Genomic DNA, 69581 nt, shown 5'->3' with positions numbered 1-69581 from the left:
ATGAACCATTTTCCATTGGCTTTTCGTGTTAAAATATGTGGATAATAAATATTGATGAGGCCATAACAAGGCAAATTACTGTTACACTAATGTTTTATTGCATTTTTTGGATATCCCTTGTCACTGTTTATTATTTTAGGGCTTTAAATGAGCGGTTCACTCTAGTTTTAATTTGCTAGGAGGCTTTAAAAATATTTTGTTTCTTGAGCAGGTGACAAGGGGGTGTTTTACAACTCATTTATTGATAATACTGGCAATGCCAAACAAAGAGGGGAATTGGCAGGTATAAATCACTATACTTTTCTCTTTGCTATTTAGTGAATCTTTACAAACTGTAAAAGGAAAATAAGCACCCTGTTAACATTTTCCTAATATTACATTTCCACCAACATGTTGATATTCCTCTCCTGTAAACAACTGTTGTGAATGCAGGGCAGAATGATTTTGTGGTCAGCATGAATATTAATGCACTTGCAACCTAATCCAGTGGTCAGACATATCAGAACTGTGCAGCAAATAAAACCAACCATGGCATCATGCCAGAACAGCTATAGATGTACTCTGGTACTCTCCCAATGAGCTGAAGGCCAACATGTCATATTGTTTGCTGCTTCTAACAACAGCCAGAATGCACTAATTATAAAATGCTTGCCACAGTGCAAAGTGTTTCTAATCAAAATACACAAAGTTTTTGAAGTTGTCATAGTGGGGATGGGGGAGCAGGGAATTATATGTAGAATCTTTACAACTCTCTGGATGAATGTGCTCAGAAAATTGGACGAAGGATTGAAAAAGGATGACATACACTCTTTCAAATGTTGTCAAGACAATGAAGTAACTTATTTTTGAAGATAGACACTGTTGTGAGGCAAATGAAAAATTCTAAATTACTTAAACTTTATTTAAGCTTTAAGCAACTCATTTCTGTAACACACATCTTCAAAGCGCCTGGAAATTATCACTGATTCCGCAGGCTTCGCCGGCCCGAGATCCCGTACATGCACACACTTCATTCTCCCCTCCTATTTATAAGTTGAGACGGTCAGGAGGTTTAGTATGTCTTGATGACTGGAGCATCAGGAGATAATGGTGTTTCAATAGCTGGTGGTACATATATTGCTTGGTCATCAACTTCACTCATATTGTTATTTACATTTTCAATTTTAGAATTACTTATAGAAGTTTCCATAGGGGATGATGGGAGTGTTGAAGGAAGTTCTCGATTAATATTATCAAGGAGTGATGGAGCTGATGGAGAAGACGGACATGGTGCAAGGTCACAAAGTGAGACAGTTGACTGACGTCCATCCTGATACTTGTTAGTTGCATAAGAAGGGTTGACATCAGTCAGTTCAACTTCATCAACAAAGGGCTCATTCTTATTTGATCGGACAAAGCAACACAGGTCCAGGGCTAGTCAACCATGATGGCAGAAAAGTACCACTAGAAGAACGCCGTTTGAAGTTAAAGAACTGCTCGTGTGGAGTAGTATTGGTATCAATTGACAGTAGAGATCTGATGGAGTGTAATGCATCTGGTAGAACACATTCCCACTGCTGATCTGGCATGTCATTTGACTTTAAAGCCAGTTTCACTGCTTTCCAAATGATTCCGTCATACCTCTCAACCTTACCATTTCCAATAGGATGATATGGTGTTGTTTTACTTGTTGTAATTCCTCTATTTGAAAGGTAGTCCTTTAAATCTTTTGACATGAATGAGGGGCCCCTATCAGAATGTATGTAACTTGGAAATCCACAGAATGAAAACAGTTGACCAAAACATTTGATAAACATAGCAGCTGACATATTTGGACAAGGAAAGGCAAATGGAAACCTCGAATATTCATCAACTATGGTAAGTATATAAACATTTCGAGAGGAGGATGGTAAAGGCCCTTTGAAGTCAATACTCAAACGTTCCATAGGTTGAGTAGCTTTGATCAATCGTCCTTCTTCAGGATGGAAGAACCTTGGTTTTAATTCAGCACAGATTCTCCATGAAGCACACGTCATCTTCACATCTTCTGTAGCTAAACGTACGTTTTTGGAACGAACATAGTGTAACATACGAGTGACTCCAGGATGACACAGCCCATTGTGAAGATCAGTGAGTACAGAAGAATGAACAGAGGCACAAAATGCTCGAGTTGATGTATCCGGAGCAACATTATCCTTACCAGGGCGGTACTCAATTGAATAACTATATGCGGATAATTCAATCCTCCATTCATGAATTTTACTGTTTTTAATTTTCGTTAGTTTACGATTATCCAGTATAAAAGCTACTGAACGCTGATCTGTTATCAAAGTGAAGTGCTGGCGAGCAAGGAAATGACTGCATTTCCTCACTGCTTCAATAATTGCTTTAGCTTCCTTTTCGACAGGTGGGTAGTGCAATTCACTACCTTGGAGAGTACGAGACATGAAAGCCACTGGTCATCCTCCTTGATTTAATGTTGCTGATACAGCTAAATCAGAGGCATCACATTCAACAACAAAGGGGAGATCCTCATCGATGGCGTGTAATGTCGCAGATTCCAATTGTTTCTTTAAAGAACTAAAGACACCAATTGCTGTAGAGTCAAGGGGGAAAGATTTTTCTCTAATCAAAGGTTGAATTTTGTCAGAAATTTGGTATCCATTTAGCATAATATGCAAACATACCAAGAACCCTTCGTAGAGAGTTTAATGTAGCTGGAACAGGTATCTCTTGAAGTGGGAGGAGTCTTTCTGGATCAGGCTTGATTATATCATTTCCAACCCAATAACCAAGAATATTAATTGATGACACTGATGTTATTGACTTAGCCTTAATGTTAGATTTTTAGAATGTACAACTTCTAAAAACCGTTGTACATTTTAGTCATTTTAGGACATTAAAAAAGACTGGTCTGCCCCAACAGCTGCTGACAACGTTCTACCACTGCACCACAGAGAGCATACTAACGTATGGCATCTCTGTGTGGTATCTCAGCTGCACGGAGGCGGAGAGGAGAGCTCTTCAGCGCGTCGTCAACAGAGCGCAGTGTATCAAAGCTTCTCAGCGTGTGATTATCAAATTGCAGACAATTTTGCCAAATTTCAGGCCACCATCGTGTTGTAAGCTTATGACTGTATTCTATACCTGTCCGATCCATGTACCTGTCTAAATGTTTCTTAAAAGTTACGATAGTTACCATATGCAAAAAAAGTTGCCGACCCCTGGACTAAACCAAACCCTTACTCCTGTCCCGCTAACCTTTGTGTTCATTGATATTTTATTCACAATATTAGGATTTCGTACAGGGAGAGAGAAAGATAGGTTGAATGAATGAACGAAAGAAAGAAAAAGGTTGCTCAACAAATAATTAGAGATCACAAGAAAGAAACAAGAGAATATATATATGTGTTATATATTTATGTACGTATATGTCACATGTATATATATGCATTATATATATAATGAATATATATGTGTTTATATATAAGAAACTAGAAAAATATATGTGTGTGTTATATAATTATATGCATCTATATCACATTTATATGTGTATATATATATATATATATATATATATATATATATGTGTACAAAAATCAATTCAAACACAGGACATGAGCCATTTAAAAAGAAAAATTTTAAAACATTTTAAAACACACAAACTGCTCCCCCGCAACGCTGATTACAGCAAGTTTAATACAAAAATCAATTCAAACACAGGACATGAGCCATTTAAAAAGAAATTGTTTAAAGCATTTAAACCATTTAAAAACACGCAAACTGTTCCCCCGCAACACTGATTACACTGCGAGAGGCATAACTAAAGTCGGGTCGGGATTACTGAAATGGCGGAAGTTACGCTCCATTGCGTACTACACGGAGGAGTGGAACATCTTGCTCAGCTCAAAGAATTTTGATCAGGACTGTAAATTCTTATCTCACCTGGGACTAATTTACTATACTAATTTACTGTTGTGTTGTGTCTTTAAAAAAAAAATATTTTCTAACGTAAATACTGATTCTGTTCTATTCTGTTCTGTAGTTTTTGCACAATCCACAGGCATTGCCACTTTCATTTCACTGCACATCTTATATGTGTATGTGACAAATAAAGTTGACTTGACTTGACGACATTTATCAGTAGAAATTGTTTCAGCTTGCTCCATATTAGTACTTGGGTGAGATTCTTTTGTAGTAGTTGCAGCAGAATACACATTAGATGAGCCATAAGCATCTGAATTTTTCTGAGCCAAGTCTAATGAGTAAGATTGATTGTAAGCTGACTGTAAATCCAAAATTTTGTTTTCGAATAGTCTCTGTCGTATTAAAGGCGATGCCAAACCATTGATAAAAGAGTCTCGAATAAGTTCCTGTCGATATTGATCAGCTGTAACTGCTTTGAAGGCACAGTCTTTACTAAGTCTTTGAAATTTTTGTAAACATTCATCAAGTGACTCACCAGGTTTTTGTTTACAAGCAGCAAGGAGGTGTCGAGCAAATATTACATTGGGTGTCTTAACGAAGAGCCTGCTTAGTACTTCAATAGGAAAATCATAAGTTGTACATTCCTCTATGTAATCATATACATCATAAGAGACAGAGCTTATTAATGTCCTGAATTTGTCTGGTGCATTATGCCACACTCATCAAATAAGTTATTTAGTGTATGAAGCCAGTGCTTCCATTCCTTTGCAGCAGTAGGTGAGTTGGGATCCAGATCCAAACGTTGTAGTTTCAATAGTTTCTCCATCTCGATGTCACACTGCTTAACTTCTGAGCTTGAGTTGCTTAAATTGTTGTGAGGCAAATGAAAAATTCTAATTTACTTAAACTTTATTTAAGCTTTAAGCAACTCATTTCTATAACACACATCTTCAAAGCGCCTGGAAATTATCGCTGATTCTGCAGGCCTCGCCCGCCCGAGGCCCCGCACATGCGCACACTTCAGACACCAAATGCTGGAGAAACTCAGCGGGTCAGGCAGCATCTCTGGAGAAAAAAAATAGGTGACGAACCTATCTACCTATAGGTCACCCATTCTATTTCTCCAGAGATACTGCCTGGCCCGCATTTTGTGTCTATCTTCAGTATAAACCAGCATCTGCAGTTCCTTCCTACACAAGTGTTATTTTTGGCCTGTTGTAATATGTAAGCCACCATAACTATCAAGTCATAGATTCATAGTGCCACAGAATCAAGAAGTCACACAGCAGGGAAACAAGCCCTTTGGCCCACCTCATCCATGCCAACCCAGATGTCCCAACTAAACTACTATTTCCCCGTGTTTGGCCCATATCCCGCTAGACCTTTCCTATCCATGTACCTGTCCAAGTGTCTTTTAAGTGCCCTTTAGGAAAATAATAATTATAATTTATTATAAATGAAAAGTTACAACAATGCTGTTTTGGGAGTGCGTGACAAAGAAATCTGCCCAAAGCTCATCTTTGATCTCCAATGTTCTCTGGTTTGTTTTATGTGGGGGGTGGGTGGGGAGGTCGGAGAAAAACTTTACCTTGCCGGAGATGCGATTGTGTTCCGGATCGTATCTCTGGTCACTCTCCGGCCTAACATCATGAAGCTGGAGGCCTTGCTCGGGACTGACTTAGAGCCCCACTGCGGGGACGTGGACTTACCATCAGAGCCGATTCCTTGCCTGGGATTGACGCCCAAAACCGCAGCCTGCGGATTTCACCATCGAGAAGCTCACAGTCTCGGGTAGAGACCGATATCGGGAGCTCCAAACAACGCAGAAGGTTTCAACCAGCCCCGACCCGGGGTCAGATCACCCGGCGCGGGGGAGCTGAGATCCCCCGATGCAGGAGCTTGATTGCCCTGACGCGGGGGCCCAAACGCCGCCGGCTACGAGAGCCAAGATCGCCCCGTCTACGGAAGGCTCAAGGCCCCCGACCGCGGGAGAACAGAGAAGGGAAGAGATTGAACTTTTATTCACCTTCCATCACAACGAGCAATGTGGGGGAGTCATGATGGTGGATGTTTATGTTAAAATGTATTTTGTGTGTTCTGTTGGTTTTATTGGTATGACTGTGGTGGCAAATAAAATTCCTCGTATGTTGCAAAACATACTTGGCTAATAAAGTATTATTATGATTATGAAATCATAAGAGTACTGGCATACATTCTAATTGTTTGGATTAATGACCAAGACAAAGTAGCTCATTTTATTTGGACAACTTTGTCAGATTGCTTTCACGGGGGAGTCAAATATTATCCTGATAGTGATGATTCAATACCATTCATCATTAAAATAAGTTAGTTGCAGAGCTGTACAGCACAGAAGCAGGCCCCTCAGCCCAACCCATCCATAATGACCTTAATGCCTATCTACATCAATCTCATTTGCCTGCATTAGGCCCAAATCAAGCTACTATTTTCTTATGGAAATAATCTATCCAAATGCCTTTTAAACATAATTGTTCCTGCCTGTACCACCTTCCATATAACCACCGTGTGACAAACCTGTCCAAGTTACACACACACATTGATATTGGACCAATAGTTAACAAGACCAAAACAGATATGTTCTCATACCCATTCCAATGCACGGAAGAGGTCAGTAAGCCAGCAATGTCTTTGGAGAACATGGATAGGCGACATTTTGGGTTGGAACCCTTCTTCAGATTGATTGTAGGGGAGGAAACTGGACATATGTTTGGGCAGGACAGAGCCTGGTAAGTAATAGATGGTTAGCAGCGAGACAGGGTCTTACAGAACTCCCATCGGAGAGGAGAACTTCTTCAAATTAGGCAAACCTGGAGGAGATTTTGTAGTGGAGCAATAACATGGAGAAACAAGGAAATATAGATTTTAGTTTTGGTTTAGTGTAGAGATACAGAGCAAAAACAGGCTTTTCGGCCCACCAAGTCCATGCCGACCAGCGGTCCCCGCACACTTACACTATCCCATACACACACTAGAGACCATTTACAATTATACCAAGCCAATTAACCTACAAACCTGTACGTTTTGGAGTGTTGGAGAAAACGGAATATTCTGGTGAAAACCCACGCAGGTCACGGGGAAACGGAACAAACTCCTTCAGACAGCATCCGTAGCCAGGATTGAACACGGGTATCTTGCACTAAGGCAGCAACTCTACCGCTGTGCCACAGTGCTGCCCGGTTTTAAAACATCACACAAAGTGCTGGAGTAACTCAACGGGTCAGGCAACATCTCTGGACAACACGAATAGAACATAGTAAGTACAGCACAAGAACACGCCATTCAGTCCACTACATCTGTGCCGAATATGATGCCAAGACCATCTCTTTTCTACAGGGACGGCATAGCGGTAGAGTTGCTGCCTTTCAGCACCAGCGACCCGAGTTTGATCCTGACAATAGGTGTTGTCTGTACGTAGTTTTATGTTCTCCCTGTGAACACAAGGGTTCTCTCCGGGTGCTCTGGTTTCCTCCCACATTCCAAAGACATGCAGCTTTGGCTTCTGTAGAAATTGTCCCTGATGTGTATGATAGAACTAATGCACGGGTTATCATCGGTTGGCGTGGACTTGGTGGGCCGAAGGGCCTATTTCCATGTTGTATCACTAAACTGTCTACACATGATAGTTACGTTTGGGGTCGGGACCCATCTTCAGACTAATTAGTCTCAGAATTTCTCAGGATCTTGCCATAGGGTGGTTGCACGTAAGGTCACTGGGTCATAGGGCTTGACGCATGGAGCCGCTCAATCCATCTAGAGGACATCCGTAACTTCTGGTATATGTTATTAATGCAAGAAATGCGTACTTTCCTACCTGTTAAAAACCGCCAAAATGTTGAATTTTTGCGCTGTAAAAAATTGTGGAAGTCGGGATAAGTGTGAGAGACATGTACCCAACTTCAGAATTCCAAAAGTGAAGCGAAATGAAGGTAAAGAGAAGCAAGAGCTGAAGGGACAACAACAGCTAAAGTGCTTGGCGAACATTGGCCGTGCAGATATCGGAATTAAAAATATTGGGAATTATCGTGTTTGCGTAAATCTGGCTGTAAATTTTGCTTCAGAGGCGTTTTCTTTTTGTATGTAAAAACCCACTTGAGAACCATGGGCGATTTAAAAAATTTACAGCCAGATTTATCACTTCTGAAACTTTTTAGATGCCAAAGGAATCAAGAAAAAACACAAATAATGCCTTAGTTGATGAAATGCAGTGAGCAAACGGCCAATGTTCGCCAGGCACTCTGGCTGTTGTTGTTGTCCCTTCAGCTCTCGCTTCTATCTATCCTGCTCACCAGACTCAAAGACCTCGGCATTGAAGGCTCTGCACTCAGCTGGCTCCGTTCCTACCTTTCCAACAGATCCCACTTCATCTCTCTCCACAACCACACCTCTGCTACAGCCACAGTCACTCAAGGCGTTCCCCAAGGCTCCGTACTCGGCCCCCTCCTCTTCATCATCTACATCCTCCCCCTTGGTCAGATACTCCGCCACTTCAACCTGGACTTCCACTGTTACGCCGATGACACCCAGATCTACCTCGGCACTAAAAACCCCCACAACCCCCCCCCCCTCTCCCATATCAACTCCTGTTTGTCAGCTATAAAAACCTGGATGCAACATAACTTCCTCAAACTCAACAGCGATAAGACAGAATTCCTCCTCATAGGCTCCAAAGCCACACTCAGCAAAATCAATAACCCCACTCTCACCATCGACGGCACCACTGTCTCCCCATCTCCCCAGGCCCGCAACCTTGGTGTGATCTTTGATTCCACCCTCTCTCTTGAGCCTCACATCCGCCATGTCATTAAAACCTCCTTCTTTCATCTCCGCAACATCGCCAAACTCAGACCCTCTCTCACACCTCCCGCTGCTGAAAGACTCATCCATGCCTTCATCTCCTCCCGACTGGACTATTGCAACTCACTTCTCCTTGGCATCAGCTCCACCTACATCAACCGACTCCAACTGGTCCAGAACGCAGCCGCCCGACTCATCACCCACACCAAATCCTGGCATCACATCACTCCAGTCCTCAAACAACTTCACTGGCTTCCCATCTCCCACCGGATCACCTACAAAATCCTGATCCTCACCTACAAAGCCCTCCACCATCTGGCCCCCCCATATCTCACTGACCTCCTCTCCCCCTACCAACCCTCACGGTCCCTCAGATCCACATCAGCCGGTCTCCTCTCCATCCACGTCCAACCTCCGCAGTTTTGGGGACAGAGCCTTCTCCAGGGCAGCTCCCAGGCTCTGGAACTCCCTCCCCCAACTGATCCGCAATTCCGTGTCCCTCACCATCTTCCAGTCCCGCCTCAAGACCCATCTCTTCACCTCTGCCTATCCTTAGCCCCACGTCCCCCTCCCTTTTCATCTGTGCATTAATTGCCTCATATTGTGTTTTGAATTGAATTCTGTCTTTACTTTGTGTATTAGATAGATAGATAGATAGATAAATACTTTATTAATCCCCTTATTCAGGGGAAATTCTGATTTCCATGCAGCACACTAATAAAAATACAACACAGTATTCGTAAAGAGTCTCTACTATTTATTTCATTCCCCTTACATGTTTTTCCTCTACCTGCTAAATTTTTGTACGGTGTCCTTGAGACTCTTGAAAGGCGCCCATAAATAAAATTTATTATTATTATTATTACCGTAATTTCTCCTCACTTTTGGAATTCTGAAGTAGGCTAAATGTCTCTCACGCTTATCCCGATTTCCATAATTATTTACAGCGCAAAAATTGACAATTTCGGCGGGTTTTAACGGGCCCGCTGCGCTGGAAACAATGGTCAGTGCTTACCTGCAGTTCATCGCGTGTACTCCATTTGGCGTAGTGTAGCAACAGCACGGGTTGTGACCCGACTGCCGTGAAACCTCCCCATACACCCTAATCTTTGCCATACACCTGGGGACTCGGTGACTCCCAAGCCTGAAGTGACCCTTGCTCTGCTTGCATAGTCAGTGTGGAAATAGGCCCTTTGGCCCAACCTGTCCCTACTAACCAAGATGCCCACAGAAGCCAGTCCCACTTGCCTGCGTTTAGCCCATATCCCTCGAAACCTTTCCTATCCATGTACCTGCCCAAGTGTATTTTAAATGCTGTTATTATACTTACCTGGGCCACCTCGTCTGTGCAGAATGTTTTATTTCACCTGGAAGCTGCCCTTTGCGTCTTTCACATTCATTGGGCATTGCCAGACTGTGCACCTCCTCCATCTCCTCCTCCCCTCTCCGTCTCTCGCTGGCTCAGGGACAGTTGCCTTAGACAGCTGTGTTTCTGGCAGATTTCACCGTCCCCCCGGGAGTGGGGATTGAAGCTGCGGAGAAGAGACTCGGGTAGCGGGTGAGTGCAGTACGTGAGGCCCGGGGCCTGGGCCGAAGCCTCGGGCCCAGAGTAGGGGCCAGGCCGGGTCGGCTGGCGCTCGCTCGGCCGCAGCCGGAACCGCGAGTGAGCTGCAGCCGGGCTGCGACCCCCTCAAACCCCAGCACTGGAGAACAGCCCATCAGCGTGAGACCCTCCTTCCCTGACCCAGTCACTTTTAACATTTGTTCTCACTTTAAATCCTTACCTGATGCTTTTTTAACGATAAATCGTTAAAAAAAAAATCCCCATTTTTAGTCGTGCACGCGTTATTTAAAAATGTAATAAAATGTTTCATGAACATTGCAGGCTGAGGGGAGATCCTTTATGAGAGGCATAGTTAGGGTAAACAGTCAACCTTTTTTTAAAGATATGCAGGGCAAGTTTTTTTACACAGAGGGTGGTGGGTGCCTGGAACATGATGCCAGGGATGGTGATTGAGGCATATATGAGGGCGTTTAGGAGGCTTTTGGATAGGCACATGGATATGCAAGGAATGGAGGGGTATGGATTATGTGCAGGCAGATGAGATTAATGTCATTTTCTCATCATGTTCATTCTTGTGGGCTGAAGGGCCTTTTCCCATGCTATACTGTTCTATGTATATGCAATCCAGCAGTATGAATATTGATTTCTCTAACTTCAAGTAACCCTTCTTTTCCCTATCTCCGTCCCTCCCCACCTTAGTTCTCCAACTAGTTTCACCGTCCTCCTGATTAATTTTACTGATTTTATGCCTAGTTCTTACCTTCCACTCAGTTAACAATAAACCATTCTACATTTCCTTGATCGTCTGTTTTGATCTGTTGTTTTAACACCTTACCCTTCCATATCTCTAGTCTCCCTCTCCCCTGACTAAGTCTGAAGAAGGGTCTCGACCCAAAACTACCTATTCCTTCTCTCCAGAGATGCTGCTTAACCCGCTGAGTTACTCCAGCATTTTGTCTCATTATGAGCATGAAATTGAGGTTCAGTCAGTTGTCTAGGAATAATTGTATAAAAACTTTCAAAAAGACATTAATTCTGGATTATTGTAGCAAAAAAGGATCCAAGAACAAAGAGTAGGGGTTAAACAGACTACTTGTTAGTCTAATACATTTCTATAATTCCATATTAGAAACATACCTCTAAAAAAGGAGACGAGGAGTCATTTATTTGTCAGAGGGTGGTGAATCTATAGAATTCATTGCCAGACAGCTATGGAGGCCGTCCTTGGTTATTTGTAAATCTGATTGACAGATTCTTGATTAGTATGGGTGAATATGGGGGAAAAGGCAGGAGAACAAGGTTGAGAGGGAAAGTAATCAGCCTTGATTGAATGGCAGACTCGAAGGGCAAAATGGCCCAATTCTGCTCTTACAGCTTATTAATATGAATTTATTAATACAGCTTCCTAAGCTGGAGCTCGTTCCTTATTCCTGTTTCACCAAAAAGCATGGTTGTTTCCTTTCAAGTGAATCAATTCAAGTTGGAACTTGACAGTAACAATACTAAAAATCACTACAGCCAAAGTGGCATAAAACCCATCAGCTTGTCTCTACTGTATTGTCTTTTAGGATGGCTGCAAGTTACGCATGGAAAATTGCTTTCAAGACACTGCAAACTAAAGCTGGCTGGTATGTTTGCAATGGGAATGCAAGATATTTTCATAGTTTATTGTCAAGGACTGTGATGAAGATTCACCCATCCAGCTGTATCATTCCCTACTGGCAACAGGCCTGTAGGATGCCGCCTCTAAAAACCTTTACAACTGGCGAGGATGAGCCTGAGACAGTGCAGCACAAGATCAAAACAGACCCAAGAGCACGGAGAGCAATAGGAAGCATTGGTAGAAAAATTCGTCATCGCATCATTCACATAATAGATGAAAATGGAGAAAATCTGGGGAATCAGCACAGGGCCGACGTTATTCGCATGATGGATGAGCGTGGCATCAAAATTGTGCCTCTCAACGAAAATGCAGATCCTCCAGTGTACAAGCTAATGACAGGAAAACAGATTCACGAGGAACAAATGAAACTCAGAGAAAAACAGAAGGCCAAACTCAAAACTGGTAAGTGGGTGTCATTGTTTCTCATAAGATTTCAAATTCTTGTAAAAAAAAACTCTGAATATACTTTTGTTATAAAAGTAGAACCATCCATTTCTGGGGTTTGCGATTCTTTCGTTGCACTAATGTTAATTAGAATCACTACAAAACTCCAGTGTCTTTGTTTGATGTGTGGACAATTCTTTTCAACATATAATTTATGTCAAGTGTGTTTTATTTTCAAATTTCCTAAACGGAGCAATGAAATTCTTACTTGTAGCAGCACAACAGATATGTAAACATAGTACTCTGTAAACCCCATAACAAAAGTGCAGCAGTATACCGTAGTGTATATACAGCAGTATATATACTGTAGTTGTTATGTTTTAATAGCCTGATGGTTATAAGAAATAACCTGGACATTAGTTTTCAGGCTCCTATACTTTCTTCCCAATGGCAGGAATGAAATTAGTTTGTGCTAAGGGTGGTGTGGGTCTCTGATGATGCTGGCTGCCTGTTATGAGGCAGAGACTTGTAGATCCCTTTGATGATGGGGAGGTCTGTGCCCGTGATGAACTGGGCAATGGTCACCACATTTTGCAATCATATTCGTTCTTGGGCATTCGAGTTGCCGGACCAGGCAGGGATGCATCCCGTCTCAATGTTCAGGTACCTCGATGCTAAAAGTAAAACAAATTATAAGCAGTTTGTTTGCAGGTCACATTGATGCTCAGAATCTCTCCATTGCCATCCAGTGGGCAGAATATAGAAGCATCTCTTTATTGGGAAAATCTTTAAAAACCATAATTAATTGTGGACCCAATATAATTCAAAACAAAAAGACAAACCTACTGTTATGGTTGACTTTTTGAACAAAAATAGATGAACATAGAAAGCAAAATACTAGCTGCAGGAAATCTGATATACAAGTAACAAGATGCTGAAATTAAAAGCTATGCAGGTTTATCAAAAGAAAGGGACGTCATGGGTACCTACCCCACTGTGAACATTCAGTGTCCCCTCCTGTGTGCTTCAAACTAGCACGTAGGATTGTGTAGGAAGGGACTGCAGATGCTGGTTTATACCAAAGATAGACAAAGTGCTGAAATTACTCAGCGGGTCAGACAGCATCTCTGGAGAAAAAGGATGGGTGACGTTTCAGGCTTTTTCAGACTGGGTCAATCTTCAGACTGGGTCTATCTAGCACAAAGAATTTACAGGTTTTGAACGTGCTTTGGCCACCTAGACCACATGTTATTAAACATTAAATAGTTGGATTTCCCCCCCCCCCCCCCTTTTTTTTTTAACACAGGAGCTTTCCAAATAAAGGAACAGACTTTCTCAGCTGATATTGCAAAGCATGACCTACAAACAAAAATTAAACATATCCAGCAGTGGGTTGAAAAGCATCACCATGTTCGGATTACTGTTCGAAAAGGAGCTGCTACAGATAAAGTAGAGGAAATGGTAAGACTGCATGTGATGAACAAAATGTTTTTGGTTCAATCTATTATGCTGCTCTTGACCATGAAGCTACTAAATGAAAGATGATCTGAGATCAAAGTATTTTGACTCCCATCCTTGTACTTGGAAGATTTTCTTAATTAGTTGCAACCTACTGTTTGAAACATTGGAGAACAGAAAATGGGTATTAAATCCAATTGCAACCTTAATTTTATACAGCTTTGTAGATTGTTGATCAAAATAACAAAAGTGACGCAATCAACAAAGTACACATATTTGTTTGAAATGTATTCAGATGCCAAGATAGACTTTACTTGATAGGTGTATGATATCAACATTGGTCTCAAGACAATTTATTAAATTTGAAAGATTGTTATTTGAACATGCTTGCTTTTAGAGAATGATAATGTTTAAAACAAAATCTATTGATTTTTACAATGATCTTGTGTACAAATTGCACATTATATACCAATCTCAACATTACTCAATTTAATCCATGAAAATATTTTGCACCCAATATAATGCTCTGACATGGCAAAGGGTTTGATAACCACAACAGCAAAATCTGCATTTAATCTGCTACCTTGACACTTATTTAATGAAGAAAGAATCTCCAGTTTTTAAAATGTTGAAAGCAGAACATTTCCACTTGGAAATTTAACGTTCAAATGAGAATTTCTTCTCAGATGAGTATTTTGCAAGTTTTCATAGGATTACTAAATTATGGGGGGGGGGAAATCAAATTTATAATATACAAAAAAGCAGTTTGGAAACATTTAGCTGCCTATAAGAGGAATTAACTGTGCAGTGTAAAGTTAGAATCCTTCAAAGGCCTTCCTTCAAGTTTTTAATTAATTCAACATTTTTCATTAAGTTCAGTGGCAGTAGTGCAGCAGCAGAGTTGCTGCCTTGCAAGACCAGAGACCCAGGTTCGATCATGACTGGGGTGCTGTTCGTACAGTGTTTGTACGTTCTCCGTGAGCACGTGGGTGCTCCGGTTTCCCCCCTCATTCCAACGTCGTACAGGTTTTCAGATTAATTGGCTTCTGTAAATTGTTCCTAGTATATAGGTTAAGATAGTGCTAGTGTACAGGGTGATCGCACGTCGGCACAGACTCGGGCTGAAGAGCCTATTTCTGCACTGTATCCCTAAAGTCTTAATTCATCTAGTTTCAACAGCATGCAACACAGCTACTGTTTATACTCTGAACAATGTTTCTAACTTTAATGTTTTAATCTCTTAAAGGAATCATTGCTGGATCAAGTTGTTCAGTCCATGCCAGATAAAGCTACCTTCATGTTGAGACCAAAGATCATTAAAGAAGGGAAAGCAGTTATGTGTGTTCTGCGGCATCTGTCTGAAAAAGAAATGAAGAAATTGAATCAAAGTGAAGGCTGAATCAGACTGCCTAAAAGGTGCAATGGTCAGAAACTTTGACGAAAACTATTTCCAAAGAGCAGTTTCATTTTAATTATGTTTTTGTACATAGCTTTTAAAAATCCTTCACATTACAGATCAATGATTAAAGAAAAAACAATGTAATATATTTCTTCTTGGCTATGTGTCAGTTGACTGAGAAATGATCAGACTGGCTCAAAACATGAATTAAGGCAACTTTGGTCATGTCCTGCAGTTAAATAGCAGTGATGCAACTGAAAGAAAGTTGCAATTAAATGGAAGAGGAAAAAAGTTGCAAAGATTGTTGAACCAGGAAGAGGGGCTATTTGACATAAAAGCTGAAATGTACAAGGGCAGTACAATGGAGACTGCACATGCTGGAATCTTGCGCACAAAAGAGACTGCTGGTGGAACTCAGCAGGTCAGGCAGCATCTGTGGAGGGAAATGAACAGACGATTTTTGGGGGTCAGGATCTTTCTTCAGACAATGTCCGAGTCTGAAGAAGGGTCACAACACTAAAGGTCATCTGCTGTTTCCCTCCACAGAAGCTGTCTGACCCACTGAGTTCTTCCTTGTGTTTAATAGCAGAACTTTTGCCAAACAACTCAGTTGAAATAAATGAAATTAGGAATTAATTACATGGAGAATACTACTTATTGCTATTAAGTATTTAAAAGATAGGCTCAAATCTCCAAATCACCTGTATAGCATTGAAAAGCCATCCAAGGTTTCAGTTATTGTTTACACATCAATATGACAAACTTTTAAAGTTCAAGGTTTCCTCAACAGTAATAATTAATTAGCTACGACAGGCTCCAGCAGCTCAGTTTTCTTCTTTAATTCTGACATCTTGGCGTTTTCAAGCATTTCAGATAAATTAGTCACGGCTGCAGCGGACTGCTGTTTCCTGGGAGGAAGGTATCCAGCAAGGCGCGAGGCAAGAGAACGTTTCGGACGAGGCCGTTTTCCCTGTAGGAAACAAAATGCAAATTGTAATAAAACTAAACGCTTTCTTCTCAGACTGTTGCCGCTTTTGTGCTTCATGTGCCAAATACAAACACAATTTTTACTTGTTTTAAAAGATGATAACTGGGACTCCCAGAAGTTGAGCAGTGAACATTTTCTGCTCTGAGATTTTACTGGTTACACACTTCTCACGACACTGGTGGATTATTATGTGTGTTAAAACCTTTGATTTTGGCTCACAAAGCTGAATTAAACTCAGGAAAACTAGTGTTCGTACAAATGGAAATGGCAACAGGGACAAAGTTTCTGTAGGTTGGATAATAAAGTCTTAGCATTAAGACCTCAACTAAAATGCACAAGGAAATAATTTTGCATTTGAGGAATACGAAACTGCTATCTGCTGAAGGACATTTTGATTAGCCAGACAATTCTGATGACAGTTTAAAACATTGTGGAAATTAACAAGTGGCCAACTGTTTGTGTTTCAGTTGTCGCAAGACAAAACTTTATTGTCCTGTAAAAGTTAAAGCACTGAAAATTTCAAGATATTCAAGTCTCGTGGATGGTTCTTTCACAATCACAGAAGCATTAAATCTCTCTTTTATTAAGATGTGCAGTGATGAAAAAATTCATTATCACATTATCTTCCACAATGTATCTCTAAACTAAACTTGCAGTTACAAGAATGAATAGACCATCATTTGTACCAAAGTTTAATTACTTATTTGAATATAGTTACTCTTTAGTCCCCATATATTCGTAAAGCACACTGCTAAATAAAAATGTAAACTACAATATGTACCTTTAATTTCTGTTTTTTAGGGTCATGTATAACAGAATGGCGGTCCAAACTTTGCTGCAAGAAAAAAAGTGGTAATATTTTAACCATCTTACATTATCGGTTTAGTCAAAGCATGCATGCCATTCAAAAGAGATTTAATCCATAAAGTGTTCATAAACCAATACATATATAAATTAGCCAACACTTATAGCCTTCTAGAATTTACAGCAAATTTTTAAATGAGAATTAATTAATAAGGTAACATTCACACCAAAAGTTAAGTTTCTATGTGGTCATTTTTGGTGTGCTGTACTTAAATTCAACTGTACTTAAATTCTGAGGAAATGAAACTGGGCAGGTAGTAGAATTGTTAGTGGGGGAACACTTTGGGAACAGTAAGAGACACACTGGCAGAAAGTAAATTGGAAGCAGATGCTTGTGAGTAACACTACATCTAGCAATTAGATGTTATTTGAAAAGTGTCACCAAGATCTTATGATTAAGGCGGCACGGTGGCTACTGCCTTACACCGCCAGAGACCCGGGTTTGATCCCGATTAAGGTGCTTGTCTGTATGGAGTTTGTACGTTCCTCCCATGACCTGCATGGGTTTTCTCCGAGATCTTCGGTTTCTTCCCACACTCCAAAGACGTACAGATTTGTACGTTAATGGGTTTGGTATAAATGCATACAAAAAAGTATCTAATGTGTGCAGGGTAGTGTTAATATGTGGGGATCGCTGGTCAGTGCAGACTCAGTGGGCGGAAGGGCCTGTTTCCGCACAGTATCTCTAAACTAAACTAAATTAGGGCCAAATGGATATTGAACGTTTGATCAGAATTTTTTTTTAAATGGATGCACATGGCAAGTCGTGTCAACTGGAATCAAGCAAGTCTCTTGAGAAATATAGGTATAGGAGAGAATTTAAAAAAACTGAGAGCAAAGAAAAGTAACTTTGTTTATTATCTACAGTGCCCTCCATAATGTTTGGGACAAAGACCCATCGTTTATTAATTTGCCTCTGTACTCTACTATTTAAGATTTGTAATAAAAATCACATGTGGTTAAAGTGCACATTGTCAGATTTTAATAAAGGCCATTTTTATACATTCTGTTTTCACCATGTAGAATTACAGCTGTGCTTATACATAGTCCCCCCATTTCAGGGCACCATAATGTTTGGGACACATGGCTTCACAGCTGTTATTGCTCAGGTATGTTTAATTGCCTCCTTAATGCAGATATAAGAGCTCTCAGCACTTAGTCTTTCCACCACCTTTGGAAACTTTTATTGCTTTTTATCAACATGAGGACCAAAGGTGTGCCAATGCACGTCAAATAAGCCATTATGAGACTGAGAAACAAGAATAATACTGTTAGAGACATCAGCCAAACCTTAGACTTAACAAATTCAACTGTTTGTAACAACATTAAGAAGAAAGAGAGCACTGTTGATCTTACTAATCGCAAAGGGACTGGCAGGCCAAGGAAGACCTCCACAGCTGAAGACAAGAATTCTCTCTATAATAAAGAAAAATCATCCAACATCTGTCCAACAGATCAGAAACACTCTTCAGGAGTCAGGTGTCCATTTGTCAATGACCACTGCCCGCAGAAGACTTCATGAACAGAAGTAAAGAGGCTACACTGCAAGAGGCAAACCATTGGTTAGCCGCAAAAATAGGATGGCCAGATTACAGTTTACCAAGACGTACTTAAAAGAGCAACCAGTTCTGGAAAAAGGTCTTGTGGACAGATGAGATGAAGATTAACTTATATCAGAGTGATGCCAAGAGCAAAGTATGGAGGAGAGAAGGAACTGCCCAAGATCCAAAGCATACCACCTCATCTGTGAAACACGGTGGTGGGGGTGGTATGGCCTCGGCATGTATGGCTGCTGAAGGTACTGGCTCACTTATCTTCATTGTTGATACAATTGCTGATGGTAGTAGCATAATGAATTCTGAAGTGTAAAGACACATCCTTTCTGCTCAAGTTCAAACAAATACCTCAAAACTCATTGGCCGGCGGTTCATTCTACAGTAAGACAATGATTCTAAACAACTGCTAAAGCAACAAAGTAGTTTTTCAAAGCTAAAAAATGGTAAATTCTTGAATGGCCAAGAGCTTCGACCGCCCCGGACCGCGGAGTTTGAACCGGCCCGTTTGCGGAGCACGGATTCAGCCGCGGGACTTGCTCACCATCACCCGGCGGGGTCACAACATTGGAGGCCTGGATTGCCTCAGCGCAGAGGGAGAGCAAGGAGGGAAGAGACAATGACTTTGGGACTTTAAACTGTGTCGAGTGTTTGTCTTGTTATTTATTCTATGTTATGACTGCAGGCTAAACCATTTCGTTGCACTGAAAAGTGCAATGACAATAAATTGAATCCAATTCAATCAATCACCTAATCTGAACCCAATTGAGCATGCCTTGTATATGCTGAAGAGAAAACTGAAGGGAACTAGCCCACAAAACAAACAAAAGCTAAAGATGGCTGCAATAGAGAACTTACGTTTTGTTTCCCCCAGAGTGAAAGACACCATGGGTTGATCTGAGGTAAAAGGGACATTGTTCTGCATATCAACAATTATTGTTTTTTTACATGGTAGGAGTATCAAAAAAAAAAAGGTTGATATCCAGAACTGCTAGAAGTGGTAGAATCAGATAGATACAATCACTACATTTCACCCATGTTTAGACAGGCATGTGAACAGCTAAGACATCAGTATAGATTCGTAAAGTATTAGGATTCAGGTGGCAGATAGGCAAAAAGTCAGCATGGATGTGGTGGGGTAAAAGGCTTGTTCCTATGCTGCAAAACTACAACTTATTTAAATTTAGAATTTTAAAGAACTTACTTTCATTGAAAAAGCTTTCCTACAGTCAGGATGGTTACAAATAAAGTTTTGCTGTTGCTCATGAAAAGAAAGAATATGGCTTTGCAGATTGAATGATGTGGTATAAGTTCTCTCACAGCCATTTCTGGGACACCGAAAGACCTCCCTCTCTTGACCATGAATTTTAAGATGTGCTTGAAGATTGTCGTTCCGTTTAAATTTCTTACTGCACTCACTGCAAACAAAGACTTCTATATAACAAAACAAAATCAAATCAATACAAAATTTACATTCTTATCACATCCAATTGTCAACTTCCCATTACACATTTCACACGAATTATTCTAGTGAGCGAAATGTAATCCAAATATGAATAAGATCATAGCATAATAACTTCTCAAATGATTGAACTAATCCACAATCCCCAAGTTCTGAAATGGCAGACACTTTTATCCCTTAAATTTTAAAATTAATATCTTTCCAATAACAACTTCTACGATTTTGCAATGAATAATCCAAAGAAACTTCAATGTAGAAATAAGGAACTGCAGATGCCAGTTTACACAAAAGGACACAAAGTAATAGCGGCATCTCTGGACGACATGGATAGGTGACGTTTTGGGTTGGGAGTCTTCTTCAGTCTGAAATTAAACGTTACCTATCCGTTCTCCAGAGATGCTGCCTGACCCACTGTTACTCCAGCACTTTTGTCCTTCAACGCTGGAAATCTAAAATTACAGAAAATGCTGAAACTCAACAGGTCAGACAGTATCTGTGGACAGATACATTTTAAGGTCAAAATCTTTATCAAAACCAGGCAAGGAAAAGCAGGTTGCAGGAGAGATGGTAGAGCAAAAGGAATAAGCGACCCAACACCAGGGCGAGGCCCGGTTCTTATGGTAATAAGTTGTTAATGACGCCATGTGGTTGACAAATTAATTATAGTAAATGAGCAAAAGAACACACAAAGAACATCCAACAAAACCTGTGAAATGCAGAGATGTAGGAAATGCCCAGCAGATCAGGCAGCATTCATTGTACAGTCAGATAAACTGAAGTAATACAGATGGCATTCATTCATTATTATTGAAGAGTCGAAATGAAGGTAGAGGCACAATCCAACTTAAAATTAAAAAGTTGTATTTTCTTCATTAGATAAATGGAAGTAACATGATCATTATGTATTCATTTTACAGGAAAGATAACTTTGAAAGAGATTTGGGGGTTGAGAAGAAAATATCAAACTCTTTAAAAAAAAAAAAAGAAAATCAAATACTTTCCATTGAATAATTTCAATGTACAAAAAATCCAAAAATAAGCGAGTGTGGCACAACCAGCTAGATGACTGTCCATTTCCATGAAAAATTTCTATCTATGTTGTAACAGGTATTACCCAATAGTAGACCCAATATTTCAAATGCATATTTCATTATTCCTCGACAATTCATTGCAGTTAATTTACTCTAGATGGAGAGGTTATTAAATACCCCCCAAAAAAATCAAAGGATTATTCCAAATCGTATTAACACAGAATCAACTTTATTCCCTACTTTTATTAAATAAGATGCAGTGCAGTTTATAATATAAAACAGAATTATACAATATGCATTTGCCTCCCATTTATTGAAGGCTACTAAGAGCTGATACTCATTTCTGTGCTTACCTTTGTGTTCCTTCCGCTTGTGACTAACTAACTCTGTCCAGGTTTTTCCAATATATGAACAGCATTCTACTTTGCACATGTAACCTGCATGAATGAAATAACGTTTCAGTTCATTGTTAAAACTTCAAGAGTTCAAAGAAGTGCTTAGGTCAACATTTCCTTCAAATTCAATTTTACATTTTTCATTAGTTTGTGGTACAGGTGCACAACCTTTTATCCGGCGTTCCGGAAACCGAAAAACTCCGAGAACCGGCCATTTTTTCCAGGATGTCGTCTGCACACCAAAGCTCGCGTTTGGCGCCAAACTTGACCCGAAACGACCCACGGTCAACCCAGGTCTGTACTACTGTAGCGGCTGCCTCCTCCCCGGAGACCGGGGAGACACTTAAACATCTGTAAATCATTGCTTAAATGTTAGTCAGTTAGTTTGGAGGGCTTTTATGTGAAGGGGTGATGGGGGAAACTTTAATTCTTAGTCCCCTACCTGGTCGGAGAGGCGGGGAGCGGGCAATGCCTTACCGGGTCGCCGTGCAGTAAGCTCCGGAGCGCTGTGGCCGCCAACTCCCAGCTGGGGGCTGCGGGCGACCGGCCGCGGGCGGCGCCGGTTGTAGCTCCGACCCCGGCAACTCTACCCCTGGCTGCGCGGTGCTCCAAATCCAGCGCGGCCCGCGGCCGGACGCCCACAGCCCCAGCACCGCTGTGGCTGCCGACATGTTGTGTGTCGGCGGCCACAGCGCTCCAGAGCTTACCGCACGGCGACCCGGTAAGGCATTGCCCGCTCCCCGCTGGTATCTCAGCGCTGCGACGCCGACGACACACATCGCGAGGCTGGGGCTGCGGGCGTCCGGCCGCGGGCGGCGCTGGATTTGGAGCGCCGCGCAGCCAGGGGTAGAGTTGCCGGGGTCGGAGCTCCAACCGGCGCCGCCCACGGCCGGACGGAGCCCCCAGCTCCGCGATGTTGGGAGTCGGCGGCCACAGCGCTCTGGAGCTTACTGCACGGCGACCCGGTAAGGCATTGCCCGCTCCCCGCCTCTCCGACCAGGTAGGGGACTAAGAATTAAAGTTTCCCCCTTCACCCCCCCCCCCCCACATAAAATCCCTCCAAACTAACTGACTAACATTTAAGCAATGATTTACAATGATTCTCCGGGGAGGAGGCAGCCGCTCCAGACTTTTCAAGCCGCCCGCGCTACCTACCTAATCTACGCTAAAAATCTTCCATCCGAAATCCGACAAGTGTCTGGTCCCAAGGCTTTCGGATAAAAGGTTGTGCACCTGTATAACAGTTTCTAGCTTTACAATCAATGCTGACTTAATCAGAGAAAAACAATTCTTGTCTGTGCTCAGTGTGCCGACGGAGAAGGTGGGCTTTCAGCATATGACAAACCATAAAATTTGTGATTTTAAATCAACATTTTGACATGCTGGATCAATATCAGATCATGCAAAAAACCAAATAAACTGTTGCCAGTAACAAAATATTTAACCTTAATCAAGTTTAGCTGGTTAGTTGCTGATCACATTTACCTTTTTAATCAAACGAAATAGAACCTATGTACTGTTTTTAAAATGAAAGAGCACCAGTTAAAAAGTTTCAAAATAGCAAAGAAAATCTTAACATCCAAAGTATTTTTTAAGCGACCCAACACCACCTCCTTAATATCAACACGGCCAAAATCAACATGCCCCTCCCTAATATCACCCGCCATCTTCCTCCTCTTTGGTGAATACTATTGTGAAGTACTCATTAAGGACCTTGCCCACTTCCTCTGGCTCCATACATAAATTCACTCTTTGTCCACAATTGGGCTTACCCCTTCACCAGCTCCCTGCATATTTTTAATAAATTAATAAAATGCCTTGACATCATCTAGATCCTACATACCAAGGATATTTAATTATCTCTTTTATCCCTCCTAGTCCCACATTTAAATTATTTCCTACTTCCTTTGTAGCCCTCAAGGGCCTTGTTCAATTACAGCTTTGTAAACATTGCATGCTCCTCTTTTCTTTCTGACTAACCTTACAACCTCTCTCCATCCAAGGATCGTATACTTTCATCCTCACAGAAACAGGTTGTGTCAGAGCTCATCTGCCCTTTAAAAGACACGCACCTATCAGAAAAAAACACAAAAGCCTGGAGTAACTCAGGAGGTCAGTCAGCATCTCTGGAGAAAAGGAATAGGTGACGTTTCAGGGATCTCGACCCGAAACATCACCAATTCCTTTTCTCCAGAGTTGTTGTCTGACCCACTGAGTTACTCCAGCTTTTTGTATTTGTCTTCAGTTTAACCAGCATCTGCAGTTCCCCCTTTCACTCACATGTCAGATGTGGATTTACCCACAAGGGGCCGCTCCCAATCCGCTCTCCCAAGTTCCTGCCTAATACTGTAATAATTAGCCTTCCCCAGTTCAGCAATTTAACCCAAGGACCGGCCTTACCCTTAACTATAACTCCCTCAAAACCTTATAATAACTGTTCCCAAAATGTTCCCCCACTGAAACTTTGATCACTTGGCCAGGCTCATTCCCCAGTACAAGATTAAGAACACACTTATATATATTGTTTCCAGAAAACCTATCAAAGGTCAAAATTCTGCCCCATGCAAACCCCCAGGTCTAGTCAACATTGGGGGACATTAAAATTACCTATTACAGTTAAAGTGTTGTTTTCACACCGTACCACAATTTATTTGCAAATCTGTTCCTCTGGATGCCACTAGGTATGGGGAGGCGTATAGTTTAATCCCATCATATAACCATATAACAATTACAGCACGGAAACAGGCCATCTCGGCCCTACAAATCCGTGCCGAACAACTTTTATTCCCTTAGTCCTACCTGCCTGCATTCATACCATAACCCTCCATTCCCTTCTCATCCATATGCCTATCCAATTTATTTTTAAATGATACCAACGAACCTGCCTCCACCACTTCCACTGGAAGCTCATTCCACACCGCTACCACTCTCTGAGTAAAGAAGTTCCCCCTCATGTTACCCCTAAACTTCTGTCCCTTAATTCTGAAGTCATGTCCTCTTGTTTGAATCTTCCCTATTCTCAAAGGAAAAAGCTTGTCCACATCAACTCTGTGTGTAACAAATCATAGTGAATGAATATTTATTATTCCTGAATTCAAATGATGTTACCTCACTGAATGAGCCTCAAGGATATTCAAGTGCAGCTGTGACATTCTCCCCAATCAGCAATGTAACTCCCTCACTTCTCACACATTCCTCCCTATCACATCAGAAACACTCAAGACATAGAACATTGGGCTGTCAGTCTTGCCTTTAACCAAGTTTCTATAAGAGCTACAACATAGTCCCATGTACTAATCTAGGCTAAGGTCATCTACATTACTCATCCCTGCATTAAAGTAGTGCAAGATGGTTAACTTATCTATATTCGTACTTCAATAGAGCACTGATGGTCCATTTTCTCATCTCTTAGTTGTTCATTCTGAAACCATGATAATGGAAAACTTTGCTTTTCAACCAGTCCCTGCAAACCAGTACTGTCCCTGCCTGCTTCAAAGTCTCCACTATTGTTCCTGTACCCAAAAAGACAAGGATTGCTGGTCTTAATGACTACAGACCCGTCGCACTGACTTCTGTAGTAATCAGGCATGAGACAGGAAAAATCTGAAAAATAGAGGAAGAGAGATGGGGGCCCAGGGGGCAACGTCCCTGGCGGGGGTAAAAGGGGACAGAAAATGTTTGATAATTGTACCTTGAAATTACACCATTTCCTTGCTTGTTTACCCTTAATTTATACTGTAATTTTTTTAATTATACCATACTTCCAAACCTTTCAGCATGAGGGCCACATTATATATTTGGCACATTTTTGCGGGCCATAGGAAAAACAAAATGTCAGTTTTATAAATTTAATGAACTCAAAAATGAAACATAAGTAAAACAAATGGAAGAAATTCAAAACAAAACATGTAGCCATCAATCAAGGTTAACCAACAAAATCATAAAGTTTTATGCAACCACATTAATGGGAAGGGTGGAACTGCTTTTTTTATTTCAAAATTTAATTGAAATCCCCAACTTGATAGCCTACGGCAAACTGACATGCAAGTTCCCGCACTATCCAGAGTTGCAGTGCTAATGTTTTAGGTGTCGAAGATGTCAAGCAGGGTCGTCGTTTCAGGTTTTGCTTGTGGAGGCAAGCTGGTCTCCCAAGAGGGTCAACAAGATTATAGCCTATCACTGCATCCCAGTGTATAACTAATACAATAAAACATGTAATACTTAATTTGACTAAATATTGCACGGTTGCACTCACTCTCACACATACCCACACAGTCACCCACACACACACTCCCACACTCATACCCACACACCCACCCATTCCCATACATACTCCCACACATACCCAGACACTCCCCCACACACACTTATCCACACACTCCCACACATTCACTCTCCACCGGCCACCAGCGGGCCAGACCCGTCACCCGAGCACCAGGCCCATAATCTCACAAATGCAGACAGCACGTGGTCTGACTCTGCTGGGTTCTAATGCTCCTCTCCTCCCTCCTACAGGGAACATCTTCTGCTGGGTCCTAGTGCTCCTTCCCTCCCTCCTACAGGGAATATCGTTAGCAAACATATGTAACAATGTTTCCCGACTTTTAATAAAAACTAGACTAAGTGGGACCCGTTGGGTCCGTCACATGGGAGGCCTGGTCCCCCAACAGAACCCGTTCCCCAACGCAATATTCCACCACTCACCCGTTCCCCAACGCAATATTCCACCACTCACCCATAGCCTCCAACTGCACAGGCATGGCTCATTTCCCCTCATCCACCAGCACCCCCTCCCCCTCTACTCCTCCGCTCCCCCACCTCTCCCTCCCTTTCCGTTCCCCTACCCTCAGTCACCCTCCACAACTCCTCTCCCCTCCCCTCCCATCCCCCTCCTATCCCTCTATCTCCCCCCCCCCCCATCTCCCCCACTCCCTCCTTTCCCACCCCTGCATCTCCCTCAACCCCCGCTTTCCCTCCTCGCCTCCCAGGATCTCGAGATTGTCCCTCCTTTCCCTCTGTGCAAGCTGCGGGGAAGCCGGGCCGCAGCGGCTGTGGCCATCCCCTCCAGCTGCTTCCGGCCAACTGGCTATGACCGTGCAACGCCAGGCGCCGCCGGTGAAGGACAGAGGACGCGGCCATTCATTGCAGCCGCGGCCATTCATTGTGGCTGCGTCCACTGTCCCGGCGACGCCCCTTCCTGAGTGACAGGGGAGACCAATCTGGGTGGCGGCGACTGACAGCAATCTGCGCATGCGTGATTTTTACGATTTTTAAACCTTAATAAATTTTACAATATATCATCGATCGGAATGAAACTTGTTGAACTCGCAGAACAGGAGAACAGCGAGTTAACTGGCGAAAAATCGTAGCGCTATCGCGTACCGTTTTGCGCAAATAGAAAAACCCCACAAACCGGAAGAGCACAAGATCAGAGTTTTAGTTATGTATAGATACGCATTATAAACAATGAAAAAAATACCACTTTACTCTGCATGAATTAATACTTTTATCACAAAAAGTGAATTTTCAAAGACTTAAGGACCATTGATAAATGCAAGGACTTTCAAGGCCTTTAAAAACGGCTTTCAAGGACCGTACGAGCCCAGAGTCAATCTTTATTAAAGTGAATACAATTGTTTATAGACTACAGCTCGGCATTCAATGCCATCATCCCATCCAAGCTGGTTATCAAGCTCACGGAACTGGCCCTCTACACATCCCTCTGCAATTGGATCCTCGACCTCCTCATTCACAGACCAGTGTCCGAATTGGCGGAAATACCTCATCCTCAGTAACAATCAGTACGGGAGCACCTCAAGGCTGCGTGCTCAGCCCCCTGTTCTACACATTCTATACTCATGGCTGTGTAGCCGGACAGGGCGAACTCCATCATCAAGTTCGCCAACGGCACCACTGTTGTTGAATGAATTACAGATGGTGATGAATGAGAGTATATTAGTGAGATCGACCGATTGACCAAATGGTGCCAGCCCAACAACCTGGCTCCAGTAAAACCAAGGGACTGATTGTGGATTTTGGAAGGGGAAGGATGAGGACCCCAATCTGAGGAAAGACATTCTTGCCATAGAGGGAGTACAGAGAAGGTTCACCAGACTGATTCCTGGGATGTCAGGACTTTCATATGAAGAAAGACTGGATAGACTCGGTTTGTACTCGCTAGAATTTAGAAGATTGAGGGGGGATCTTATAGAAACGTACAAAATTCTTAAGGGGTTGGACAGGCTAGATGCAGGAAGATTGTTCCCGATGTTGGGGAAGTCCAGAACAAGGGGTCACAGTTTAAGGATAAAGGGGAAATCTTTTAGGACCAAGATGAGGAAAACTTTTTTCACACAGAGAGTGGTGAATCTGTGGAATTCTCTCCCGCAGAAGGTAGTTGAGGCCAGTTCATTGGCTATATTTAAGAGAGAGTTAGATGTGGCCCTTGTGGCTAAAGGGATCAGGGGGTATGGAGAGAAGGCAGGTACGGGATACTGAGTTGGATGATCAGCCGTGATCATATTGAATGGCGGTGCAGGCTCGAAGGGCCGAATGGCCTACTCCTGCACCTATTTTCTATGTTTCTATGTTTCTATAACCCTGTTTATATCAATGGTACGATGGTGGGTCAAAAACTTTAAATTCCTGGGCATGCATATTTCCGAAGCTCTTTCCTGGACTCATGCAATCATAAAGAAGGCATATCAGCACCTCTACTTCCTGAGAAGATGACGGAGAGTTGGTATATCAAGGAGGATCCTCTTGAACTTCTACAGGTGCACAGTAGAGAGCATACTAACTGGCTGCATCATGGCTTGGTTCGGTAACTTGAACATCCAGGAGCGGAAAAGACTGCAAAATGTTGTGACCACTGTCCAGTCCATCACCGGCTCTGATCTCCCCACCATCGAAGGGACATATCGAAGTTGCTGTCTCAAAAAGGCTGCCAACATCATCAAAGACCCACACCATCCTGGCTACACACTCACTTCACCGTTGCCATCGGGAAGAAGGTACAGGAGCCTGAAAACTAACGACCAGGTTCAGGAACAGCTTCTTCCCTACAGCCATCAGGCTATTAAACACGACAGCAAATAAGCTCTGAACTATAACAGACTATTATTATTATTATTGCACTATATTTGTTTATTTATTGACTATGTGTGAATGTGTATATATACACACACTGAACTTTTTTTCTCCCATTGTGTACTATGTTTATATGTTCTGTTGTGCTGCAGCAAGTAAGAATTTCATTGTCCTATCTGGGACATATGACAATAAAACACTTTTGACTTGTCTTAACAATTCCTCTAGCCTGTCACTGATAACGTCATGATGATGGGATATGTTTAGAGGTAATCTAAATTATGGACAGACATTAAACCATTAAATGCCCCCACCTGCCTGCATTTCTGCTTGCTTCTGGCAGCATTGTATTTTAAAGAACAAACAATCCTTCACAAGTATTTTGTGGGAATGAGCAAGGATTATGATAGAGAAAAACAAACGTGGACCAATCTATTGTGCAAGTCTTTCAGACCTTTACACAATTGTACCATGAGGTACTGAATAATTCCAATCATAACGAGCAATACATAAAAATATTTGATGTCTTTGTGATCAGCCACCTTGCACGTCAGGAGCGTTTTGCATCACTATATTACAATTAGTTGAGGAAACAATTTAAAGGAAAATTGAGTGATTTGAAGAAATTTTGGAAGAAAGGACATACCTGCATGCACCTTTTCATGTTGTTTCAACCGGCTCGGAAAACAAAAACGTTTGTCACACCCTTCATAATTGCATCTAGCAACACAAATAAGTCAGTATTTTTAATAAGTCATCTAGCAACACAAATAAGTCAGTATGTTTAATTAAAATGAAAATAAATCAAAGCTTAATACCTACTTGAATGCTGGTACTTGTGTGTGGTCGTATTGATGGATTTTGAGTTGTTGATGTTTCTTGAACGATCTACCACATCCTTCAAAGTCACACTGCATGACCAAATACAGATTTGTAATCAATCATTTGCTCTTATGAAAGCAAATATGTCATTCTGTGTGAAAACCATGAAATCTTACTCTAATTTATATTTCACTGTTAGCTTGACATTGCAATTTTCATGATTTAAAAAATATAATGAATTCAATTCCTACTCCACTTTATTACAAAACCTGTACCAAATTTGCAGTACTCTGGCATAAGTTGCATTGCCCATGGCTCTTTCTTCAAAATGCTCACAAAAATGTGAACCATTAATGGCCTTTACCCAGTGTTCTGCCCAACAGTTATCCATTAATTTGTACAATTAACTGGCTAGGTTGTCATTTCATATTATATGTGGAAGGATTCAGTCATTAAAACTGAAGCTACACAAATAGGTATAGTATCTTTACAAAATCTTCAAAAAGAAACAAGGCAAGAGCATGCAATGGAGGGAATTAGAAACTATGTAAACAAAAAGATAGTTGGTTCATTTAGCTCATCCGGTTTGGTTTAGGATCTCCTGTTATATTCAGTTAAACTGTTAGCTTGAACCAGACAATTAATTAAATGAAATACAACAAAATACATGATAATAAAAGGATAATACATGATAATAAAATATATAATAACTTCCTTGACCAGAGAAATATTTTGCAGGATATTCATTCTTAATCACCACTAGCCACTAATAGTGATGCATCTTGTGTAGGCCCAAGTGATGCCAGAAGCAGAAGCTTAATTTTTCCATTCTATCTTTGTTCACTCATAAAGTAAACCAGCCTGCCAAACTTGAGTTTGATCTCATACATAACAAACAAGATAGCCAAATGGCCAAAGTACATTTCCTCAGTTTCAGAAAAAGATGACAGTGATTGTCAAAAAAAAAAGCTGCTTTGTGAAAATTGATTGTACGAACTTCAATACCAGATATTTATTACTCTTGCAACAATATGTCACCATTTGCTAACAGACTAATTCAGTACACAAGACATTCTCCACCAGTTTTGGAATGGTCTATTCAGGAGTTCTACTTGAATACACTTGTTGTTAATTTTGCAGTTTAGGGAATAGTTAGGGTAGAAGGTTAATTACCAAATAAGGCTTTTCAACAATGTCATGCTTTCTTAAAAGGTGCTTCTTTAAGTTGTCTTTTGTCGTAAATGTTTGATTACATATTTCGTTTGTACACCTGCAAGACATGAATTGTTAGAGGACAACATTATTTTAAGTGCTGCAAAATTTAAACTCCACTCCACCAAAGGTGGTAACATTTTCAGCTGTTGCAATTCTGAAGACTGGGATCTTCTTCATAAATCCTTCCTCTATTTTGTGCTCTCGCACCACAATTAAAAGTCTTTTGAAAAATTGTCATCTCTCATATCCTAGATTAGAGTAGATTTTCTGCTGTAAAATTCGTGCACTGTCCCAGTATTAAATGAAAAACTCAAATCACTTGAGAACACTTTGATAAAAATGTCTGCAATGCAACACAGTCAACAATATTGGGCATAAATATACATGGCAAGGACCCTACACATTTATTTTTCTGTATCCCTTTCCATTCCTGCCAACTTTGAAGTAGATAATTGGGAGAAATTAGATTCCCAACCAAAGACAGATGTGCGATATTGTTCTAAGTAAGTGTTGGCCCAGGGACACCTGCAAAAGTGGACTTCTCATTGCCATGAAACAGTGCGAACTTTCTCAGATTCCTCATCATTTAGGCTGGCAAATCTGCCCACAATCACTAACAGTGAGAATGGCAAGTAGATCTATTTACTGAATTAATTTGGTTGATTGAAAAAATAAGCATGTGCAAATGTTAAGTAGTCTAAAATTACAACAAAAAAATACTTCAATGCATTTGTAAATGTTTATACCTGGTGCAATTCTAGGCACACAGCAACATGGATTACTCTCAACTGTCTTCAAAATGCCCAGGAATCTGCTCAATTGTATTAAAATTACAATTTACTGCACACAATACACATTACAATGGTTCACAACTGATCACCATTTAAAGGCCTATCAGGGATGGACAACATATACTGCCTTGTAGCAGTATCCAATCTCATGAATGTAAATAAAAATAATGGAAATAAGGGAAAATACTAAAGAATTTAGGTCTAATATGTAATCAAAATAGCAGTTTGAGTAAACCAAAATAATCACTCAGATATTCATATTAATTGCTCAAATCAGAATGTTCTGAAGTGATATGCTAAAAAACTTGCAACACAAAACAGGGTCAAGAGCCAAGAGCGTTTTATCGTCATATGTCCCAGATGGAACAATTAGATTATTACTTGCTGCAGCGCAACAGAATATGCAAACATAATACTCTGTAAACAATATGATAAACAAGAGAAAAAAGGTTCAGTGTACTTGTGAATGTACACATATACACACATACAAAAAACAAACAATCGTAGTGCAATAATAATAGCTTATTGTAGTTCAGAGCTTATTTGAGGTTGTATTGTTTAATAGCCTGATGGCTGTAGAGAAGAAGCTTTTCCTGAGCCTGGACGTTACAGTTTTCAGGCTCCTGCACCTTCTTCCCGATGGCAGTGGTGAAATGAGTGTGTGGCCAGGATGGTGTGGATCTCTGATGATACTGGCTGCCTTTTTGAGGCAGCGACTCGGATAAATCCCTTCGATGGTGGGGAGACCAGAGCCGGTGATCGACTGGGCAGTGTTCACAACTTTTTGCAGTATTTTCCGCTCCTGGACGTTCCAGTTGCCGAACCAGGCCATGATGCAACCAGTCAATATGCTCTTTACAAAGCCAAAATCGCACAAACTCATGCATGGCAAGTTTGGGGCAGCAGTGCAAGAGACAAACAAGACAAGGGCAAGAAAAATGCAGAGGGCACCCTTTACAGAAATTACGTATTCCCAAATTCTATTGTACTATTGCCAAAAAGTTACAAAAATCTGTGCAAGGCTTTGTGTGAATTTTAATAAAACCACAAAGTATTCAAATTTTGATATTTTTAAACTGTAACAACTCTAAAGAAATGTGTAGAAAGGAACTGCAGATGCTGGTTTAAACCGAAGATAGACACAATAAGCTGGAGTAACTTAGCAGCACAGGCAGCATCTCTGGAGAGAAGGAATGGGTGACGTTTCGGGTCGAGAACCTTCTTCAGTAGTAGTCTGAAAAAAGGACTCGACCCGAAACGTCACCCATTCCTTCTCTCCAGAGATGCTGCCTGTCCTGCTGATTAACTACAGCTTTTTGTGTCTAATAACTCTAAAGAAACATCTATATAAATCACTTCAACATGCAAACTGACCTGAATGTTTTTTCTCCTCCATGAATCTGAATGTGTCTTGTAAGGTGACCTTTTCTAGCATAGCGTTTATTACAACCTTCATGTTCACATGAGAATGGTTTCTGGAGGGAAAGAAAGCATAAATTTACTTGTTTTACTACTAGTTCCATTTGCAAACTGCAGGCTAAAGTAAAAAAGCTTTAACTGAAGGACTCTTCATGTACAACAGCTCTTTCATTCTCAACTGTTTTGTCTGTCCTTTTACTTCTGTTACAGTGACTTTTACTTCTGCTGTTCAATCACAACCTTAATTAACTTTATCTTTAACATCCAAATTTCCAGTGAAACATTTATTCTCTTCTATTCTTGTTGTTTTCCCCTCACTTGTATTGCTGCCAAAGTTACCTTAAAGGTCACACTTGAGAATTCTGGTACACAACTGCTTTTAACCATTCTTTACCCGATCTTACTTTTAGAGATCTTCTGCCATATCTGTTCTAGACTTCTGTACTCTAGCATCATCTTAAAATGCATGTTTATGACTGCGTCATTATCTTGAACAGCCATTTGCATTACTTTTTGTATCCTCCCTACTCCTAGCTACTTAACATAGCTTTCAAGCTTCTATCATGTATTCCCACTGCCTTATCCATAAATCTACACCTCACACATTTCTATCATATTCCCTTACATTGTCGTTCAGCAGTAACAGCTATTCATGAGCGCTACTTGCAGCCCTGCTATTCACAAGTGTTGAACATAAGGAATACACAATACACAATGGCCGCTTGAACCTGCACTGCTAATTAATAAGATCAATCTTATTAATGGGTGGCACAGTTGTAGAGTTGCCGCCTTACAGCACCAGAGACCTGGGTTCGATCCTGACCACAGGTGCTATCTGTATGGAGATTGTACATTCTCCCTATGACCGCGTGGGGTTTGTCCGGGTGCTCCGGTTTCTTCCCACATACCAAAGGTTAATTGGCTTCTGTAAATGTGAATTATCGCTAGTGTGTAAGATAGCACTAATGTACGGAGTGATTGTTGGTTGGCGCGGACTCGGTAGGCCTAATGGCCTTTTTTTCTCACTGTATCTCTAAAGCCTAATGTAAAAGCTAATTAGTCAGATTAGATGAGCATGATTTTCTTTTATAAATTTATGATGTTTGGTAGAATGGCAGGTTTGTTGCTTGAGGCACGAGTGCATCTACTAGCCTCTATTCTCTAGAGAACATAGCGTTAACATCATTGAAGATTCAACAGATTTGATGCAAGGAGGCAGCCAAGATATTCAAAATCTAGAGACTCAGTCTTGGATTGCATTTAGGGCAAGATGAGATGTTACTTCACTCTTTGTAACACAGATGTGGCACTGGCTGTGGCAAAGCGATGGCAGAACGTCGTCTGACACACAAGCGAACAAACTCTCGACTAAGGGAGGTGAAGGTGTTCAGTCATCAACTTCTTTCAAAGGAGAGATTGCTAAATTTCTGGATATCGAGGGAATAAAAAGATATAGGAATAATACAAAAGAATGGGGCTACCGTAGATCAACTATCATATCGATAAATGTAGGAGCATATTCATGAGGGACAAATTGCCTTCTCCTCCATCTAATTCTTCTGTATTTTGTACAAAGTATCTGTATACTACACTGAAAATCTAAAAAATGCACCATGGACATCAACAACCAAATATTAGTTTACCACCACCTCTCATGGCCTTTCTAAGCCAGTGTTGTCAGACTTATCCAGTAGTGGAGAGCTAAAATGTCACTGATTAAACAAGATGATGAAGATTTATTTTCAGGCAGTGAAACAAAATACATTTCCTACTCAGTGATCCTAACCCTAATCTGTCCCAGGCTCAGCCAGATTCTTTAAACCTTTCGGACCTCAATCTTCTAAGCTTCCCAACTTCTACACTCAATACTCTTGACTGATGAAGGTCAATGTGTCAAAAGCCTTTTTGACCACCCCATCTACCTGTGACGTCACCTTCAATTAACTACAGTGGCTTGCAAAAGTATTCATACCCCTTGAACTTTTCCACATTTTGTCACGTTACAACCACAAACGTAAATGTATTTTATTGGGATTTTATGTGATAGACCAACACAAAGTGGTGCATAATTGTGAAGTGGAAGGAAAATGATACATGGTTTTCAAATTATTTTACAAATAAAAAACTGAAAAGTGTGGCGTGCAAAAGTATTCAGCCCCCCTTAGTCAATACTTTGTAGAACCACCTTTCGCTGCAAGTCTTTTGGGGTATGTCTCTACCAGCTTTGCACATCTAGAGTGAAATTTTTGCCCATTCTTCTTTGCAAAATAGCTCAAGTTCAGTCAGACTGGATGGAGAGCGTCTGTGAACAGCAATTTTCAAGTCTTGCCAGAGATTCTCAATTGGATTTAGGTCTGGACTTTGACTGGGCCATTCTAACACATGAATATGCTTTGATCTAAACCATTCCATTGTAGCTCTGGCTGTATGTTTAGGGTCGTTGTCCTGCTGGAAGGTGAACCTCTGCCCCAGTCTCGTCTTTTGCAGACTCTAACAGGTTTTCTTTCAAGATTGCCCTGTATTTGGCTCCATCCATCTTCCCATCAACTCTGACTAGTTTCCCTGTCCTGGCTGAAGAAAAGCATCCCCACAGCATGATGCTGCCACCACCATGTTTCACAGTGGGGATGGTGTGTTCAGGGTGATGTGCAGTATTAGTTTTCCGCCACATATAGCGTTTTGCATTTAGGCCAAAAACTTCAATTTTGGTCTCATCTGACTAGAGCACCTTCCTCCACATGTTTGCTGTGTCCCCCACATGGCTTGTGGCAAACTGCAAACGGGACTGCTTATGGCTTTTTTTCAACAATGGCTTTCTTCTTGCCACTCTTCCATAAAGGCCCGATTTGTGGAGTGCACGACTAATAGTTGTCCTGTAGACAGATTCTCCCACCTGAGCTGTGGATCTCTGCAGCTCCTCCAGAGTTATTATGGGCCTCTTGGCTGCTTCTCTGATCAAGGCTCTCCTTGCCCGGCCTGTCAGTTTAGGTGGACGGCCATGTCTTGGTAGGTTTGCAGTTGTGCCATACTCTTTCCATTTTCGGATGATGGATTGAACCGTGCTCCGTGAGATGTTCAAAGCTTGGGATATTTTTTTATAACATAACCCTGCTTTAAACTTCTCCACAACTTTATCCCCGACCTGTCTGGTGTGTTCCTTGGGCTTCATGATGCTATTTGTTCACTAATGTTCTCTAACAAACCTCTGAGGCCTTCACAGAACAGCTGTATTTATACTGAGATTAGATTACACACAAGTGGACTCTATTTACTAATTAGGTGACCACTGAAGGCAATTGGTTGCACTGGATTTTATTTAGGGGTATCAGAGTAAAGGGGGCTGAATACTTTTGCACGCCACACTTTTCAGTTTTTTATTTGTAAAAAAATTTGAAAACCATGTATCATTTTCCTTCCACTTCACAATTATGCACCACTTTGTGTTGGTCTATCACATAAAATCCCAATAAAATACATTGTCTGCCCAATCCTTTGCCGCCCAGATTCTAACTTATATCAAGGCTCCTCGCCGTCCCAGCGTTGCCCTCCACTGGCTCCTCGTGTACAAGCCCCCTGGTCCCAACTCTGTCCTGGCCTCTCTGCTCTCAGCCGCCTCCACTCCCTCTGTGTCACCGCCTCAAACCACCCGCCATCCCTTGAAGCCATGGCCACCCCTACCTCCCCCGTGTGCCTGCGCAGGTGCTCTTGTAACCGCCAGTTCTTGGCAAACGTGGCCCCGCAGTCGAAGGAGCAGATGAAGAGGCTGCCGGAGGAGCCGCATCGCGTCAGCCCAGGAATCCGCCGCGACTCCCCGGCGGCGGCCGCTACCGGCTCTGTCTCTCCAGCCGCTGCCCTCCCGGCGGCGGCCACTCCCTCGTTCTCGCGAGATCCATTATCCATGCTCGCGGCTCCGAGTGGACGCTTCCGCGCAAAGATCCAAGAGGAACTCCTCTAGTATATTTGCTTCCGCGGGCGCGAGCTTCACTGCGCGTGCGCGGGCGCTGGAACCCGCTCACCAACGGCCGCGTGCGCGGGTGCTGGAACCCGCTCACCAACGACCGCCACGCTCACTCGGGCTGCGCCTCCTCACGTCGCTCGCCCCTGTCGCGTCACCGCGCTCCGGCCGTCCCGCACCAGCGTTAACGTCACGTGGGCGGCAACGGACGCCGGAAAGGCGGTGCATGCGCAGTCGGCGTGGGAGGCCGCTGCGCATCTGCTGATGGATGGAGTCAGTCCTGGGTTGAGGTTTATTATTGTCACATGTTCCCAGGTACAGTGAACCTCCTTCCCACTCTGCCTCCTGCAAAGACTCTATCCCCTACTCCCAATTCCTCCGTCTACACCGCATCTGCACCCAAGCTGAGGTGTTCCAAACCCGGACATCTGAGATGTGCTCGTTCTTTGGGGAACGGGGTTCCTCTCTTCCACGATGAGGCCCTCACACGGGTCTCCTCGGTACCGCGCAGCTCCGTTCTTGCTCACCCTCCCCCAATTGCAACAGGGACAGAGTCCAACCTAGTCCTCACCTTTCACCCCATCAGCCGTTGCATACAACACATAATCCTCCGATATTTTCATCACCTCTAATGGTATCCCACCACAAGCCACATCGTCCCATCTTCACCCCTTTCCGCAGATACCGTTCCCTCTCCAACTCCGTGGTTAACTCATCCATTCCAACCTTCCCCTGCAGGAGATGCAACAGCTGTCCGTATAAGGTCTGAGCTATAGAGAGAGGTTGAGTAGGCTGGGACTATTCATTGCAGCGCAGGAGGATACAATACAATACAATTTTATTGTCATTTGAGCCTCAGTGAGGCTCAAACGAAATTCTGTTTCCACAGCCATACAAACAAAGACAATTCCTAGACATACACACAATTTAGTTCACACAAACATCCATCACAGTGAACCCACTGTGATGGAAGGCAAAGTATTTTCTCTCCCCTGTTCTCCATGTCTCTCCCGATGTCCAAGCCCCAGGCGGTCGATGCTAAGTCCCACGGCCATTTTAGGCCGTGCCGGGCGATTTACGGCCCCGCTCCCGGTCTAGAAGTCTCGAAGTTGGAGCCCCCGGCGGGCGCTGGAATGTCCCACGGCCATGAAGCCGTGCCGGGCGATGTATGACCCCGCTCCAGGTCGTTGCAACCCCGCGACACGGGCTGGAGAAGTCGCGTTGCGGGAGCTCCGGGAAGCAGTCTCTCCCCCCGGACCCGCGAGCTCCCGATGTCCCAGTCCACCGGACCTGCGGCTGCGTTGCTGGAGCCTCCGAGCCCCAGGAGTCAAGTCGCAGCAGCGAGTCACCATCGCTCCCCACGCTCCGAGGCCGGCCAGCCCCACGATGGTGAGTAGTCCGCAGCTCCGCAGTCTCCCGAGCCCCCGGGTCGTTCAGGCTGGAGGCCGCTCCACGGTGCTAGGCCCCAACGACAACGGAGACCCGACAGGGAAAAGGTCGGGTCTCCCAGACAGGGAAGAGATTTTAAACAGTTTCCCCCGCCCCCCACATATACACATTTAAAACCAGTATTAAAAAACACCAAACACTACATTTAACTAGACAAAAAATAAAAAAAAGACAGACAGGCTGTAGAGGCCGCTGCAATGGGTGAGTCGCGCCGCCGTCGCTGGGGGGTGATCTTATAGCAGTGTATAAAATCATGAGAGGAATAGATTGGGTAGATGCACAGAGAGTCTTGCCGAGAGTAGGGGAATCAAGGACCGGAAGACATTGGTTTAAGGTGAAGGGGAAAAGATTTAATAGGAATCTAAGGGGTAACTTTTTCACACAAAGGGTAGTGGGTGTATGGAACAAGCTGCCAGAGGAGTTAGTTAAGGCTGGAACTATCCCAACATTTTAAGAAAAAGCTACATTTCATGGATAGGATAGGTTTGGAGGGAATTGGAGCAAACGCAGGCATGTTGGCCTGTTTCCACGCTGTATCACTCTATGACTCTATACCTCTTCCCTCGACTCCATCCAGGGACTCCGACAGTCCTATCAGATGAGGCAGAGGTTCACTTGCATCTCCTCCAACCTCATCTACTGTATCCGCTGTTCCAGGTGTGGACTCATAAACAGTATATCGGTGAGACCAAGCACAGGCTCAGCGATTGTTTCGCTGAACACCTCTGTTCAGTCCACATAGGCTTACGTGAACTTGCAGTTGCTAAACACTTTAACTCCCCCTCCCACTCTCATACTGACCTTTCTGTCCTGGGCGTCCTCCACTGTCAGAGTGAGGCCCAATGCAAATTGAAGGAACAGCACTTCATATTTTGCTGAGGCAGTTTGCATCCTAGCGTTATCAATATTGATTTCTCTAACTTCAAGTAACCCGTGCTTTCCCTCTCTGTTCCAACCCCATCCCAGTTCTCCAACTAGTTCTACTGTCCTGATTAAATATTACTGGTTGTATGCTGTGTCGTCACCTTCCCCTAAACTAACAGTGAATTATTCTACATTTCCTTATCGTCATATGCTTTGATCTGTCATTTTCACACCTTACCCTTCTATATTTCTAGACTCCCTGTCCCCCAAATCTTAGTCTGAAGAAAGGTATCGACCCAAAATGTCACCCATTCCTTCTCTCCATAGATGCTGCCTGTCCTGCTGAGTTACAGCATTTTGTCTATCTACAGTGAAAAGCATTGTTTTGCATGCTACACAAACAAAATCAGATAATGTATAGTTTAGTTTATTGTCATGTGTACCAAGGTACAGTGAAAAGCATTGTTTTGCATGCTATCCAAACAAAATCAGATAATATTACAAACTTTAGTTTATTGGCATGTGTACCAAGGTACAGTGAAAAGCTTTATTGTTTCATTGTATCCAGTCTGCGGAAAGATTATACATGATTACAATCCAGCCGTCCACAGTGTATAGATACAGGGTAAAGGGAATAACGTTTAGTGCAAGATAAAGTCCGATTAAAGATAATCCTACAGTCTCCAATGAGTTAGATGGTAGCTCAGGACTGCTCCCCAGTTGGTGATCCTCTGGCTTCACAATTCGCAACTCTTCTATCTTCAACTTAAATCTTTAGTCTTTTCATCTTCTTTGTTCAACCTGCAGTGGCCATTTGGCTTGTTTAGTGTGTCATTAATTATGGCATGTGTCTTTAAATTTTCGACTGCTCTTTATTATGTGGGTGGGATTTATGGGGCGTGTTTGGAGATACGTTTCTTGCGCAGAAGCTTAGTTTTTAGTTTAGTTTTGGACCACCATGAGGAAGGCATAGCCTTTGACCATGCGAAGTGTAACGGAGACACGAGGAGTATTCTAACCTTTAAATAGCAATGTTACAAAATTTTGAGATTTTAAAAATCAAGTCTGTAATTTATCCCATCAGATAAAGCATAAAAATAAGTTTAATTTGACATCTAATTCACTTTCATATCTCAAGTATTTAAAAAGTTATGGCCATTTTCATACTCGGAAATGAGCATCTTGTTCCCTATTGATTTTCTATGGACATAACAAAAAAGTTGTGATCGTGAACAGTCAAAAGCCCATAACTTTCTTAAAAATTAAGAGAACTGAATGAAATGTTCAGTTATCATAGATTGAAGCATTCTGAAACAAATATAAAATAATCTTACTTGGATGACCTGAAATTAAAGCATATAATTAGTTAGTTACCTAATTGTAGCTAATTTCAGACTTCAATTACTAGATCTAAACATCTATCCATTTCTTAATAAATGATTAACATTTTTAAATAGCCTAAATGTCCAAATAATATTCACAAATAATTCACAATAAAACATGATTTTAAAATCTCATTTACATTAATTTATAGGCCAAATGGAAGGAATTCAGTGTTCAATTGCTGTAAATAAATGCCCATTTAAATCAGCTTTCCAGTGGGTCCCTGTGGAACGCGCTGGTTTAGAACGTTCACATTGCGGTAGATTTGTGCCCCAAATGCCCAGAAAAATACTGCGCGATATAATGGGCCCAAATTGAGCTACTCGCAATATTAAATTTTGTATAAAAGGATCTTTAGAAGCCCTTTTGAATGTAAAAATATACAACCTACCTTCTGCTATTTTCTTTATGAGACCCTGCGGTTGCTGACGGTCGCGGGTTTAAAGATTGATTTTTAAACTACTATAACTATTATTCAAGGCCTTTAAACCTAATAATAGCTTTTGCGACGGGGTCTATCAGTGATTTTTCGTTAATAATTAACTAGGCTGAACATTTTCGATTGGAACAGCTTAGAGAAAATCGCGTTTTAAACACGCCCCCTCTAAACGGCGCCAAAATCGCGCACAACCTCAGCGGCAGATATTCAGTGACGCTTCAGGTAGGCTTTGCAACATACCTACTTTAAAGCAATATACTGGAGTTCGATGAAGATTATAGTGTACGAGTCGGAAGAAGGTTGGACGTATACCTTATTGTTTTTCATCAACAATAAAGAATATATTAATCCAAAGACTATGTTATGAAGATTTATCTGTGAAGAAGCTCTGAAGGTCCCCGACAGAAAGCTCGTGTGCGGATAATGACATTCTCCTTAATCATGTAGTCCACTTAGTGGCTAGAGGGAGTAATCTCTTGAACGATATAAAAATCTGCCGCTACATTAAGTCAAAGGATACCTCCGACGGGGGTGAATGCCAGTCCCAGAGAGTGGGACAGAAGATTTGGCTGAGATCTCGAAAGAGGTTTTGGCCAGAAGACTGGCTCCAGCCGAGGAACTGAAGACAATAGATCTCGGCCAGAGATGGCCTTGAGGTCTATCGACAGCGAAGACTTATCTGTAGATCTAAAGACATTATCAAGATATTGTGAGTAGAAATTGACTTTTATTTGAATTTTGAAGCTGCAAAGCTTTAATTTTAAACGGCTTCTGTAAGAAGAGCCAGATAATGAATGCAAGTCATTAGCTTGGAAGATAGCCAATAAAAGTGTTTTTCCAATCTGTCTGGAAAAACAGACATATTCGACCTTGAAATTGTTTTGAAGTCTTGATAACACATTCCTTCTGAATTAACGTCACTGCTACCCCATGGATGTTGACGAGATGTTGGCAACAATCTCAGTTTGATATGGTTCTAATGAAAATGTTGACAAAACAAAATTAGAGCAACCAGCAGAGGACTTTGTTCGTTCAATTTAAAGATTTGACAATCTGCCAAGACCGGTTTGAATAATGGAGCCAGAAGATGAAGAAAGAGCCACGCCTGAGGTAGCACAAGGTGGCGAAGTCAAGGAAAAGCTGCCTACCTGAAAGAAACTAAGAAGGAGGGAAACTCAGTATGGGAACAAGTTAACGGGTTAATTGAAAGCTACAGAAAACTCATGTGTCGAGAAGAAACAGATAATACACAAGCGGCCTACCTGAAAGAAACCAAGAAGGAGAGAAACAAATTATGGAAACAGGTTACCAGATTAATTGAGAAACAGAAGAAACTAATGGAATCGAATAAGAATGTAATCAAAATGAAATCTAAAATGGTTGGAAAGAAACATAATGCACTGATTTGCTCAGAGCCATCTCTGGAAGAACGCGAAAGACACATCCAGTGCTATGATGTACAGGTGGAGATATTCGATGGTTTCATGGATAAGGCAAAGGAGTGGTTATCTGAAATTATACCACAACTTACGCGATTAACTGCTGGAGGTGCGAGACAACAACATGCCAGAATGGAAGATGAAATTTCACCACGAGATAATATCTTGAAAGTATCTACACAAAGATCAGGACATAAATCTGGTTCTACCGCCAGTTCGGTATCAAGGGCTTCTGCTTGATTGGGAGTTGAAGCTGATCTAGCCGCTCTCTCAATAGAAGCGGTTGCCTTGAAGAAGAAACATGAGATTGAGCAAGAGGAAAAGCAGATGAAAAAAGAGAAGATGCGACAGAAACATGAGATTGAGCGACAAGAAGAACGGATAAAGGAGCTGAGGCGACGAAAGGAACAACTGGAACTAGACACAAAGATGGCGGTGGCCAAAGCAAAGAAGGAGACACTGGAGAGAAAGGGTTCAAGATGCAGCTCTAGATCATCAAAGACGATGAGCTCTGGACCTAGAGGAAAAGCTGCTCCAATTGAGTCAGCAGTTGAATCAATTCCACAATCGAGGTCCACCGAATTTCATGGCTTTGAAAACCCATTGAAACAGAGTAAGGTAGGTGAAACTTCATCTCAGCTAATGAGTGCTAGATCGAAACAAACTACTAATGGAGTGTCTGTGGATGCTCGGGACAAACCAATAGCGGACCACGCCTTTCCGAGGCCTGATGCACAGATTCGAGCAAGCCAGTTTGAGCCAAGGCCTGTCTATCGTTCTTTGGAGCCAAGCCAAGGTTATCAGGATAGATTATTGGCATTGGTGAAAAGGCAAGCTAAATTCAACCAGCTCGACAAAATACCTCTCTCACTCTACCACCAGCAGAAATTCCTATATATGATGGAGATCCTTTGCGGTATGAAGCTTTCGTTAGGGCATTAGAAGAAGTATTAGATCCGAAAATTACGGATGAAAAGAAGCGCTTACGATTTCTGGTGAAGTACACGAGGAGATGTTCATATACTTGTAGAAAGTTGTCAAATTGAGCCAGGCAGCCATGGCTATAAAGAGGCAAGAGGATTACTTAAAGAGCATTTGGGTAATGAACAGAGGATTGCTGACGCATACATGGAGAAGGCCCATGCTTGGAAAAAAATCAAGCCAGAAGATGGGGAGGCATTGAGTAATTATGCAATATTTCTGAGAGGTTGTTGCAGCTCGATGAGAAATCTTGGCCACATGGAGGAAATGAATCTTGCAAGTAATACTAGAATCATCATTAGCAAGTTGCCCAGAAGACTGAGAGAAAAGTGGAGAGATGAAGCATGCAGAATAATGGATGAAAGAAAGCAAGTAGCCAGGCTACCAGACCTGGTGGATTTCTTGGACAAGGAAGTACGGTACATGTTAGAGCCACACTACGTGACTATTGAAGATCATAAAGCTTTACCAAAATTGAATAAATATCAGAACCTATGAGAAGTAGTTTTGCTATCACAACCAGACCTGTGGAAAAGACAGATAGAATGAAAGGAAATGTATCTACTAGCAAGCAAATAGTATTTTGTTTGTTATGTGATGAAGTTGGTCACATCATAAGATGGTGTCGAAGATTCAAGATGAAAGAATATGAAGAAAAGATGGATTTCATGAAAGAGAAGGGAATCTGTTTTTGATGTTTGAAAAAAGGACATATGGTGAGAAGCACTTCACACTGATAAGAAGCTACCAGGGCATTGGGAAGAGGAAGAACTGGAACAAATAGATGAAGAGCTATCAGAGCAAATAGAAGAAGATGAAGGAATCATTACATTACGAGTATGGAGATATCCAGTCTGCATGAAGATAATTTTATACCAATATCTGAAGTGTTTACACATGGAACCATGCCTTTTGGTCGTCAAAATATACCAAGACATGAAGGCTTGAAACAATGGCCTTACCTGAAGGATTTCAAGATATCTGAAATAAATTCTAGTGTTGATTTACTTATCAGAACAAATGTTTTGAAGGCATTGGAACCCCTACAGATTGTTAGGAGCCAAGGTGATGGACCGTATGCTACAAAAACCCAACTTGGATGGGTTATCTATGGTTCTTTGAAAAGGAATAACGAAAAAAGGAATCAGAAGAACTATCCTACCATTGCTATTGATCAAATATCTACTGATAAATTAGAAAAGCCGGTGATGAAGCCATAAAATCATGACTTCAATGAAAGTACCAGCAAGGAATCTGAAGAGATGTCGAATGAAGAGTTGAAGTTCATGGATATTATGAACTACTTAGTAAAGATTGACAGACACTATTGTCTGGACTTAGCTTTCAAGCAAGAAAGTGTTAGTTTACCGAATAATCGTCGTATGGCAGAGAAACACATCCAGAATTTGAAACGTAAGTTTGTTAAGAATACAAAATTTCATGAGGAATATACATCCTTCTTACAGGATATGATTGATAATGATTATACCGAAATGGTATCAACGAATCAACTGAATCGGGGTGATGGAGAGCTCTGGTATATTCCGCACCATGGGGTGTATCACTCAAAGAAAGGGACCTTGAGGGTGGTCTTTGACTGTGCTGCAGTCTTCAAAGGAACATCACTTAACTGTCAACTACTGCAAGGTCCAGACCTTACCAACTCACTTGTTGGAGTTCTCATTAAATTTAGACAAGAACCAATTGCTTTAATGGCTAATATCAGAGCGTTGTTTCATCAAGTGAAAGTAGCAGGTAAACATATTGATTACCTGCGATTTTAATGGTGGCCTGAAGGGGATGTGTAGCAAGATCTTGTTGAATACCGGATGAAGGTACATCTCTTTGGAGCAGTGTCATCACTAAGTTGTGCAAACTTTGCTTTAAGGAGGACCGCAGAGGACAATAAAGATTATATTCCAGAGGAGGTAATAACCACTTTGAAAAATAATTTCTACGTGGATGATTGCTTAAAATCCTTGTCTACTGAGCAGGAAGCAATTCAACCAGTAGAACATCTGACTTCCCTTTGCAATAAGGAAGGATTCACACTTTCCAAGTGCATCAGCGACAATTGTGAAAGCATTCCACTAGGTGATAGAGTCAAAGAAACCAGAGAGTTGGATTTGGACAGAGACAATCTGCCAATGGAAAGAGCATTGGGAGTTACTAATGCTGCACAATTGAAATATGTTAACACAAAAGAAAATTTTGCGGATGAAGTTTCCAGAGAATTGACATGGAACCGTTTCTTAAGCGATAAGAGATGGATCAATGAACTAGAGTCTCTCTGTAAGCCAGACAGAGAATGGCCAAAGCTTGAGCTGGGATTTGAAATCTTCGCTAATGATCCAGAAATTAAATCAAACCTAACGGTGAACTTTATTGCTAAAAATTCTGTTATTCTTTTGAAGGATTTTTACACTTCAACATTGTTGTTACAACACATCGATGAGTTGATCGGACATGGACGAAGACGTTTCATGCTATCAAAGCTTTGGACTGTTATGTTTTGGACTATATACTGGGTATCATGCCTGATTTTAAGGGTTTGGTGCACACGGTGCGACTTTAAACTAAAACCAGTCTTTTAATAAGATTAATAATCAAGTTATGCTTGCTTCTAGAAGGCGACAGTGAAGATGGTAGAGTCGATGAAAAATTCTGATTGCGGATATATAGTGCATGCTATTTTTTCTCTTTAGTATTGTGGTTAGTATCCCCGCCTGCCACGCAGGAGACAGTTCAATTCCCCGACGGGGAGCCACGGGTTTCAATTCCCTGTCTTTTTGCTTCTGATATATGTTAAGTCTTCGTGGCTACTTTTTTGATGTTTATTAATAATTGCCTCGTTATATACTCGGAACAATTAGGGGCTGGTATGTAGTGGCCATTTGGCTGGTTTGTGTGTCATTAATTATGGCACTTTCATAGTGGCGGCGCTGCCTTGCAGCTGCGGCTCGCCTGCAGTCCGTTTGTCTTTTCTTTTTTTGTTTTCTTTTGTCCCATTTTTACAGTTTATTTCGGTTTATTTAGTTGTGTATGTGTGGGGGGGTGGGTGTAACATGTTTTTTGACTTCCTTCGGGGGGGGATGCGACCTTTCTTGCCGTATCCCCCGTGTCCGTCTGCGCTGAGGCCTATCGCGGAGCTGGCGGCCTCCAACTGTGACCGACCTCGAGGCTCCGGAGGCAGAGCCAGGACTTACCAACGCGAGGCTGGCCGACTTCGGTGCTGTGGTTGCGGCGCGACCCAACTTCCGACCCAACTTTGGAGGCTCGGAGGCTCGGCCAGCAGGCCAGTGGACGACATCGTCGGGAGCTCACAGGTTGGTTCCGGAGCTCTCGCAACTACAGCTGCGTCCGCTGGACTGGAGGGTGGCAGCTTCGGCAGATTCGACCGCCCCGGGCCGCGGAGTTTGAACTGGCCCGTTTGCGGAGCTAGTATTCAGCCGCGGGACTTGCACACCATCACCCGGCGGGGTCGCGACATCGGAGGCTTGGATTGCCTAGGCGCAGAGGGAGAGCAAGGAGGGAAGAGACAATGACTTTGGGACTTTAAACTGTGTTGAGTGTTTGTTTTGTTATTATTCTATGTTATGACTGCAGGCTAAACCATTTCGTTGCACTGAAAAATGCAATGACAATAAAATTGAATCCAATCCAATGTGTCTTTAAATTTTAGACTGCCCGTTATTATGTGGGTGGGATTTATGACCTATTCTAGGGCGTGTTTGGAGCTAAGTTTCTTGCGCAGAAGCTTAGTTTTTACTTAATCTTAGACCAGCATGAGGAAGGCATACCCTTTGACCATGCGAAGTGTAATGGAGACACGAGGACTATTCTAACCTTTAAAGCGATATGCTGGAGTTCGATGAAGATTATAGTGTATTTGTCGGAAGAAGGTTGGATGTAAGCCCACCTACACCAAGAGGCTTAAGGCACAGCCAGTCACAGTCAGAACTGTTAACACCTGGACGGACAGTGCAGGGATGTTTAGAGGCTACAGACTGGAACATCTTTAAGGTGGCCACAGATGACATTCATGAATACACAGAGGCTGTGAGTGACTACATCAGCTGGTGAGTGACTACATCAGAACTGTGCGTGTGTTTCCAAACCAGAAACCTTGGTTCAATGGAAACATAAAACAGAAGATCAGGAAAAGGCAGGAAGCTTTTAAGTCAGGAGATCAAAGGGAGTACAAGAAAGCCCGGTACGAGCTACAGAAGTCCATCAGAGCTGCAAAGAGGGCTTATTCCCAAAAACTTGAAAGCTTTTACCTAAGTAACAACACACGCAGTATGTGGCAGGGAATCCAAGCAGTCACAAACTACAAGAAAACAGTACCAACCACAGACCCCCAGGATGTCACCCTCCCAGACAGCCTTAATACCTTCTACACCAGGTTTGACAGACTGAACACAGACACCCCCTCAAAAGCCCCCTGCAACCCCACGGACACTGTTTTTCAGGTGACACCCACACAGGTCCTGAAAGCTCTGAGGCAGGTGAACCCCCACAAGGCTGTGGGACCAGATGGCGTCCCTCCTAAAGTTCTGAAGGCCTGTGCAGAACAACTCACTGGAGTGTATGTAGACATCTTCAATCTGTCTTTAAACCAAGCAGTGGTCCCCCGTATTTTTAACTTTTCCACCATTGTACCAGTTCCAAAAAAACCAAACCCATCCACCCTGAATGACTTCAGGCCAGTGGCACTCACGGCAGTTGCCATGAAGTGTCTAGAAAAACTGGTTCTCACACATATCAATCACATGGTCCCGGGCACGATCGACCCCCTCCAGTTCGCCTACCGCCCCAACCGCTCAGTGGACGACGCAGTGGCCATTGCTCTACACCACATCCTGCAACACCTGGGCAGCAGAGGAACATACGTCAGAACGCTGTTCCTGGATTACAGCTCGGCTTTTAACACCATTCGCCCGGGCAGGCTGACTGAGAAGCTGACAGACCTCGGAGTCCCGACTCCCACCTGCAACTGGATCTTGGATTTCCTGACTGAAAGACCACAGGTGGTGAGGATGGGAAGGAGGGTGTCTGCAGAGCTCACCGTCAGCACAGGATCACCACAAGGCTGCTGTCTCAGTCCCAAACTTTTCACCCTGTACACACACGACTGTGTCTCCACCCAGGAAAATACCATCATTATTAAGTATGCGGTTGATACCACCATCCTGGGCCTCATCAAGGGGGGGGGGGACGAGTCGGGCTACAGGAGTCTGGTGAACGACATTCTTGCCTATGGTGAGGTGAACGACCTAAGCCTCAACACAGACAAGACAAGAGAAATAATAATGGACTTCAGAAAAAATCCACCCCCCCTGCAGCCCCTCATCATCAAGGGGACTGTGGTGGAGAGGGCTGACAGTTACAGATACCTGGGATTACAAGTAACATCAGATCTGAACTGGACTTTGAACACTGCAGCCACAGTGAAAAAAGCCCAGCAGAGACTGTACTTCATCAGGCTGCTCAGAAAAGCTGGTCTGCACTGTCGCCCTCTCACCTAGGTCTACAAAGGACTGATAGAGAGCATCCTCACCACAGGCATCATGGTGTGGTATGGAAACACCACACAGACAGAGAGGAAGGCTCTGCATAGAGTCATAAAGACTGCAGAGAGGATTATCAGAACGGAACTCCCCTCCATGGACACAATCTACACACAGCGCTGTCAAAAAAGAGCAGAGAGAATCATCAGAGACACACTACATCCAGCTCACTCCCTGCTCAAAAACTGCACATACAACCTCAGGCACAGACGAGCGGACAGCATCGCCACAAACAGAACACGCTTTTTTAAGAGCTTCTTCCCTGCCACAGTGAGACTCTTGGCCAAAACAAAATGAACTGATGTCCTGACCTACCTCATAGTATATCATATTATATCATATTATATTGTCTCCTGGGCCTGTGCAATTTACAATGCAATCGACACTTTTATATAGGGTTTGTGCAAGTTACAATGCTCTCACTTTCCCCTTTATATAGGATTTTAGGCACTTTCTCTTTTTTTATTTCTAGAGAAGCATATGTTTTTATAGATTATGTGTCTTTCTGTGTGTCTTTTTAATTTGACTTGACTTGACTCTCTGAACAACTGCACAAGAGTTCCTATGTGTGTAAGCACAAATGGCAAATAAAGTTTTTGACCTTTGACCTTGATTTGTATTCCTTATTGTTTTTCATCAACAATAAAGAATCTATTAATCAAAAGACTGTGTTATGAAGATTTATCTGTGAAAAAGCTCTGAAGGTCCCTGACGGAAAGCTTGCATGCGTGGAACAACATTCTCCTTAATCATGTAGTCCACTTAATGGCTAGAGGGAGTAATCTCTTGAACGATATAATAATCTGCCGTTACACAACCGTCTGCCGCTCCAATACCCACCTCGCCTGTGTTCACCTATCACTTTCCAGGCTTTGTCCTACCCTCCTCTCTTCCTGCTTTCTTTCCCCCCCCACCCCACATCTCACCCCAATCAGTGTGAAGAAGGGTCCCGACCCAAAACGTCACCTATCCATGTTCTCCAGAGATGCTGCCTGACCCACTGAGTTACTCCAGACTTTCATTGGGTATTTTAAAGTGGAGATGGACAGATTCTTGATTAATAAGGGTGTCAATAGTTATAGGGAGAAGGCAGGAGAATGGGGTTGAGAGGGAAAGATAGATAGCCATGATTGAATGGTGGAGTCGACTCGATGTGCCAAATGGCCTAATTCTGCTCCTATGACTTATGAACATTTTGTGACTTTTTTTGTAAGCCAGCTTCTACAGTTCCTTGTTTCAACAGATTTAACCTTTCAAGTTGATGACCTCTCAGTGAATAGTTATTCAGATTTATCTGTTTTCACTAAATATTGTCAGTTTTTAAATCCTCATCATTGTTCCTACACCCTGTCCCCATGGGCTAGCAACCATCAGCACCCAAACTCCAAGATCTGTGCTCCTCAAATTCTCGTATATTGATCTTAATCAACCATTGGAAGCCCTGATTCCAGCTGTTTAGGGTCAATGTACTCATGGGAAAAATAAAAAAAGGCAACAAAAAGCAAACCACTGGAGGAACTGGTCAGGCAGCATTTGTGGAGGCAAAGGGTTAGTTGAGTTGGGTCAGTATTTGCATCAGGACTGAGTGTAGAGGGGAGATAGCCAGTGTAAAGAGGTGGGGTTAGGTAGGAGCTGGCAGGTAACATGGGAACCAGTGAGATGGAGATAATGGGCAGATGGAGGCGGGGAAGAGGTGGAGTTTGGGAGACAGTGGCCAATGGGTAAGGGGGGAGGGAAGGGTGGATGTACAGACAGAAGCTGCAGGGTGATAAGGTGATAAGAGGCTTTAAAGGTGCAATCTGATGTAAGGAAGGCGATGTGGAACCAGATAATGGATGGATCATCATGGGTGGAACCAGCTGGGCGAGGGGATAGGAGACCCAATACGTATAATGTGGGGATAAGCAGATTGAAGCAAGTGGAGTTAAATTATGAGGAAAGATTACACAAACTAAGGTTTAATTCTCAGAATTTAGAATTTACATAGTGATTCTCTATTTAAATAACATCAAAAAGAAAATACTGCAAAAATTAAGTATATCGTATTGTAAGAGATTGCCACAATGTTAGCGAATGTATTAATAATAATCATAATATAATAATATATTTTATTGTCATTGCACATAAGCGCAACGAGATTTGGTATGCAGCTTTCATCCGATGTCATAACATAAATAACTAATAAAATTTAGATTTAGATATCCCTAGAACATGGATTGTAAAAAGAACAGTAAAATAGTAAAACCAGTTCAACAGACTAAAGTGCAGATGTGTCTGTGCGACGTGACCATCCGAGGGAGACAGTTCAGAGGGGATGGCGGGCACTCAGCAGGGCCGGTTCAGAGCCGCTATAGCTCTGGGAATGAAGCTGTTCCTTAGTAATGATCTTTCAATATTCTTTACATTATAGAGCATTACAAACAGGTTTGGAAGGCAGAAAAATTAACTGCTATGTATGAAAGTTGAGAAAAAATTGGGAACAATAACCGGAAAAGGCTACAAAGTACTGCAATAACTCAGCAGGTCAGGGTCTCGATTAGTAAGATCACATATCCATGTTCTCCAGAGATGCTGCCTGACCCAATGAATTACTACAGCACTTGGTGTCCTTTTGTGTATTAACCAGGATCTGTAGTTCCATGGTTTCTACACCATGAGAACTGACATCAGGTGTCCGAAATGCTCAAATCCACTTGTTGTCTGACTGCCACCTAGGAACTACTCAACCAACATCCCAAACTATAAATCGTTCCTCAGTGATGTTCTTATTTGCACTATATCCACACTCATGATATCCAGCTCTGTCACTGAAATGTCCGTTGAAAGGCCATTGCCCAAAGCGCACTCCAAGTAAATTATGACAGTTGTAGATATTTTGTACTTAAGCATAATTTATTCAAGATATACACGGTAAGGAAGGAGGGGCAAAGTTTAAGGAAGATGTGCGGGGCAAGTTCTTTACACAGATGGGTGCCTGGAACACACTGCCATGGGTGGTGGTGGAGGCAAATACTGTACAATAGTGGCATTTTAGAGGCTTTTGGATAGGCACATAGATATACAGGGAATGGAAGGGTATGGATCACATGCAGGCAGAGGAGATCAGTTTAACTTGGCATCATCTTCAGAGTGGTCATTTTGGGCCAAAGGGTCTGTTCCTGTGCTGTACTATTCAATTTAGTTAAATTTAGCTTTATTGTCATGTGTACCAAGGTACAGTGAAAAGCTTCTGTTGCATGCTAAACACTCAGCGAAAACACTATACATAATTGCAATCGAGCAATCCACCAAGTACAGATATATGATAAAGGGAATATTGGGGATTAAAGGAATTTTGGATGCGTAGGAATCCTTCCTACACGTTTAGTAAAACTAAATGTTTAGGAAAGAACTGCAAATGTTGGGTTAAATCAAAGGTAGACACAAAATGCCGGAGTAACGCAGTGGGACAGACAGCATCACTGGAGAGAAGGAAATTGTGACGTTTTAGGTCGAGACTCTTCTTCATACTGATGCCAGGGGAGTGGGTGGGACAGAGATAGAATGTAGTTAGAGACAGTAATACTGGTGGAAGAACTGGGAAACATAGAAACATAGAAAATAGGTGCAGGAGTAGGCCATTCGGCCCTTCGAGCCTGCTCCGCCATTCGATATGATCATGGCTGATAATTCAACTCAGTATCCCATCCCTGCCTTCTCTCCATACCCCCTGATCCCTTTAGCCACAAGAGCCACATCTAACTCCCTCTTAAATATAGCCAATGAACTGGCCTCAACTACCTTCTGAGGCAGAGAATTCCACAGATTCACCACTCTCTGTGTAAAAAAGGGGGAGGGGATGGAGAGAGAGGGAAAGCAAGGGCTATTTGAAGTTAGAGAAGTCAATGTTCATACTGCCAGGCACGGAAATCGCTTTCAAAATATGGCGGGGACCGGGAGACAGGGGGGACAACATTTCTTGGCGGCCGCGCGAGCATGCGCACACTCACACACACACACACACACACACACACGCACGCACACGCAAGGCTTCGGAGGCTCAATCCAGCACTATATGCAGCTCAACTTTGCCTGTCTCGCCGGGTTAACCTACAGCCCTGCCTGGACTGACAGGACACCAGCCTGGAGTCGTGGAGCTAGCGATGCTTCTCCGCGCCGGCTGTAAACCTGGGCGATATTTCCCGTAAGTCCAGGCATGGCTGTAGGTTAATCCGGCTGGACAGGCAGAGTTGAGCTGGGTTTAGCGCTGTTTCTCTGTGCTGGCTGTGGGCCTGGGGGCACAGCTCCCGTCTGACTCCCGACGTCTCTGGCCACCCCCGGGGGGGCACTCGGGTGAGGACGGGGATAGTCCAGTGGCGATTCGGCAGCGAGAGCCGGGATCGATCCTGGCTGCGGATGAGGCACAGGCCTCTGTCAGGGCTGCCGAGAGTGTTTTGGCACATCTCGCTCCTCCAAGTCCCCCCTGGCTCCCCGGGATTTCCGCTCCTGCATACCGCTGGGGTATAAGCTACCCAGGTTAAATATGAGGTGCTATTCCTCCAATTTGTGCTGGGCCTCACTCTGACAATGGAGGAGGTCCAGGACAGAAAGGTCAGATTGGGAATGGGAGGGGGAGTTAAAGTGCTGAGCAACCGGGAGATCAGATAGGTTAAGGCAGACTGAGCGAAGGTGTTCAGCAAAACGATCGCCGAGCCTGCGCATGGTCTCGCTGATAAAACTAAATGATTATTTTGTGAAAACACTACCAGGAACTCTGCCTCCGCTACATTGAAGACTGCATTGGTGCTACGTACTGCACCCACACACAACTCACTGAAGTCATCCATTTCACCACTAACTTCCATCCAGCACTCACATACTCCTGGACCATTTCCGACATTTCCCTACCATTTCTAGACCTCACTATCTCCATCGCAGGTGATAGACTACTGACCGACATCCACTATAAACCCACTGATTCCCATGGCTATCTGGATTACATTTCTTCCCACCCTGCTTCCTGTAAGGACTCCATCCCCTACTCCCAATTCCTCCATCTACGCCACATCTGCACCCAAGATGAGGTGTTCCACACCAGGGCATCGGAGATGTCCTCATTCTTCAGGGAACGGGGGTTTCCCTCTTCTACTACAGATGAGGCTCTCACCAGGGTCTCTTCTATATCCCATAACTCTGCTCTCACTCCCCATCCTCCCACTCGTAACAAGGGCAGAGTCCCCCTTGTCCTCAACTTCCACCCTACCAGCCGTCACATGCAACAAATAATCCTCCGACATTTTCGCCACCTCCAACGGGATCCCACCACTGGCCACATCTTCCCATCTCCTCCCCTGTCTGCTTTCCGCAGAGATCGCTCCCTCCGTAACTCCCTGGTCAATTTGACCCTTCCCACCCAAACCACCCCTTCTCCTGACACTTTCCCTTGCAACCGCAGGAAATGCTACACTTGTCGCTTTACTTCCCCCCTTGACTCCATTCAGGGACCCAAGCAGTCTTTCCAGGTGCGGCAGAGGTTCACCTGCACCTCCTTCAATCTCATCTATTGCATCCGCTGCTCTAGGTGTCAGCTGCTCTACATCGGTGAGACCAAGCAGAGGCCTTGCGATCGCTTCACCCAACACCTCCGCTCGGTTCGCAAAAACCTTGATCTCCCGGTGGCTCAGCACTTCAACTCCCCCTCCCATTCCTAATCCGACCTCTCTGTCCTTACCTGGGCCTAATCCATGGCCAGAGCCAGAGAGGGGCCCACCGTAAATTGGAGGAGCAGCACCTCATATTTCGCTTGGGCAGTTTACACCCCAGCGGTATGAACATTGACCTCTAATTTCAGGTAGGCCCTGCTTTCTCCTCCCCTTCTCAGCATTCCCTCAGCCCGCTGTCTCCGTCTCTTCCTTTCTTCTTCTCCCCCCCACCCTCACATCAGTCTGAAGAAGGGCCTCGACCCAAAACGTTGCCTATTTCCTTCACTCCATAGATGCTGCCTCACCCGCTGAGTTTCTCCAGCATTTTTGTCTACCTTCGATTTTCCAGCATCTGCAGTTCCTTCTTAAACACCAGGAACTTATCAATCACTGTCAAGCATATACAATTAAATAAATATGGCACAAGTTATGCAGCCCCAGATAATAGTAGTCTCTTCACAGTGACCTGAAATCCTGAAATAGTTACATGGGATATTTGTTACTTGTGCACAAGGATTGATACTTCAGTTGTGTTTCAATGCTGCCATCTTGTGTTGGACTACAACATTTGTTGAAGTTAGTAATTACAGTTAAGGCTTGTTCAATTTAGCTGGGTTTGTTCCTGGAGCATTTTTGCTTGGGAAGTTATAACAATAAATTTTGAAAGAAGATATTTTCACATAGTTGTGAAGCCAATGTAATTTTCACATTGTTAAGATACTATTTAATGCTTTGAAGCAACAACCTTCAGATATCTTGCAATGTGTTCTTATTCTAGATGACAAATTGTATCCTCTATTATATTTTTATTTTTGCAAGGAATAACAGAGAAAACCTTTAAGAAGAAATAAGGTTTATCTTGTTTTAGCTCAATAATGTAAGTATGCAACATTTTTATCCAAATCTTTTCAAAATGTTTTCAAAGTAATTTACAGTTGATTTGTGACTATTTTTCTGTTTGTGTTCACTTGTTTATTGCCACCTTCTGCTTGCTTCATTCACAGGGTTTAGTTTTAAGTCATAAGTTCATAAGTGATTGGAGCAGAATTGGTCTATATGGCCCATCAAGTCTACTCCGCCATTCAATCAATGCTGATCCATCTCTCCCTCCTAACCCCATTCTCCTGCATTCTCCCCATAACCCCTGACACGTGTACTAATCAAGAATCTATCTATCTCTGCCTTAAAAATATCCATTGACTTGGCCTCAGCTTTCTGTGGCAAAGAATTCCATAGATTCACCACCCTCTGACTAAAGAAATTCCTCCTCTTTCTTAAAGGAACGTCCTTTAATTCTGAGGCTATGACCTAGACTCTCCCACTAGTGGAAACATCCTCTCTGTCCAAGCCATTCACTATTCAATAAGTTTCAATGAGATCCCCCTCATCCTTCTAAACTCCAGCCAGTACAGGGCCAGTGCTGTCAAACGCTCATCAAATGCTAACCCTTTTGCACAATTGAGCCTCCTTCACCATTATCAGGAAGGAAGGTTTACAATAGGTTGATACTGCATCAGGTAGTAATGTGATTGCCGATAGGATGAGAATGTGATGCTAAGAACAGTATGCATTAGTATGGATTATTTTAGTGCACTGAAACATTATTAATGGAATCATAGATCTCTACAGCATGGAAACAGACCCTTTGGCCCACCTTTTCCACATTAACCAAGATGACATGCTGGCCTACTCCCACTTGCCTGCATTTGGTCTATGGCCGACTAAACCCTTCCTACCCATATATCTGTCCAAAAAGAAGCATTACATCAGTGACTGAAAAGGAATAGGTGATGTTTTAGGTTGCAATCCTTCTTGAGACTCAAGCCTTTGTTAGAGTAACTGCACTGCATTTTGTAGATGATATATGATACAGCTACCAGCACTGACCATATCCCAAAAATCAAAGAAAATTAAAATAATCTAACGTCATGTTTCAATCCCGTCTATTAATTATTTTTAGTGCCACGTTATAATTTGAAGTGGAGATTAATATTTACATTATTAATAAACATCTAAATAGGATTTTCTAAACAGTAGATTATGATCATTGTTGATCAAATAGGAATATACACAGATCAGATTCTACCAGACTCAGACAATTGTCTACAATTACTGCTGTGCAGTTTATGTTGTTAACTTTTGAACTGACAGAGCTATCTGCTGGCCAGTATTGGTAATATGGTGTTGTTAGTTCTGTGGTGAGAGATGATTTATGGCAATACTAACAAGCTGTTTATAACTCTGGAATTTATAACATCACTTAAAAATCTACATTTCTTAGTCCTACAGTTATTTAAAGCTCCTATTGAAAGTTAACATGCCACCTATCCAAAATGTCACCTATCCATGTTCACCAGAAATGCCGCCTGACCTGCTGAGTTACTCCAGGAGACAGATACAAAAAGCTGGAGTAACTCAGCGGGTCAGGCAGCATATCTGGAGAAAAGGAATAGGTGATGTTTAGGGTCGAGACCATTCTTCAACAGAAGACTGACCCGCTGTGTTACTCCAGCTTTTTGTGTCTATCTTTAGTTTAAGCCAGCATCTGCAGTTCCTTACAAGTTACTCCAGCACTTTCTGACTGCATCTTTTTTTGTATTAAACCAGCTTCTGCAGTTTCTCGTATCTCGTGAATAATGTCCAGTTTATTAGCATACTTACTGGACAGAACCACATGATAAATTAACTTTGATCAAAGCAATGGCTAATATTCATTCTGATCCGTGTGGCCGATTTATCCTATTATGTTAAAACAATGGAAAGTACCGTTTAGCTAATAAAAAACACATAACTGTACAAAAAAATACATGAACCGTGGATGCTGGGAATCTGAAATATAAAAAGGGCTTCCTGTGCATCATGTCTTTATTACAATAAGCCAGCTTTGTGTTAAAGCAGTATGCTGGCTTCCTATGGACAAACAGAATAAGCAGAAAGTAATAGGTATTCAGTGGGTAAGGATGTGTATTTTGTATGTGGCTACAACACTGAAATACTGGTAAATCATTAAACAACTCTGAAACAGTGACAACTTTAAACATCTCAGATAATTTGGTTAGGCAGTCTAATGACAATGGGGATTGATAAATTTACACTATCTCACAAGTTCAATCATCACAATGAAATATTTTATTTTCACGATAGAAATGTTTTTCAACTTTAGAACTCCTTCAAAAGGTGTGTTGCTGATGACTCAATTGAAATTCTCTGGATTATTTGATGAGGATATGACGGTTGCGAAACTGGACTTTTCGGTGAATTTGACGTAAAATATCCGGCATAGATGTTGTAAAAAGATGAGCAAATGTGAAGTTTACATTGGTCTCCTGCTGTTCCCATGAATCTTACCCTCGTCAAACTGAACCGCGCATATCCAAGTAAGCTGACAATGATTTACAATACATTAAAACAATATAAATCCGAAGTAAAAAATAGAAAAAAAATGCAAGCTTACCAAAAGAAAAATGTTAACGCACCAAGACTTTATTAAAATTTTATTGGAGAACATTGTCCCTTATCTGAACCTCAGATTCTTAGATTGACACGTGTTATTAGGCATTGGGAGTTGTTCACTCCTAACACCATGTTGTCAGGGTCAGCGGATAAGCTGGTGCAAAGTTCATTCATGAGAAGGAAAGTGGAGCAATCAGTCATACTTTACTTGTGATGGGTAAGAAGTTCAGAAAGAACTTGCAAGCAATCTTCACAGTCATGCGAAGTCCGAGAGTCAAATAAAACTTTTTGGGGGGAACTTTTGCAGGATAGCAACACCTCCCTTCTACACCCCTGCCTCCCTCCTACTAACATCACCATAGCAGATTAGTATTGTACCTTAATATCACAAAAAAGCAGTACTCTGCAATTTTTCTTTTTAAATAGATGTCACAAATTGATTATTTTGGTTAATCATAAATTCATTCCTTAATACCAACTTAGGACCCAAGGTTGATGAATAAGCTTTCTGTGTTGACTTTGAAATCCTAAAGGAATCAGATTTTCTGATTTAACATAAGCATGAAGATACTTTATTGAGACAATCGGCATAATTAATAAGTCTACTCCGTTTCCTTTGCAGAAGGAAATCAAATTCAGGAAATATTGTAAACTTGAAAAGATATAGCAGTCAATTATCAATTAATATTAATATTAATATTCTTGACTTTTTATTTTGATCAGGTTATTACATTCAAAAGAAAATTGTAGTAATTTGTATTATCTGTAACATAAAAATGAAAGTTTGGTACAATGAACTCTTAACACTCCATGTCGAGTGTGACTCAGTGAGGTATCAGAATCTGTACATTATACATAATTTTATTTTGTGTTTGGGGTGCGGTTCTATGTTTGCCAGAGGAGGTAACTTGCCAGCTGCAGAAGCGAATCCACAGTACCAATAGACAGCCACGCTGGCCACATGGCTGCTTACAACATTGTATTGTTGAACCAACAAGAGCTAAAATAGGTAGGAACAGCTCAGTAATAAATGGACATTGCGTGTCAGTAAATTACTCCTTGCAAACATCTCTCCAAAGTGTGTGAGAAGGAACTGCAGGTGCTGGTTTAAACCAAAGATGAACACAAAAGGATGGAGTAACTCAGCGGGACAGGCAGCATCTCTGGAGAGGAATGGGTGATGTTTCGGGTTGAGACCCTTTTTCAGACTGGTTAGGGATAAGGGAAACAAGAGATATAGACAGTGATATGGAGAGATAAAGAACAATGTGCAAAATATGCAAAAAAGTAATGATGATAAAGGAAACAGGCCATTGTTAGCTGTTTGTAGGGTGAAAACGAGAAGCTAGTGCGACTTGAATGAGGGAGGGATAGAGAGAGACGGAATGCCGGGGCTACCTGAAGTGAGAGAAATCAATATTCATACTGCTGGGCTGTAAGCTGCCCAAGCGAAATATGAGGTGCTGTCTAATTTGCGTTTAGTCTCACTCTGACAATGGAGGAGACCTAGGACAGAAAGGTCTGTGTAGGAATGGGAACATCTGCAGTTCCGTGTTTCAACAATAGGGCTCCCAATTTCTATTGAATATTCTAATATGACTTTATACATTCTATCTATTGCCAAAAAATTAAATGTATATTGAGTAGTATTTTTTAGAATTGAAATGATATTTAACAAAATAGTAAGTATATATTCATGGGTAGTTAATGCATCCTGGGGTGCTAGAAAATTCTGACTTCAACTTAACATAGGTGTTTACCATTGTAGAATGCTATCTAAATTAATTCATATTTAATAAACCTTCTCAACAAAAGTATGGGTCGGGATAGATGTCAGTTCTCACTGGATTTGTTTTAATTGACAAGCTAAAAAAAAAAAAGTTTTATTGATATACGTAATTTAAAGTAGTGCTAACATTGAGATCCCACCACCAGTCACATCTTCCCATCCCCACCCCTTTCCTCCTTCTGCAGAGACTACTCCCTCCACAGCTCCTCGGTTCATTTATGCCACCTATCCATGTTTTCCAGAGATGCTGCTCGACCCGCTGAATTACTCCAGCGCTTGTGTCTTTTTTTGTAAACCACCATCTGCAGTTCCTTGTATTTCCTTTTTAGTGCTAACATCTGTCATGCCTTGGTGTGGTTATTATTAAAACCTGCAAATTGCATTATATTTTTGACAAGATGATGTGGCTCGATGAGATGATTGTACTCAAAGGGAGCTAATCTGGATAAACCACAACTAGTCCAGCAGTTTCCTGTTCAGAGTTACTGATTTAATATTTGATTTAAAGCCCACCCGAAATGAAAGACCACATGTACAGAAACCACTTGTCAGAAGAAAGTAATCATTTACTGACAATGTCGATGTCATATTAATCATTCAGATACTCAACAATGCTAGTGCAGCACTGGTAAATAAGATCACCTCAAAATCAAAGTGTTTATTCTACAAGCAGTCCCTGGATCACGTCAGGGTTACTGACCATCTTCAGATGTCTTCTAAGCCTGGCCCTGCACCCAGATATAGCTTGTCAGACAGTATCTCTGGAGGACACAAATAGGTGACATTTTGGGTCTGGACCCTTCTTCAGACTGATAGTAGTGGGGGAGGGTGGTGGGGCTGTGGGGGGAGGTTCTGTTCACCTAATCGTCACCTATTCATGTTCTCCTGAGATACTGCCTGACCAGCTGAGTTACTCCAGCACTTTTTTTGCAAATCAATATCTGCGGTCCCTCGTGACAACATCTCCCACATTTATCTGCTGTTTGTCTTTATGTGCTCTGCAATGGCAAAGCACATAAAGCACATGCCTCACAATTATAGATTAACAGCCCATTATAGGTGGCAGTAAATTTTATGAGCTTCAGGAACATAATCACCACACCCCAAATTGATAGCCACATGTCCTTACATTTCAACAAAATCCATCTATATTTAATTCCAAATGTTGCTGTATTACAATTAATTGTTGCTTTTTAATGATATTCCATATGAAATATATTACTATTATTTCATGCAATTTTCAAGTACTAGTCTTACAGTAATTAATAAAAGCATTCTGCCTAAATTTCTTGTTCAAACTCAGGGTTTCATGACGATCATTTCTATGAAAGTATTAGATGTTAGAATCCAAATGATGTAATTTGATTGTGTTTTTCTTTTGCATACTTTGATATTTAACAGCTCCATCAAATGAACTGTTAATTTTATCAAGAGCAGAACAAAACCCCTTTCTCGTTTGAATGTTGTTAGAAATAACAGTTTTCAGGATTTGATAATAGGAGCAAGGAGGTCCTACTGCAGTTGTACATGGCCCTGTTAAGACCACATCTGGAGTATTGCGTGCAGTTTTGGTATCCTAATTTGAGGAAGGACATTCTTGCTATTGAGGGAGTGGAACATAGATTCACCAGGTTAATTCCCAGGATGGCGGGACCAACATATGATGAATGAATAGATCGACTAGACTTATATTCACTGGAATTTAGAAGGATGAGAAGGAATCTTATAGAAACATATAAAATTCTTAAGGGATTGGACAGGCTAGACGCAGGAAAAATGTTGGGGGAGTCCAGAACCAGGGGTCACAGTTTAAGAATAAGGGGTAGGCCATTTAGGAATGAGATGAGGAAAAGCTTTTTCACCCAGAGAGTTGTGAATCTGTGGAATTCTCTGCCAATTCACTGGATGTTTTCAAGAGAGCGTTACTGTAGATATAGCTCTTAGGGCTAATGGAATCAAATGATATGGGGAGAAAGCAGGAACATGTTATGATCATATTGAATGGCGGTGTTGGCAAAGAAGGGCCGAATGGCCCTCTCCTGCACCTATTTTCTATGTTTACTAATCGGCAAGTATTTTCATAGCTTTGGCTCAATGTGGACATACAATAACAATGAAATACCATTTATTTTACTTTTTTTTAATTCCCACTACCCTTTTCCACCTCTTTTTAACCCTATCAATGATCCATGGAAGGCAGTCATATTCCAATATAGTCATATTATGTAAAATGTATTTTAAATACTAGCCTGGATTGGAGTGATGAGTAGACACAATATGCTGGAGTAACTCAGCGGGACAGCCAGCATCTCTAGATAATAGGAATGGGTTACATTTCGGGTCGAGACCCTTCTTCAGACTTCAGACTGACTTCCGTCAGGAGAGTGGGCGGGACAGAGATCAAATGTAGTCGGAGACAGTAAGACTTGTGGGAGAACTGGGAATGGGGAGGGGATGGAGAGAGAGAGTGAAAGCAAGGGCTATTTGAAGTTAGAGAAACTACCCAAGTGAAATATAAGGTGCTGTTCCTCCAATTTGCGCTGGGCCTCACTCTGACAATGGAGAGGCACAGGACAAAAATGTCAGATTGGGAATGGGAGGGGGAGTTAAAGTGCTGAGCAACCGGGAGATCAGGTAGGTTAAGGTGGACTGAGTGGAGGTGTTCAGCGAAACGATCGCCGAGCCTGCACTTGGTCTCGCAGATATACAGGAGTTGACACCTGGAACAGTGGCTACAGTAGATGAGGTTGGAGGAGGTGCAAGTGAACCTCTTCTTCACCTGAAAAGACTGTTGGGGTCCTTAGATGGAGTCGAGGGGGGAGGTAAAGAGACAGGTGTTGCATCTCCTGCGGTTGCAGGGGAAAGTGCCTGGGGAGACGGTGGGTTGGGTGGGAATGGACGAGTTGACCAGGAAGTTGCGGAGGGAACGGTCTCTGCGGAAAGCTGAAAGGGGTGGAGATGGGAAGATGTGGCCAGTAGTGGGATCCCATTGGAGGTGGCGAAAATGTTGGAGGATTATATGCTGTATGCGACAGCTGATGGGGTGGTAGGTGAGGACAAGGGGGACTGTCCTTGTTACGAATGGGGGGAGAGGGAGCAAGAGCGGGGCTGCGGGATATTGAGGAGATCCTAGTGAGAGCCTCATCTATAATGGAAGGGGGGGGAATCCCTGTTCCATAAAGAATGAGGACATCTCCGATGACCTGGTATGGAAATCCTCATCCTGGGCACAGATGCGGCTTAGACAGAGGAATTGGGAGTAGGGGATAGAGTCTTTACAGGAAGCAGGGTGGGAAGAAGTATAGTCTAGATAGCTATGGGTCAGCAGGTGTGTAATAGATGTGAGTTAATAGTCTGTCTCCTGTGATGGAGATGGTGAGATCGAGAAATGGTAGGGAGATGTTGGAGATGGTCAAAGTGAATTTGAGTGCAGGACGGAAATTAGTCGTGAAGTTGATGAAGTCAGTGAGTTCTTCATGGGTGCAGGAGGAAGCACCGATGCAGTCGTCAATGTAGCGGAGGTAGAGTTCGGGGATAGGGCCAGTGTACGCCTGAAACAGAGATTGTTGACATACCCTACAAAGAGGCAGGCATAGCTGGGGCCCATGCGAGTGCCCATAGCTACGCCTTGGATTTGGAGGAATTGGGAGGAGTCGAGGGAGAAGTTGTTAAGGGTGTCGTGATGGATGATTTAATTTTGGCTGTTATGGCCCAAATCAAGGGTCATGGGTGTTTTCTTTTCATATGCCCCGAAACAAAACAACAAATTTCTTATTCAAGGTACACAAAATTGCTGGGGAAACTCAGCGGGTGCAGCAGCATCTATGGAGCGAAGGAAATAGGCGACGTTTCGGGCCGAAACCCTTCTTCAGACCAAGAATGATTTTTCTCCTCAAGCACACTTACGTTAATGACAATATGCCTATCACCTCTCTGGATGAGATTAGTTCACTGAATAGAGAACAATGATTGCACATTATTAAATGTGTGAAATGCTTTGGGACACTTTATAGAACACATTATACCAATAGAAATTACTGTTGTTATGATCTGGCGCATGTCAGAAAGAATAAATAGTTAGAATGCCTTTAAGGTTAATATAAAATTGAGCAAAAAATAGAGCAACAAAGAATTTGTAATTTATCTGAATAGATCCCATTCTGCCTATCTGTTTGCAACTTTGATGTCTTATCTGATCTTAGGGTGAAAGGATCACAGTTCCATTATTAAGAGTGTTTACTTACTCCATCATAACTGCTCCAACAGCCATCCAAAGGTGTATCATCATCACCTAACTCATAAGTTTTGTAGATAGACACAAAATGCTTGAGTAACTCAGCGGGACAGGCAGCATCTCTGGGTAGAAGAAACGGGTGACGTTTCAGGTCGAGACCTTTCTTCGGGCTGAGTCTGAAGAAGGGTCTCGACCCGAAACAACACCCATTCCTATCCAGACATGTTGCCTGTCTTGCTGAGTTACTCCAGCATTTTGTGTCTATCTACAGATTAAACCAGCATCTGCAGTTCCTTCCTACTCATAAATTCTGTTTACCCTTCATCCTTATGCTCCATATCCCACTGTGACTCTGGTTAAGAACGGACTAATTCCCCTGAAGTCACGTATACCAGTGTAACAATCCCATTAAATCAGATGTTATGAGACAAATCAATAAACTGAAGAGATTTGAGGCAACAATCTAATTATGCAGTGTGGCTGTTTGCTATAAACCTCTTGAACTCCACTATCACATTTTGTGGCATCGCTGTAGTACTAAATTACATTATTACTTTGCAATCAGTCATGGAAATCAAGTATTCTATAATACAAATAAATTAGTCAACTGCATAGCTCCATTACAATCTGATAAGGAATTCCTGGTATCTATTATTCAATTATATTATCTATATTGAGTGGATTATTTCATTCCCAAATTTCCACTTTTTGCCTACTGGTTACCTTCTGTGTATATTTTTTCTTTTAATAAAACAACAGAATATGAGAGCAGGTATGTAATATAACCACTTCATTTAGCACCATGGCAACACTGGTGTGACAAGATTACACAAGCATATGCTTAGCCTAACAAATAAAAATAAAATTTTCAAATTCCTTTATGACATTCATTGATTGAATTTGCTCCTCAAGCAAAGTCGACAAACTCGCTCTGAGACGACAGAGAGCTTTGGAATTTAACTGAAATGTTCTCATGAGATCAAGACTGATTTGTATTGGAAGTATTCAACCCATGGATTTAGCATGTGGTTTTCTCGCAAAAATAAAACATGGATTGGAAATTGGATTGTGCTTAATGGGGGCCTAATAAAGCCGAACAAGATCCACAAAATGGTCTTCTTCTGAAACAAAGTGGGTTTCTATTTTACATTATTTTTGTTCTACATTACATTTTTAGCACCTACAGTTTATTCACAAGATCAGCATTTGTTGCTCATAGAGTATAGAAGAGTGCAGCATAGGAGCATGCCATTCATCCCACAAAGTCCGTGTCGAACATGATTCCAGGTTAAACTAATCTCTTCTGCCTGCACATGATCCATATCCTTCCATTCCATGAATATCCACTGCCTATTCAAAAGCCTCTTAAATATCACTATCGTATCTGCCTCTATTACCATCTCATCCCTGGCAGTGCATTCCAGCCACACATCACACTCCCAGTAAGAAACTTACACCATTCATCTCCTTTAAATGTTGCCCCTCTCACCTTTGACATTTTCATCCTGGGGAAAGGTTGTGACTGTTTACCTTATCTATGCCCCCTCATGATTTTATATACTTCTATCAGGTCTCCACTTAGTCTCCAATGTTCCAGAGATAACAGTATACGTTTGTCTAACTTCTCTCGTGACCTTTAAGGAGGTGACAGTGAGTCACCTTCTTGAACTGTTGTAGTCCTGTAGTGAAGGTTTTCCCACAGTGTTGATGGCCAGAGAGTTGAGGAATCAAACTCAACAACATTGAAGACATTATGATACATTCCCAAGTCAGACTAGTATGTGGCTTGGAGGAAAACATGCAGGGGGTGAGGTTCGCATGTGCATGAAGCCCATGTCCTGCTTGGTGCCAAGGGTCCCAGATTTGGAAGGTGCTGTCAGGATTGCTGAAGTGAGCAACTGTAGTGAATTCTGTAAACAATGCACACCGCAGTCACTGTGCCAGTGTTGAAGAAAGTTAAGGATTGGAGTAATGTATAAGGTACTAATCAAGCAGGCTGCTTGATGCTAGTTGGAATTGTGCTTGAGTATTGCTGTTGTTGCACCCATTCAAGCAATTAGAGAATATTCCATCACTCTCCTGATTTGTGCCTTGTAGATTTTGGATAAGCTTTGTGATGTCAAGAAATTAGCCACCCACCTCCAGGATACTAGCGTCTGATCTTCTTTTGTAGCCATGGACTACATGATTACTGTGTACCTGACAAAATTGAACACAGAGAACACACCAGAATTCCAGGTACTGGAATCTTGAACAAAAAAACAAGTGCTGGAGGAACTCAGCGGCTCAGGCAGCATCTGTGGAGGGAATGGACAGATGACGGTTCAGGTCAACACCTTTCTTCAGACTGATGCAGTAGGAGGACTGAACACATAGAAACATAGAAACATAGAAAATAGGTGCAGGAGTAGGCCATTCGGCCCTTCGAGCCTGCACCGCCATTCAATATGATCATGGCTGATCATCCAACTCAGTATCCTGTACCTTCCTTCTCTCCATACCCCCTGATCCCTTTAGCCACAAGGGCCATAACGTGTTTGTTTATATATTAGACAGCGTGACAAATGAAGACGATCACAACATTTGAAAATTAATACATTTTACATTATTAAGGTTTTAAAGTACAATCTGAACTTCCACATCTCTTCTCTGTCTCCTTTGTAAACTATCCTTTAAATTTTCCTATTTGACCAAGCTTTGTGGCGATGTCAGCAATTTTGGCTCAATGTCAGTCCTTATTCACCAAAGTTCCTTTTGGTGAATCACTTTAGGATGTTTTACTTTGTGAAGGCTGCCTCATAATAAATGCAAGCTGTTGACATTTAAGGAAATGTGTGTATTATCGCAGGCAAAAGAAACCATGATTATGACTTTAACACCGATCTGGGAGATTAACCATTTTAACAGGGGCAAGCCCTGTAATTTAGTTGCACACATATCGACTAAACAATGCTGATTATAGTTCAGGGCTTCCCTACCTAATACTAACAACACAAGTCTGCAGTTAGTCTGAAAGAGCGCTCACCACAACATACCTGGCAGAACCTGAGAGCAATTTAGCTTTGAAAATATTGCCTCTAATTTAGGTCTCAATTACTGTATGTAATAATTTAGATAGCCCCACTATTTTCCACATCTTGGCTGCACTTTTATGATTACTTTGTATTAACGTGCATTATTATGGTTATCTAGTGTTACAGTTATTAATTTATCATATTTTTATTTATTAACTTATCTGTGCGTTTTTACGTTTACAGGCTTGTTAAGCTGCAACAGGTAGGAATTTCATTTTTCCGTCTCAGTACATATGACAATTAAATACTGATTTTTGACTCTCTTGTGTGTCCCATCTGATGACGCTTGCTAATCTATAAAACCTTCTGCGTTCCATCTGATTGTGTGAAGTGTAAATCAAACCAAGGAGCATTATTAGTGTAAAAAATCAGGTTTGGACATGTTTATTCATTTAAAATAACAATTAATTTTTTTTCTCAGAAAACTATCAGTCTTTATCTTCAGATTTTGTAACCCTCCAATGACCTTTGTCACTCTAGCTGCATCTGTAATTGTTGTCTCTCTCAGGCAGTTCCTTCCTATGACTGCTATTTTCACCACATTGTATTCTTGCCTCTGTGACATTCTACATCCAAATGTGAGAGATACAGCTTTTGTTTCGAAACACTGATTACCTCAGGTCACTTTGTTCCGAGAGGTGCTACCTTGAGTCTGTAACCAAAGTGACAAAAAAGCACCTTGAATTTTTTTAAGCTGAATGGTTTCTTGGAAGAGGCGCTGATTAACAGCACAAGGGCCTCTCACCTGCTCTAAACAATGGAACAAATGATTCTATGCTTTGTCCATATCTAATGCAGTAACAAAGGTAGTCTGGGCACTGAAAGTCAGCTCAATTACATAAAATCTTGGAGCCACCTTTTGATGTCTTCTTGTTCCCCTCAGGTCTCTTTAAATTAGCCTGCCCATTCCTTATAGTCTTTTCTTATTCTTTAGTGGTCTAAACAAGGAAGCAGATCAAAGTGAATCACATCAGATAAGGGAATCACCAAAGAGGCAATAACATGGTAATCAGGTTGTATGTCCCCTTAGCAGTGTTTGTATTAATTGGTCTGTCTATATAGCTATTTGTATAGGCTGTTAGCCATGTGCAGGTTAATTTATATATCAAACAGAATTCATGTTTTCTATTCAAATGCTAACAACAAACATTGTAGCTTGTCATCATTAAAGGTTTCAACGTGCAAAGCACATGAAAAACCAAACCAGTTAGCCACTTGGTCTGTTTGTAAGCCAGCAAGCTGAAGACCAGGGTTTTATTTGCACTGCACGTTGGAATTCTGTCGCATACTCTGAAAATACATCCATGAACGTTATACTGCTCTTTGTCCATCCATGCATTGCAAATGACAACACTTTTTGGAGCTTCACAAGGGAAACTTTCAAGGTTATTATGCATTAGAGTTATCCATTAACCCTGCCTGAAATACAAGCAGTTAATATGGCGAAGAACAGGGACATTTTTAACCAAAATAAACTTTACGCAAAATAAAAAATATATACAAAACAAGAACAGTGCAAAAATGTTCCCGACATTCTCAATGGCTATACATACATTCCTTTGGTAGTGTTCATGAAACTATCATTATACCCGTCACCCTTGCCATTCACGTGACCTCCTGGAGTTATATCCCATCCCTCGTTCGACAAATCCTGCCCCCCAATGTACAGCAGCGGAAGGACCCTTGACTGTGGTTCTCCCCCACAGAGCCTTACTGTTCGCTGCACCAAGCTTCAGTGTGTCCTTCAAGCAGGTACTCCTGCAGTCTGGAGCATGACAGTCGGCAACATTCCCTGATGGACATCTCAGTCTGCTGGGAGGTCACAGGTTTTGGGCAGACCAAAGAACGTCTTCCACCAAGTTAATGACTTTGGAATGTTCCTCCAAATCCAGCCTGTCATTAATGGTGTCTGACCATTCACACTGTGGAGGGCTGATCTCACTGCCTTCATCACCCAACAAGTGAGGTGGAGTTTACTCCCTATCCTCAGACCTCAACAGCTAACAATGATTATGAAGTAGGACACAAACTCCATGGGTTGCAGATTGCAAAATGTTATTTTTAAATGGAATGGGTGACATTTCGAGTCAAGACCCTTCTTTACTTGACGCGAAATGTCAGCCATTCCTTCTATCCAGAGATGCTGCCTATCCCATTGAGTTACTCCAGCATTTTGTGTCTATCTTCGGTGTAAACCAGCATCTGCAGTTCCTTCCTACACATCCAATCTGCTATTTTTAAGTGTTGTGTTCCTTACCTTTACCAGAGGTTTATTCGGTCACTTCATACACTGACCCATCAAAGATATATTGATGCTGCCTGGCCCACTGAGTTACTCAAGCTTTGTGTCTTTTTTTCAAAACCAGCATCTGCAGTTTCTGGTTTCAACAAAGATACATTGATTTCAGGCTTGAAAATTAATCACATATATTTG

General features: G+C 42.1%; 2 protein-coding genes across 4 annotated transcripts; one reads left to right on the top strand and one right to left on the bottom strand.

Moving 5' to 3' along the window:
- The first annotated feature begins 10020 nt into the window (after positions 1-10020).
- Positions 10021-17950, top strand: mtif3 (mitochondrial translational initiation factor 3). Of its 3 annotated transcripts, none has more exons than XM_033022824.1 (5): positions 10021-10297; positions 11872-12368; positions 13657-13811; positions 15055-15224; positions 16997-17950. In XM_033022824.1, exons 1-4 carry the CDS (start codon positions 10026-10028, stop codon positions 15205-15207), a joined length of 1077 nt encoding a protein of 358 aa, XP_032878715.1. In that variant the 5' UTR covers positions 10021-10025; the 3' UTR covers positions 15208-15224; positions 16997-17950. The 3 variants fall into 3 exon arrangements, with proteins under 3 accessions (XP_032878715.1, XP_032878714.1, XP_032878713.1); XM_033022823.1 differs by lacking the exon at positions 16997-17950 and adding an exon at positions 16663-16969; XM_033022822.1 differs by lacking the exon at positions 16997-17950 and having other exon boundaries at positions 15055-15358.
- Positions 15256-36990, bottom strand: gtf3a (general transcription factor IIIA). Its single transcript, XM_033022821.1, has 9 exons — positions 36515-36990; positions 32792-32892; positions 30585-30681; positions 29412-29500; positions 29236-29309; positions 21459-21542; positions 19817-20046; positions 16977-17030; positions 15256-16177 (listed from the first exon to the last, which is right to left on the bottom strand). The coding sequence occupies exons 1-9, from the start codon at positions 36734-36736 to the stop codon at positions 16004-16006; spliced, it is 1125 nt and encodes a 374-aa protein (XP_032878712.1). The 5' UTR covers positions 36737-36990; the 3' UTR covers positions 15256-16003.
- Positions 36991-69581: the final 32591 nt, after the last annotated feature.

The sequence above is a fragment of the Amblyraja radiata genome, chromosome 6 (assembly GCF_010909765.2).
Source record: "Amblyraja radiata isolate CabotCenter1 chromosome 6, sAmbRad1.1.pri, whole genome shotgun sequence".
Lineage (NCBI taxonomy): Eukaryota > Metazoa > Chordata > Chondrichthyes > Rajiformes > Rajidae > Amblyraja > Amblyraja radiata.
The sequence above is the reverse complement of the archived record's forward strand: the minus strand, read 5'-3'. Positions and strand labels throughout refer to the sequence as shown.

Excerpts from the sequence above, each read along its gene's own strand:
- mtif3 (XM_033022824.1), top strand. The coding sequence starts at position 10,026 with ATGTACCTGCCCAAGTGTATTTTAAATGCTGTTATTATACTTACCTGG. Across the intron at positions 10,298-11,871 it reads AGAAGAGACTCGGGTAGCGG|GATGGCTGCAAGTTACGCAT; the intron begins GTGAGTGCAGTA and ends ATTGTCTTTTAG. Across the intron at positions 12,369-13,656 it reads GAAGGCCAAACTCAAAACTG|GAGCTTTCCAAATAAAGGAA; the intron begins GTAAGTGGGTGT and ends TTTTTAACACAG.
- gtf3a (XM_033022821.1), bottom strand. The coding sequence starts at position 36,736 with ATGGATAATGGATCTCGCGAGAACGAGGGAGTGGCCGCCGCCGGGAGG. Across the intron at positions 21,543-29,235 it reads ACATGAAAAGGTGCATGCAG|GTTACATGTGCAAAGTAGAA; the intron begins GTATGTCCTTTC and ends TCATTCATGCAG. Across the intron at positions 20,047-21,458 it reads CAAGCGGAAGGAACACAAAG|AAGTCTTTGTTTGCAGTGAG; the intron begins GTAAGCACAGAA and ends TTTGTTATATAG.